Below are 72089 nucleotides of genomic sequence, written 5' to 3' on the forward strand. Positions count from 1 at the left end.
ATGTCTTTAGATCTGCTGCTTTCATTCACCCACCTGGTTGATACAGCACCCAAAGGCACAAACACTGTGCATGGGGTATGTAAGACCTCACGAATATGGCAATGGAGCACGTCACAGAAGACTTTCATCAGCAACTTACCTGTGCTGTGTATATCTGACAGAAAAAAATGCTGTTCCTGTCTGGCTTTAAGGGGACTTGGTTATAACCACTCGCTAGATATATAAGAAAGTGTTGAAGCAATTATGCAGCTAACGAAGTTGAATGAGAAGATATTAAACCACTGGTTATTTTTACAATTCGATGACTGTGAAACAGTTTAAATTACTTGGAATATCTTTTAATTGGAGATATCGACCATTTAGCACTATCTCAGCGGAGGGCTGTTGACTTGCTGTTTCTTTCTGTGTTGTGCTGTGAGATCATGACCAGGTAAGTCTGTGTGGGTTTCCATCCTATATACACATCTCTACCAGAATCCTGAAGCCAAGAGGAAACCGCTGTCACTGATTTGTTCCATGGAGTTAAATTCTGATGAGAAACTGAGCGTTGGGCAGAGCAGTACCACAATGGTAAAATGGCAGAGACAATGAAGCAGGATCACAACGTTCACCCCAGCAGTTAAAAAAATAAAAAATAAAAGGAGACCCCCTCCCGCCCCCCAGAAGTCTGCAGTCCTAAAGTGCAATTACTTTTGTGCAGTCATGTCAGGCCAGGGATCAGACTGGATGAAGTTCAAAGCACAAACATCAAACGAGTGCCGTTCGTGATTCAGGGAGGGGGGGAAATAAGGAAAAGAACAACAGTTCTCAGGCATTCAAGTGCATCAAGAAAATAAACGTCCCTTTCTTTCTGAAGAAAAACAACCCTCAGTCTGTGGAATCCTGGCTTTGTAGTCATGAAAAATAGTTTTTTCACTTCTAGCTGAGAATGTCCCAATATGACACAGTACAAATAAACAACACCAAAGCAAGAGCTGAGGCACTGGGATGTTTTGCTGGTGCCCCGCTGCTATACAGCCGTATTTTATTCTCCTCTGGTGACTCTTCAGATCTGGGTACGGATGAAGCACACTGAATTAAAGGCATCTGGTAGGACGTGGCTCTCTTTTCCGGTCGGTCGGGGCTGGAGCCATCGCTGGGTCGCTGGCCATTATACAGCAAGTACCTGCCCCTGGCATCCTGCTCCATCTTGAAGATTTCATACTCGGTGTGAGGCAGGCGGATGCCAAGCGCGATGCAGCCGTTGGTGTGGGTGACGTCTTGCTGCACCCCGACTTGCCAGGAGCCCTGCGCTCCGCACTCGTTCCCATTGAAGACGTTGAGCAGAGAGGCTGTGGACACGTCCATCGGTGTGACCTTCATGTGGTTCACTGTGAGTGAGGAAGAGAAGAACTGTTAGCAGAGAAACAGAGATGAAAGCAAAGGTGACACGCTGACATCAGCCTTATGACCCTTCCGCCTGCCCGCTCTGCACAGCATGCTCCACATCTTCTGCAGGCACAACCTTAGCATTCAATCAATGCACGCTATGGTTACTGAGGAAACTGCAAAATCCTTCCAAAACTGACCCCTTTGTCTCTGTTCATAACAACTAATGCTAGTGATGTCATGGAGGGTTCAAGTCAGATGTACTGCTTAATGCATTTAGAAACCAAGGGATAAGGCTATTTTGAATGCATCTCAGTGTACGTGCTGGTGCTTCCTGAATTTATGTTGGCCTGTCCTTTAATCTAACTAATAGGAGTTGTAGCAGCTCTGAATCTTTTTCCTTAAATCTTTTTTTTTTTTTTAACATTGCAGGTATGGCCAGCAAATCTATGCATTGTTTTACATCTCGGTGTAATTACTTCTTGTAGAGAATGCACACGCACCCAAACATTCAGCAGGAAAAAACCTGATGGCTCCCTATCTCAGTCAGAGATTAAGCAGAGCTTTACATAAATTCCAGGCAATCCTTCCCAGATAAAGCCTAGCTGAGATGCATTAAAGAGGAAATGAGAAAACTCTACTCATATTTTATTAACATCCCTATTAAACCAGAAGGAGGGTTACTTATAACCTACATTTACCATTTTTAAACACATGTAAAGCTAGGGAAATAATAATTGGAATTGGAAAATTTGTGAAATACCACATTCTCTATATATTATTACCTGTCCATTTTTTTTTTTTTCCATGACTTAAGTATTTCTGAATGTTGGGGACCTTATCTAAACAGTGGCAATATCAAACAGATATGTTGCAGCTTCTTCACTTTAAGTTGCTTCAGGTGTGTTAAGTTTTACTTTTCAGCTGAGTTTAAGAAACTGGGAAAAGCCAAACTGAATGGGCCTGTGGAAGGTGAACAGAGATACTTTGTGTGCTTTTAGTATTGTATCAAGAAAAAAGTTCCAAATGGATTGCTGCTGACCAAAACAGAAGTGAATAACCAACCCTCAAGCCTCCTAACACACAGATCTCCAGATTCTTTTGCAGGCCATTAACAATGTGCATGTCTTTTTATACTTGTTGGAAATTATATTCTGAGGTTTTATAAGCAGATATTTGATTCAATGGCTCGACACTTGTTGTCCTGGCTGGCATAAGAGATAATCTATAGAGAGCGAGCTGAAAATTTTACCAGAACAAAATCAGTGACCTTGTTCTGTGAGGCAAGCTGGCATATTATAATCATGAAATTCAAGCAAAAATTGGAGCTGAGCTGGAATGTGTTGCATAAAACTAAGAAGAGCAAAAGCTCTGACAGGCAAGGATATCCTGCCTCCTATGGAAATCCCAGATCAGTGCATCCTTTCTTATAACTGCTTTCCTAAATTGGAGACATGCAGGAAGTCTATATGCTTCTCACATAGTAACTAAAAGGAGGAGGAGAGGAGCCTACAGCGTGCTTGGGGTTTTCACATGCTCTGCTGAGGCTGGTGCTATGGATGGATGTTGTGTTTTGGAGATGTTTGTTTGTGTAAGTGGTTAAAACCACTGAGCTCTTTCTGAGCAGGCTGCCACGAGGCTGTTGGTATGAGATGACTTTTCAGGGACCTGGAAAGTGTCACCAAGTGCCGCTTCCTGGAGTACTTGAGGGGGTTCACTTAGATACATCTAGTCTGCACTGTGGTGGGATTAATCAAAGCTGGCTTTGGAGACATCCCTACTTGCTCTAGGCCCTTGGATGCTGATGAAATGACACACACTGCTGTATCTGTCTTCCCAGAAAATTTATATCACCTATGGCCCTTTTCTGTCCACTGAAGGAGCCCTAGGACATGGATCTAATCTTGAGAATTTTGATTAGATGCTTGATGCCTGGCTACTGGACTCCAACAGATAGTGACACAAGATCTTACTTTATTGTGTATTACTTAGAGATTTCTGTTTTTTGCCTCAAATGAACCATAAAATCATAGAAGGAGTTTGGGTGGAAGGGACACCAATGATCATCAACTGAGTATTGCCTCAATGGCAAAAAATGCCATGCAGCTGGACAGTTTGGCTGGGTGCTCACAGAAAGCCTTCCAAAAGAGCCTCCCATTAAATAACTCCCAAGAATAATCATAAAATGGTCCCACAAATAACAACAGAGTTAAGTTGTTTAGTCACGGAATTGTGGTGAGCAAGCTCTGCTTTGATCCCCAGCTACGTGGCCACCTCTGCCCCCACACTACCTTTGAAGACAAACTCTGTTCCGCCCATCACTTTGGCTGAGTGCACTCCTCGGCTGTAGCGGCCTTTGGCATAGATGGTGAAGGTGGGATGCTTGCAGATGGGGTCCGAGTAGTGGTAGTAGTGGCCCTCCCAGGTGTTGTTGTTGTCATGGAAGATGAAGTGCCGCGTGAGGAAGAGGACCTCCGGCCGCACCTCACAGCGCTGGCTCACCCACTCGCCATGCAGCCCGATGGTCAGGTCTGCCTTGGGGGGCAGGATGGGTGGGTGGTGCTCATCTGAGCGGTAGATGATTCTGCACGCAATGCACGTGCGGTCATGGTTCTGAAAGAAAGCAAAGAGGAACTCTCATGAGGTGCTATCTGCAAACAAGGGCAGATAACCAGGGCATTTGTTTCGAGCTGTTTCAAGCAGGAGCGGAATTACGAGATTAATTCACACATATAAAGTGAACATTTTAGTTCAGCTTTTGATTGAATCTAGAAAAGGCTGACTGTATCCTTCAGTCACACAAGACATGGTCAGTCTGTAACTTACTATGTAAGAGACTCGACGAGTCTCATGTTAGAAATTATTATCTTTGTTCAGCTCTTTGCATCAGTTGTTAGCTTTGGTACTGCAGATGGACACAGGTGTCCTAAGTATGCCCTTCACATGGGCAGTAGCCTGGGAGAAGAGCCACCTGCTATTTTAGGCCTTGTCAGCTTTCCTGAGCATCAACTTGTGAGACATCCCCTTTCTCTATCTAGCAAAGTCCCAACTGCAGCCTCTGCAGATTTTCCTCTCCATGTCAGGCACATGACCCTGCTGACAGCAGCAAGGATATGGAGATGTGAGTGAGCCTATACAGAGCCTATGGTGCTCCAGGAAGCAGACACAGCCTAGTGTTGCTGAACATGGTGAAAGCTTTATGGCTCCTTACAGCAAGAGTAGGGTTTGCAGAGTCTGTCAGGCTCGATGAAGGCTTGCAGCTGAACTGTTCTGTTGAGCACAAGCCTCTGGGAGCCAAGTGCCCCAGTTTCCATGTCTGTGAGAGTTGAGGGTGTTTCACAATGTGCAGACAGGGCCTCTCAGAAGTGCTGCCTACTGTGCCCTGGCACGGGAGCATGACCTGGTGGGTTTCCTCACATCACCTCGTCAGTTTGAGCAGCCACCGGGGAAAGAGATGTGTACAGAACAAATACTTTTTCTTCACGGCCCTATCCAGCTCTTTTCTCTGCAATCTCTCTGAGCTCCTCTCATTATACAGATGTTCAAATTCATCTCTAATACTTTAAGGTCCAGATGTGCCACTATGGACTCAGCATTTCTCCATTTGCTATCTTCAGCTTGCAGCACACCTCAGGATTCACAGTTACACATAACACAATAATATGACCATAGGTAGCTTCAGAGAATCAACACATGACTCAGGCAATACATCCCTCTTGCACATATTAAATAGTGTGTATGTTTGCCTTCTCTTCAGATTATGTAGACTCAGAAAGTCAGTAAAAATCAATAAAAGTCTGCTACTAGATTCAGACTAATGGTCTGTGTACAAAATGATAAGAAATCATAGAATGGCTTGAGTTGGAATGGACCTCAAAGTCCACCCAGTCACATCCCGTGCCGCCCCTGACCTCCGCTGCCCAGAGCCCCATCCAACCTGGCCTTAAGTGCCTCCAGGGATGGGGCACCACAGCTTCTCTGGCAGCCTATGCCTGTTAAATGGTGTAGCCCAGATTAATCTGAACCAGTGTTGGCCCACAGAACAGCTCTGAGTAGGAGACTGGACTTGCTGCCTCCAGCAAAACTGCATGGTCACTCTGTTGCTGAAGCAGACTATTCTTTCCCTTTGTGGAGCCTGTTAAGTAATTTTCAAATTCATGTTTCAGCATCTGCAAATGGATAGAAGGACAAGTACAAAGTACAAAGTACAAAGTACAAAGAATACTGAACTGAGTAAATGTAGCAGAAATGCAAAGTGATGGCCTGAACCAGTGATTGAGCACCTAGTGAGAAGGCAGAGCTAACCCAGGGGTGCTCAGGTGCACACAGTGCCCCTGAGTGACTGGAAGGGGTGGAGTCAGGATTCTGTCCTTCTCAGACCTTGTTGTTGGCAGTGGAGGCAAGGGCATCTTGTTGGAGATACATGGCTACTTGAGGCCTTCCAAAGGTAAGTAGCTTTTTTCTTTGCTTCTGCATTTTTTGTCCTGTTGCAGCCAAAGACTTTTGTCATCCCACTTCTATAGCTGTACTTTCCATCACATTATAGTGTTACAGTAAGTGAACTGGAACTGGCAAAGTTAGCATGGTTTTGTGGCATTGTAACTAAAATCAGAGGCTAGTGCAAAATATTTAGTTTTCCTGGGCACCAAAGACACTAGTAACACACAAAGACTGTGAAACTGGGGTGTTAGAATCTGAAACCGCAGGCTTCAATTTAGGTTTGCTGATTGTCAAGAGAAGAATCAAGAATCAGTCTGTTTTGCTCCAGATTTCCTGCGTGGCTTTCCCATGTGACTTGATCTCGGTTCATACAAGCAGACAATTATAGCTTTTTTGTTTGATGTAGGACTGGTAGGAGGTTAAAGACTGTGAGTTGTCAGAGAGCAGACAGAAATTTTAGGTGCTGTAAGTAGGTAAATTAATAAATCAAATGCAGCTTAATGTAACAAACTTCCAAGCACAATATGATAGAAATCCCCTGTCTTCCTTTCTCTTTGTCTGCAGTAGAATCACCAGGTCTAATCTGCTATCTTGTTTGGGACTTATCAAACTGGTCTGTTGAACTCCGCCTTCCTCTGGAGGATGTCAAGTCTCTTTTTTTGGAAAGTGGTCTGGTTTCACAGAACTACAAAATTTGGTGGTGTCCTCGCTCAGATACCTGAAGTGAGCTGAGCCAGGTGCCTACCTCACACTTACTCCTCCAGTGTTGCAATCCCATGATGGAGCAGGTGAATGCCACATCTCCCTAACTAATAAACTTTATCACTGTGATTGCCTCACTAGTATGACGGAGAGCAAGATGGGGAAAAAACAGTGTTGCAGGAATAAGTGTTTCTGTTGCCTTTCTTCAAAATCTGAAGAAAAACAGAAACCCTTCCTGTTGTCTTCCTGGACACATTTGGGTGTCTGTGGGATTTCTCTGTTGTTTTTCAAATTTAGTGCATGGACAAGAAGGAGCTCTTCGATCAGGAAGGACTACCAAGCATAAATATTCATTTTGCCATTTCTGGAGCAGTGGATTTAGGTTTCATCTCTCCCCTCCACCATTAATACCCATTTGAATTATGAGCCAAGGCTCAGATGCTGGACAGAGTATTATCATAATTTCATGCCTTCTCCATCACAGTGAGGTTGCAGAAGGTGCAGATGGGTCCCACCTGCAGCTGCTTGGTCCCCTGTGCTGTCTCTTGGCTGTGGCAAGTGGTACAGTGGGTAGAAGGTTAATGGAGCTCTGTAATGCAAATAAGTATGTAATTGTGAGCAGTCTCTTTCTCCTTATCAGGAGTGGGCTCATGTCCTGAGGCACAAGGATGAGTTATTTCCCCAGTCTTGCAAAGCTCATGCAAAAGGAATACACGGCTCTCCTTATGCTACTGCTGTGGGTGGAGGGGATTCCTTGGACAAACTCAAGGAAGGTCCAGGCTAACTCAAATCAATGTGAAGTCTAGCAGTACAAATACTTCTCTGTAGTTCATCTGGCTCTTTGACCTCTGTGGGCTGTATCCTGAATGATGATAACGTCTAATTTCCAAGGACTGCACCAGCTATGACGGCCTGGCTGGCTGCACTACTAATGAAAGTTCATACCGCTTATCTTTTAGTTACTGGAAATGCACCTGGATAATGTGGCTGAGGCTGCAAGAAGAAGGACAGGGACAGGGAGAGGCTGGGGAGGTGAGGAGAGGAAGCAGCAGTATCCCTTCCACTCCAGTTCCTTGCTGATTTGATTTGGGGTACAGCCTGATGAGATATCTAAATGCATCACTTCTCTGACATTAGTGCTTGAGCTTAATCCTATTTAAACATTCTTCACTCTGACTCTATCCACAGAGTTGCAAACTTCTCAGTGGAAGAATATGCCACATGTAAAATTCCTCAGTGCAATTTCTGTCCAAGACATGAGAAAGATCTGGTTTTCTTAAGAGACAATTGGACTTAATTATGTGTAATTTATGCTTATCAATTGACTGTATTTTTCAGTGTTGCTTTTTTCAGGTCAGCTGCTCTGGGCTCTTAATTACACTGGCTTGTGTCTTGCAAATCACTCCCTTTCCATTTGTCTCAGAAAAGATTAATCTCTAAAAACAGACGTTCAAAGAAAATATGGAACAGAGGCAGAGGACATTTGAGTCCAAACACGATTAAGTACACTCAATAAAAAGCTCATTTGGGCATGACATAAACTAGAAAGCAATAAAGTGATCAGTGGACAAGATGAACATCTGTTTTATGTTTGGGATATCCTAGGTGCACAGTGCAGTATTTCTAACACCGAGGTCTTGCTAAAAGGAACAGCCCATGAAATGGCTGCTGCCCAACGATGGGCAGAGGGAAGGTGCCTCCAAGCAGCTTCCAGAGCTGATCCGTGCAGCCCAATTCCTCACTCTCCTGGGTGCTTCTCTGAAGCCAACTTCTGAATTAATCCATGAGGCCACGTGGGTTGAAAAGAGCCCAAACCTCTGGCTGGAAACTCAGTTCTTGTACTTGGGGAGAAAATAGTTTATGACCTGAAAATTTCCAGCAACATTTTTCCTTATCCTCTCTCCTGCTGCCTCAACTGAAGTGGTAACAGGGCCAGGCTGCTCTGGAAGCCAAGGAGGGAGATTTCTAATAAAAAAAGCAAACAAGGATGAGGTTACTTGATCTTTTTCCCAATTCTGTGGATAGTCGGAAACACAAACCTTCTCAGCATATCCTACTTTTTCTCTTTAAATTCCATGTGATTCTGTGGCTGCCTAGGACTAACTCTCCTCTCATTAATTCATAGTATTTGTTGCAGTCTAGGATTAAAAAAGTAAAAGAAATCCATCACGCAACCAGGATGAGCTCTCTGCGGTGGTAAAATGGAATTTGGGTAGCATGTGGAGAGATCCTTCTGGAAGGTGTTCTAGTTTTGTTTGAATTCTGTTTTTATTTGTTTGTATTCTGACCCTGTTGTTGTCTAAGATATCTGTGGACCAAACGTACAGAGAATCTACCCTTCCCTCATGATTAAAGCAGAAGCTGAACTCATTGCTTAATATCAAGGAGAGGATTTGCAGGAGGTACTTCAAGTTGTATTTAGGGACCAAACAAGCACTAAAAGGAAAGAGGAGGTTGAAAATATATTTAACTGATCACCCTGTTCAAACACATTTGCTCCCTCCCCTACCCATTTATATTTTTTTATGCTGAAAATGTGTCTGTATCTCAATCAAAAATTTATCTATGGAGCTGTCTGGAACAGCTCCAACTATAACTCAACATTTTCCCTGTAGAATGCAGTGCATTCCTAGCAGAAAAGATTGGAAAAAATAATTAGACACTTTCTCATCAGATTCTTATTAAAATTATGTGAAAATAATAAATATATACAATCTGGAGGAAGAGTGAAACAAAGCAAAATGTTTTTTCTGATTTTTTTTTTTTTTTTTTTCAGTGATAAGTGTCTAAAAAAAAAGAGAGAGACATTTTTAGGGGCTTTCTGGGTATTTTTAATTAAGAATTGTGACCATTTTCTGACAAGTTCTCTCTGTCATCACTTACAATGGCAAACAGTTGATATTTAACCACACCAGATACATTAAGACAAAGGCCTAGCAGGCAGTGATGTGTTACAGTAAGCTCTTAAACCATCCAAAAGTACAGCAACTTTTTCAATAGGCCTGGTACTACAAGAGACAAGGGACTGGTGTTATTTGGACTTCTCTCAAGTAGAGGAAAAGGAGCTGACAAAGAAGTGGTGAACCCAAGCTTTGCATTTGCAAGACCTTTTAAGCATATAAGGAGTTACACATCAGTTTCCTAAAGGAATTTGTGAAATTGCCTCACCTTTTCTTTTTAGCTGAAGCCACTGCATAGCGGACACATCCTTCCCAACCCATAACTTGGTTAGGAGATTCCAGCATTGGTTCTGCCACAGTATGTATTCTTTGTGGTTGGCTCTGCCATCTTTGGACTTCTCCTCCCTCCTTCCCTCCCAGTAATGCCAATGTCAAACCGAAGCCCAACCCTGAAATCCTTGGCAGAGCTGTAGCTTCCTTCTGCAGAGTCTCTCTAGGAACCTTTCAATTTTCATTTTTTGTTCAAACTCAGATAGATATTCAGTGCGGCTACTCTAAATGCACTCATCCCTCCCTTATCACATACCACTGCCAGCTGGGTTTGTTCCCTCTGCTGGGCTGCTGTCATCTGTCCTGCTCAGTGACAATACCTTGTAAAGTCATATATTTCCCATTTTTCTAGCAATATCCTGCCTTACCAGTCATGTACTGATGTTAAAACTATTTCCACAACACTCTACTGCTGCTGCTTTATTACTCACATCTGTGCAGGTGTAGCATGGAAAGCTTCTTCGGAAGACTAAGGTTCCCAGCTGGCACAAAGCCACCTTTAGCCAGCACTGATTTGCACCGATTACTGATGCTGGTCTTGTTTGTGGTTGGAAAAGGTTGGGTTGCATTTACATTGTATTGTGGGTGGCAAGGGCTAGCACAAGCCCCACAGCAAGGTGGAGATGCTCCTAACCAGCATATGAGGCAGCCCAGGCTCCAGCTATCCAAAAGTTCATGTTTCTCTTGCGTTGGGTGATTCCTTGTTAGGGCTGATCCTTACTATGAGGAAAACTATGGGTGAAGAAAGGAAAGAAAATGTTTTAGCTCTTATCTCGCACACTCACCTGAATGCTGCATGTCATGGGAAGGGCATATAGAACTGGAACAAGGCATGCCTGGATAGGATGCTAGGAAAAGGTGTCAATTCAAGTAAAAACTCAGAAAAGACACTGCCAAGGAGATGAGTCCACCCAAAGGACACTTCTACAAATTGCTCAGTGTAGTATCAAGCTCCACTCCTCCACCGCTCTAGATAAGAGACCAGGACAGCGTTTTAACAAATGGCTGCAATCTCCCTCTAACACAAAAGTGATAATTTGCAGGCTTTCCATGACCTCATACAAAACGAAGTTGGCGAACGTGCATTAGGCTGGCTCTGGGGAGTTGAAAAGCACAGCTGACACAGTTATAATTCAGCCTGCCAAAGGGAATGAAGAATAACAAAGATTTAAAACTTTAATTAAAAAATCTTGAAGCAAATGAAATGCTGGGGAGAGCTGTAACTCCTTTGCAGGGCTGTCAATTTGGGATTTCTTTTGGTGTGGAACAGAAGAGCTGCATGCCGGAAGGAGGGTGGAGATACGTTGGGACTTATCTACAAATGTGTGCTTGTATATTTTCAGATATTAGGAACAGCTTTTATTAACTTCTCCTATGAAGAGAAAGATAATGAAGGAATCTGAAGGCACTATCGTTATGCAGCTGTCTGATCTATCATGTTGATTCCATTGCACAACCCTGCATAAAACTGAAATACAACCAAAATGAAAAACAAGAGTCCTCTGCTTGTTCCTTTCCGGTATAAAGTCTTTAGTCTATGCAAAAGATGGGAACAAAGATAAAAATGGCCTTCTCTCAGATGAATTTACTTGCATGTCCTCTATCCCACTAAGATGATACTAATTTATAGTGACATGAATATTTTGGGAAGTATAAAAAAAAATTCCTGGAAAACATGAAGCAACATTCTGAATGTCCATTTTCAGGAACAGATATTTCAAAGTTAAGCTGTATTATGCCTTTAGATAGCAACTTACACAAGCTTCTGAACTGCATAGCAATATCACTAGCAAGTTCTTCACTGCTTACAAGAGATGAAGTAATTACAATTAGGTGCCAACAGAATCAGGATGTCAGTAGGCTAGATATACTTGCTGAAGGGCCTTCTTTTATTTTGCAAACTTAAACAGTTAATTTTTATCTGTGGTGCTGTATTTGTGTTGGAGCAGACTTTTGCTGCAACTGAAGAACAGACAGTGACCCACAAAGAGAAATATGGTTTTAAAAGCAACACAGCTCTGGAAGGTTCAGTTAGAAGCTCTTTGATTCTCTTATCTCTGAAGTGCATCATACACACAGTTGCTGTTCAGAAACCTGGAATTAACATATTTGAACATTCTTCTGATATTCTTTTTTCGCTCCCCTCATAATTTCCCTAAGAGTCTTTGGCCAGTAATAATTAACAAAAGAAACCCTTCAAGTGTTGGCTTAATCCAGAAGTCTAGAAGTCTCTTAATCTAGAAGTCTCTGGCAAACAAAGCGGCTTTGTCCTCCAAAATTACACTTTTTGGTTGAGATAGTCTTTTGCCTATTTCTCGGAGGCACTTCACACGTTTAACATCTATTCACTCATGCTTGGATTCGCTTGGGAGCTCCTCCAGTACATCACATTCCCCTACAGCTGAAGTAACTGAGTTTCAAAGTGTTGAACACCCAATTTGTCAAAAGCTCAAAAAACCTTGAGCACTTTGTTCTTTCACCCCCTGGCTAAAGCAAAAACCAAGCACCAGTCTCCATGTGTAGAATCTGCATTAGCTGTGCAGGCAGCTTCCAATGGTGAATAAACTTGTCAGAGAGAACTGACAACTTGGGAATCTTTTCCACGGGAAAATCTTACTGAAAGCATGGGGCCAGCAAGTGTTTGAGCATGGCAAAGGCAGAAGGAAGGTTTATATTCTAAGCATATTTTAGGACTCTTGTGATGTTCCAGCCTAAATAACGATCTAACCAGAATGTCCTGGCATCACAGCCACGGTCTGATCTTTCCTGTTACTCAGTCAGATGATAAAACAGCACAAGGAGTTCTTTGTTTACAAAACTGTATTTCTGAGGCAATCAGATATGAAATCGGCACCCCAGTACTGGTGTTGTAAACATTCCTGGCATTTTAAGCACGCACTTTGAACGAATAATGTATTCAAGACTTCCTTTCCTACAAGTACTTGTATGAGTTTGCAAATAAGGTATGAATTTATGACCAGTCAGCCAGGCTTGGTGTTGCCCTCATCCGTGTTTTTTTTTTGTACAGCACAGGTGATGACTGCCAAGAAGTTCCACCACCCTGCTCTTTCCACCAGCGTGCCCTCTCCTGCTGGCTAAAGAGCCTGAGCGTGCACTAACATGAATCCCTTTCTAAACTCCCTACCTCAAGGCACATCAAAGACTTTCAGCCCACTTCATCAGCAAGTTCTGATTCATACCTTGAGCAAGGCTGGAGGACTGCTAAGATAAATGTATGCAGCGATCTATTAATCAGCTGCTCTTAGGAACTTCCATGTATTTTACAAGAGGAATTTGTTTAAGGTATGCTCTTATCTAAGAGCATTTGTAAAGCTTTAGGAGATGACATATTAGATATTTTTAAAAGCTCCCTGATTTTATATGAACACTTGAGATACGGCAATCTGTGAAATTATTCAGATTTGTAGCTCAGCATAAAGCTGTCTGGTTTTTGGACGGCCCTTTTGATTTACCGCCCTGTGGTGAAATCACTGCAGGAGTTTGGAGAAGGTCCAATTCTATTTGTTTAAAGTCCCGATCATGTGGCTTTGGCATTCCTAGCATATCCAGCAATCATTTGCTTTTAATTACCATTCATTTCAACCACATAAGTAATGAATGTGGCTACCGCATCCAACTTACAGGCTGTGTAAACTCTTGAGCGGGGTGGAACTTTCTTCTATATAGAGGCTTAACTATAAATTTAACCCAAAACGTGAATCCTCTTAACTTATTTTAGGCAGGTCTTTATTATAAGTATAAAATAAAAATAAATAAAAAGGAAATGAAAAAAGCCTTAAATGAAAGATTCCACACAATACACCTGATTCACTTCAGAAGTAATTTCCTGGCCTCCCCAACCTCTTGGTATGACTGCAAAAACCTTAAAGAAAAACAAGTTGATTTAACGTTTCTATTTATTCATGGTGTCCTGTTTCCAGAGGAGTCTGTGACTTGTAGTTTTAAACTCAATTTAGCATTTAAACTCATTTTCAGCTGGGTCCCAGTGGAGCAACAATTAGGAAAGGAAAGAAGTTCAAAGAAGAAGGGTTATAACCTTCCAGCAGTATGTTTGCCTGTGCTTTTTGAATTAAAAAAAAACAAACACAAAAGAAACAAAAAAACCCAGCATTTCTGTTACTATGCTTTCTCCATCCAGCAAACACTACGTCCCACAGTCTGGCTGAGGTCATGCTGGCCTAGGGAACTTCATGGCTAGGTACAGACCAAAATCCAGAAGTCCTTCATATTAGCTGCTTTGAAAGCTCATTTTTAAGGATATTTGTTATCTGTGCCATGCTGAATATCTACTATCAGCACGTCCAACTTCTCTCTAGGTAAAACAAATTTCACACCAAACTGGAACAAGATGAACCCAACCAAATTATGAAGAGAACCTACACTGTGGGACACTCAGTCTGTGTTCAACCTTCCTGCACTTTGCAGCTGAAGGCTCCAGCTGAGACTGTTGTCCTAGCAATCCAGACCCTGAAGATATAATACCATATATTGCAGGAGCCTACTAGGCTGTGCAAAGGCTTGAGGAGGAACAGAGTAACTGGCCAGAAGTTAGAACTGAACAAAGAGGTCTGAAAGTCAGGACCTGGGGCCTCCATTTATGAAACTTCATGAAATTTATGTCACGGAGAGCTGGAATTTTTGTGTATGTTGGTGTACTCAAGACTAAGCTTTTGCTTTCTATAGTAACAGTACTTCCTGTAGCCAATAAATAGTACTCTTATGAATGGCAGCCTCAAGATTCAGCCCTGCCAAGAATTGGCTACCAAAAGTCTTATTAGGAAGAACTGCACTTCATGAATATCAATGGATAACTTGGCTTGTATACTCTTCTACTCCCTCAGTTCTTGCAAACATATAATATGGGAGCCTCCTCTGCGATCCACCTCATGGGTTTTCACTGATTTCAGTGCACACATACCTCAGGACAAGATCAGCCCACCATGACGTGGGGCTGCAAGCTAAATGCATGCACGGAGGCTCAGGCAGACCCCCTTCATGCTGCCACAGCTCATCGACTGAGACTGCTTTTACCTTTCACATAATGTCCTCCATTGAAGTCAGAATGGATCATATCATGCTTGAGATAATGGGCTTTGTGAGTGTAAATGAGAGTTTCAAGTGCTGTCAGATATCTGTAAAATCTTTTGGTTTATACAGTCAATGTGACTTGAGAAACAGACCTCCTTAGGCAAGATTTAATCCTTTTAATTTGAACCTTACATTTTAGAGGAAATATTATTTTAAAAGCAAAAAGATTCTATCTTTTTGATTCTCTGATAGTACAAAAGACAGGCAGGAAAACTGTGACCAGCACCTCCTAAAATTGCTCAGATCTGAACAAAAGTCTTATTTGCATAAAACCAGTTGTACACCTGATTGTTGTGATTGTAATGAAATTACTAATAGGTGGAAATGTAGGCATTTACTGGGTCATCGATCAGTCCCTAACAAGATAACTCAACTTGACCAGACAGATTTGAAAATATAGTCACCTGGGTATACTACATCAAGATTTTTTTCTCAGTTTCACATGGTCAAAAAAAGATACACCATATTTGCTGAACAGATGCAATGTAGCTGGAGTCAGATAATCTGATCCTACAGATTTTTTTTAAGGTAGAGATTTAGGAAAGACCTTTCAATCCCAAATGAGCAGAGAGTTTACTTGAATTAATTTAAGACAATTAAAACTGCCAAATCCAGCATTTGTGATGAGGAATGTTCTGTGGTTCATCTACTGCTGCTAAAACTCTCCATTTTGAGAAGATGTATGTTTATGAACAAGAAGCAGATTCGTCCCATGCCACTTGAAGAAAACTTAATGAAAGAAGTGACAGAAGTGTTTGTATGGAGACATAGCTGGTTGTAGATTAAAATTATCACCAGGACACGCTTTTAAAATAATTAAAGGCAGATCACGTAAAGTCCTGAACTACTGAAATTTGGTATTCAGAAGAGGTAGACACAACACAGGGTAGACGGAGTGGTTTTGAATGGAAGGGAAAGCCAAGGCTTTCCCATCAAAACTCTCCCTTGTTGTGTTTCCTGCTACTGCTGATAAGCTTAGTTGCTGTTTGAACCAGTTACACAGTGAGAGGATTAAAAATGGTGATAACTCATTAGCTGGAAGTGATCGTGCAGCAGTCTCTAGCTGGAACATACTGATAGCAACTGCAGCCTGCAATGTGGTTCCAATTGCTGCATTCCTTTGAAATGTCACCAGGAAAGATGTACAGACAGACTTCCTGCTACAGGCCATCAATGCCTACTCTTCCTGTTTGATTTTTATTTAACTTACCATGAGTTGATCGGTTCCCAATGAAGCTAAAGGCACTTTGAAGCTCCTTTGAAAACCGTATTATCAAATGGAACTAGAGACCCATTCCAAATTCACGTGTTTTTCATTTCATTAGTGTGTATGCCTGCTTCTGGATCCATGACCTGCACAGTCCATCCATTTTTTCCCCTTCTTGCTGCCCCTTTCATGTCTCTGCCTTTCAATTTCCTCTTTTTCTCTTCAGGTTATGGATCACCCAAATTCCATATGTTGATACAATCTGATTTCCTCTCTCCCTGATGCTCCTGCAGCTATACAAGCATGCACTGATGCCTGTTTCTCTAGCCCTTTCTCAGTCCTGCATCAAACTTTCTTTCTTCTCTTCCACTAGCCTTTAACCACAGTCCCAGCCAGCAACTTCAGTCACCTCTGCAAGAGGTCTTCGATACCATCTTCAGACTCACAGTGGCCTTTATCAGCCTTAGCTCATTAGACTACCTTTCACGCATTTGATTTGCAGTCTCATAAACCACAAAAGAGGTACTACTTCCCTGAAATATGCTCTGTGATCTTTTTGTAAGTGACTGCATCATCTGGAAAGCCACCATCCATTTCTTATTTTAGAACCACATCTGCATTTTAGATTACACTAGTGCACTGATCCAGAGGAGCTGAATAACTGAATAACGTGAGCTTTGTCACTAGTAACTGAATAGGATGCCATACACACATACATACCTTAGCATTTTGAAGAGGAGGTTGGTAACTGGAAGGTCGGTAGTACCTCCTCTGGGTAGCATCAGTATGAATATCTCCAAGAAATAGCTCCTCCACAAGGTGATCTAAATTGTGATGCAGATACTGCTTCTCGACACGGATCAGCTGGAGTTCATGCATGGCAAAATTCAGAGCCTTGGTGCACTCACAGCCATTCTCTTCTCTGAGCAAATCATAGCTCACATCCTGTTCCCAGGGACTATCTTCTGGTATAAATCCAGGACATGTATTGTTGACCAACTCACTTAATTTTTTGGCTACTGCTTCATTGTGGCTTATGATCTGTATGTTGCGTAGCTGATAATCAGCTTCAGTACCCCCTCGGATGATCCAGGATGCTTGGCGGAGACGAATTTTGCCTCGTATAACTAATGTGTAGATAGGGTTAGTGCAGCGATTGCCACCATAGTAAAACTGATAGGCTTTAAATGTATTATTGTGATAGAATCTATAAGATCTTGTGATGAACTCTGGGCCTGCTCTGACTTCACAGCTGTGGAAAGACAGAAACAAAATTTTAGCAAGGTGGCACCACATCATGTACAGTATAGGTGACAAGAATGAGCAACACTGCATGGGTCCAGAGATATCTGGGTACTCAAGTCCCTCTGAAATGAAATTAATAGGAACTAGGTACTATGATCTGCCAATTCACCAAGAATTTCCTCTGCTATTACAGTAATATACAGTAATATACCAAAGGTTTTACTTTCTGGAGATTTAAATACTTTGAGTCATATTTCACTTTTCCTTTTTGTCTAAGGACTACCATGTGTCTAATTTTATGAAAAAAGTCACAGCTTATTAAACATCTATTCTTCTCTTTTGCATGGTAGATTTAGCAAAAGCACTGATAACATCAGAAAGTGAAATGCCAAATATCCACAGAACAGGATAGGGAACTGGCTTCTGAAGCTGCTGAAGCCCAAGATTCTCCTTCTACAACTCACTTGAAATACATGGGCAACTACTGCCTGCTGAGACATCGAGCAAAATAGCTCTCTGAATTAAAAGTTATCATGTAAGGAGAGGAAAAGAACTGGTGAAATACAGCTTCTTAATTTCTTTTGTTAAGAAAACCAACTTGTGCTAGACAAACACTCTGAAAATAAGGATCCATTCAATGGATCTAATGCATGCAGTCTAAGATAGTATAATGTTACATCTGAATAAGCATTTTGGTGACTTGATGGTTTCTTTTCTATTCAGAAAGAGATCTAAAGATATTTCACAGTTGTTGTTTAAAATCGAGACTACAAATTGATTCATCAAGATAGTTTTATAGTATGCTATTCCTCTGTACATAACACAGCTCCTTCTTTTATACATAAACTTATTGTAAAGCATTTGGAATTTGAAGTATCACCATATTAAAGAAATTAGTCCTTCTGCTTGTTTTTTTTATATATATAAAATATATAAAAATTTTCGTCCTTCTTTCTTCATTTCCTTCCCTTTTCCTCTTTCACATGCACCACTCAAGCATCTCGTTTGATCTTTCCTTACCCGGTAGAGACCCAGTGTCCCTCTATATTGGGAGGCATTTGCACAGTGATGCGGGCCCCATTGTGGAGGTGTTTCAGCATGTGATGACACTGTGACTCCTTGAAAGCCCTCCATGCACTCTTCTCCAAGGAACGGGGGTGGGACCTGCTGTCCGGATGAAGAAGAGCAGAGCCTTCTCCCAGCCCTGCAATAGAAAAGCAGACATTATCCAGTGATCCCAGTAAGAGAGCCTTCAACATGATAAAGGTGGTTGTGAACATCTCGTGTTGAATGACATTTGTTCACAACGTTATGTGTGGGGAAATTCTTATGTGTGGGGACATTTCTTGTCTCGTTTGAAAAATAAAAAAAAAAAATATGCAATGCTCTTCTTTTCGGGAATTCCACAAAGGCTTGAACCTAAGTGCTGCATTTCTACACCCAGTGATGTGGCTCTAGAGCTAAATTTTACAGACACCTCTTTAATCTCTGGTCAGGACAATAAGAAATCTGGGCCTTGGAATTCCCAGAAACTTGTATCCAGATCTGGACATAAACTGTGGTTTCAGCCCCCCTCTAATTTGAACGCTTCTATACTAAACTTGCAAACAAAGAGTACTCTTGAAAGCCAAGGGAAAAACAGATCTTAAAAGCAAAGCCTCTGCACACAGGAAGCCTCCTTGATGACTGAGGTGGTCAATTAGAGACAGATCCTGCTATTTTTATTTTAAAGGAGAAAAGGAATTTCAAAAGCTAATTTTGTCTCCATCACACAGTAATTTTGGTTTCTACTAATGTATACATACAAAACCCACCAGCGATCTTTTTACACAATATTAATTGGACCAAATGAATACTTAGCTTCAGGAGGAATGCGTCTTTACTCTTTTAGGCACCAAGTGCTCTTAGATATGTTGGAAAACATGGATCAAAAGAAAAGCATGCATCTAGAGGTTAAGAGATGAAAAACATGAACCTTACATAACGGGTGGGATACTGTTAATACTTTATCAAAAAGAATTTAAGAGCCTCTGGGCTAGGAAAAGAATAAGGGGTGTGACCTGGAAGCCAGTCTGGCTGTCTGGGGAAAGGGAAGGCTCAATGACATGTGCTCCCAGGGGTAAGGGTTAGGGTTTGCCCTGTCTTTTTTGATGACTTTCCTGCCCAACTTGGCTCTGGAACTGGGCTCTTTTGTATCACTCACCCTATGCAGTCCAAGCAACCGAACTAGACCCTGCTCTGTATTCCCCAAGTCAGATATCAAAATATGAGGCATAAAGAGCAGCCTCTAAATGTAAGGTCTGTCATTCAGGCTGATGTTAAGGCTGTGCTCAGTCCCACAGTGCACAGTATTGCCGCAGAACTTAATAGAAAACCAGCATTATTCATTTTTAAATAGACACTGCTTCCAAGCTTTGCCATTTCCTATTGCTAAAAGTAAACTGTGTCAGTGACTCATGATGTTGACTAGGTCTCATGTCTTCTGGAATAAACTTAGGTTAACACCTGGGAAAGTGGCATTGCTAGAAATACAAATACATGTCACCCATTTAAGAAGAGCAATTTCTACACTGAACAAAGGCAAGGAGTTTTCCAGTAGGCAGAGTAAGGAGTGATCAGAAACATGACTATAAATACTTGAATGTAAACAGTACTTATCACAGAATGATCTTGAGATTTAATGAGATTAACAGATACAACTTCACAGTCTTTATTAGCAGATCTAGCAGCTTTGTTGCAGTTTACCTCTAATTCTTCCTTCTGAATTTATGGCCTTCCTTTCTAAAGGGTAATAAATACAAGAGATGCTTTGATATCTGAGCATGCCATCTGAGATGCACTTAAAGGACTTTCAGAGGGTCAGTACTTCTTTCTTTCTGAAAGCCAGTCTTCTTAAGCCTTTTTGCAATGCTGAGCAGTCTCTCTTGTGCATCAAACAACAGTTGTTCTAAAGCAAGAAATGTCAGGGTCACTTCCAAAGCAGTATGACCACACCAGGACGATGCTCTCCTGAATCTGACAATCTTTTGAGAGGCAGGATTTAGTAGATAGGTCTTTCATCAGTCTTTCATGGTCACAGCCTCTTGGCCCTAAGCCAGCATCTCTTGGCAGCCTAGCTCACCTGGAACAGAACTCAGCTCTCAAAAACTTGAGCTTATCGGGTCTATCTGAAACCTTGTGGGCATGGGCTTGATGTCACAGGCCCTCATGCTTCCAGAAGAACAAGTTCAGCCGGGTCCAGTGAAATTTGCCATACACCTATTTCTGTTGTTATGAACCATAGCTGATGTTTCAGAACTTCTCCTTTAGCAAGTTTTCCCATCCTTACATCTTTACACACTCAAAAAATTCAGCACATTCTCTTTAATGGAGTGCTTCTGTCCATAGCTCTTTTGTGTCAGAAAGGGTACCGCCTGCAAGGTACCTGCTGTATGCTGGAGCTGTCACTACTCTTTCTACAGAAACACAGCTATCAGGATGTCTTCTGCAAAGAAATTATGTCACTTTGAAAAAGCCTTTGAAAATTTACATTTTTGCCTGGAGTTGTTAAGCATTTGAAACCTGCCATTAAGAGGAGGTTTTGAAACGGTTCAAGTGACTTCTTCCAAAGCACATGTATCACGCACTTTGCTTTTAGGCTGCTGTGCTTTTCATAACACATGTCATATGATTCATAAGTACAGATGCGCTTGAAAATGAATGATTTATTCATTTAAACATATTCGGGCATTTAATTTCTGCAAGCAAAATCCTTCTGCAGAAGGATACCATCTTGTATGTGTACATAGCAAAAGAGAAGATGCGGTAACCACATTATATATTGCCAATTATTCCCTGGAGGAAATAATGAAAAGAGGGGTTTTTGAAAAGGAGTCAAACTTTCTGTGACATTATGCAGTGTCTTTTTGATATTGCTTAAAAGCAAGCTGGCCTCTAGCCCTCCCTGGAAGTACAGCTGGATGTAGTTCTATCTTGCAAACAACAAACTGTACCCAGTGGATGGGAGATTTGCATTGTCAGCCACAGAGATCTGTATCTGAGAAGTAAGCATGTGCTCAGGATACATCCATCAAACTGTGACAAATGATGATGGGAAGAAGCTTAAGTCAAGACAGGCATGAGAACATAAGAAAGACTGCAGAGATTGAGGAAGAGATGTGGAAGACACACACATGCCAGGCAACATCCCATACATTGGACCTGACTATCAGAATACAGATTATGGTGTAAGATTAAAAGGCAGTGATGGGACCCCTACCTTGCTTACTACATTTTTCAGTGTTTGTGTTGCTGACGTAAGGAAATATTTAATTCAGCAGAGCCTTCCTCCTCACTGAGTCATGATTTCAACACTTTTGTTTATAACTACATATGCTTGTATGAATTCCAGTCAAAGGTGCCCTAACTTCACTTGTGTTACCTAGAAATCCCTTACAAAGCCTGGTGATGTACTTTCTGTGCAGGGCATGAAGCTGAACACTGTCTCCTATGCATTTCCACACTGTGGATAATTCAAAGCAGCACAGAATCCCCTGCTCCCCTTTGGCAGTGCTTAGTGAAGTGTTCCGCAAATCTGAGGCCTCATGGGGATGATGGCATTCATTGTAAAAGATCTATCTGGCAATGTTCAAAGTTGGACATCGCTGGAAGGCTTAAGATTAAAACATGCTTTCACAAAACTGAGAAAAGAATTTAACGGCTCTTAAAAGCCCACTTTGGAGCCCAAGCATGGTTGCAACATACTTGGAGCCACAACTTTCATTCAGAGGGATCCAGCTCTGCTATTCCCTATAGCACAGACAGATGATAGGCTTCAGAATCTCCATGATAAGCCACATATTTCAGACTCAAGGTCTGACACTTTTAATTTTTTTTTTTTTTTATGTGAAATGAAGGACTTGCACATTCATTAGAGATAGTCCACCACCTAATCATTCAAAAGCTTGACAGACATAAAACCCATTCTTTGCATGGTGCTAATGGCAGCATTTTAGTTAACACTTCCTATAGCTACACTATGACCACAGGCCATAAGATTGTATCAGCCTCCCCACGGTGGCTGCCTATTCACAGCAGCAAGTCCAAAAGAAAAAAGAAAATTCCAGAGCCTCCTAGAAAAGCAAAACAAAGAACAACAAATGCATTTTTGATGCATTGATAACCGACTTCACTTTCATAATCAAGACCTAGCAGCATAGATCACAGTACAGCTTTAGCACCAAAGTCTGAATTGAAGACAGTACACAAGGTGCTGCAGCTCCGTCTCCCAGCTGGGAATCCCCTTCAGTGCCCCACAGATCAAGTGTTAGAGAGGTAGAGCCAACAACCATCGGAGTGGGAAAGCAAGGTGTGGGCAGCTGCCAGGTGAGAATGCATAGCTGGCAGCACCCACTGCACCAGGTGCTGATAAGGCGGGGGCTTCAAGCTCTGGGGTTCACCCATAAACCCCTATCTGATGTGGGAACAACCACTGCAGATAAAAATAATTGGAAGGTAAGATGGGTTACTTTCAAGTTCTTCAAAGATTTCTGCACATAGCTGCAAGTAAAATACCAGTCTCGAAAGGGTGATCTGCTGGCAGCTGGTTACCCAAATGTGTTTCAGAAGTTGCTTACAAAAAGCTCTTCACAAGCGTTTCTGCAAAAAAAACGTGAGCTGCTATACTCAATGGCTCAGTTTCTGGAAAAATAGTATGCAAACAATGTACAATTGTACCATCAATAATGATAAGTAATGTGCTTGAGCACATGAGAACAAATTCTAATCTTTTAATTCATATCTAGATACCACGGGCAAATTCTGTTCTCAACTTTGCAAGATTGCAAAAGTATAGCTTGAATAATCTTAAAGGTTAAACTTTTAGATTTAAATCAGTTTAATTAACAAACACCTCCATCAGAATGGAAACCATGTCTTCTAATATGGCCAAATGGAGCACTTCAACACATGGGCTCTTAGCTACTACACCTTCAGCAGGCTCACCTTTGGCTCAATGGGAGGATAAACGTTAACAAAAAGTATGACTAAAAACTGGATTTGGATTGGGGTTGCTCAGGAAGAACCACTTGGACTTTCAATTTACAGCCCTGCAAACTCTAGAAGAGGACCATTCTGCTACAAATTAAAACAATCTCAAGTGGTAGTCCAAGTGCAAAACACACAATGACACTTGAACATGCAGGCTGCAGCTTTGCTTCAAGCCCTTTTCAAGTTCGAACCTGTTTGAAACGTTAAAAACTTTACCACAGATAAAGGATAATTGGCAGGATTAAGTTTATAGCTCTCCTTATCTGGGCAGTCGCCCTGCACAATTAAATAAATACACATTTGGATTACTCTCTTTCTTGATGTGGGAGAGTGCTAGATAATGCTCGTGACAGGCCTTCAGCTGCAGTGCAAACTTGTGTAATTACATAGGGGAATATAATGTCCTGTTACCAAGCCGCTGTCTGTGTTTACCAGTGTTTTCTCTGCGCTTGGAACTTCAAACGGTCCTCGCACAGGATCAGGACCTAAATTAGCTGCTGAGAACAAAGGGGCTGGGAAAGGAAAGCTGAATTTCCTGGTCATAAAAGCAAACAGGACAATGACTTCCCTTAACAGGTATCCGCTGATGTTCCTGTGCACGCAGGGCTTGCAGGCACAGCTGCCAAAGAGCCTCGTGCCCTCACGGAGGGAAAGAAGCATTGCAGAGCATGAAAGAGCCTGGAGGGAGATAAAATGTCCTTAGATGGCAGAGCTAGAACGAAGCTCCTCAAGGCTAGCTGCTTCCGGCTTAGATTCTTACAGCCCTGTCTTTGCTTGGAGGAGATCAGAGGACCCAGCACTGAGCAGCTACGTAGCAGGGAAGCTCTGCTAAGTGCGAGCCCGACTGTTAATTCAGATCCCCACAGCTCCCAATGCCAAGAGTAAAACCACCCCTGCCCAATGGACATGCTTTCCTCCAGAGCCACAAAGGGTTAATTAAAGCCCACCTCCACGCGGGGCAGCCCTGTGCTGAAGTGCAATCTAATCTCGACAGTAGTTGGGTCTCGCCCCCTTTGAAGCCGACATCTGGTCTCCATCACGGACATCTGCACACTGCTGTCCTCCACACACGGTGCGGCTGTTTGTTCAGGTGGGCCTTGCGTCCGCGCAAGGAGCGCTAACCAGCTTGCCATGGGCCACCGCACCCTCCAGCAGCCCTACTTAGAGCACTGCATCCATAAATGAAACACTAGTGTTCTAAATTGCTGGGCATACTTGCCATCAGCATGCTGTGTGCCAGTTTTGGGCTCCATCGCTCGCCAGCCTGTCTCCTACACACACTACAGAGTGCAAAGATGGCTCACCACTACCATCTCCTCCCACTGCAAGCCCACAGCCAAGCTACAGAGGATGGGTGAAATCAAATTTACGCTGATGAAATTGTGAATAAAACTTCATCTATCTCTCCCTGCAAACTCCCCCCCTTACTCTTTTATTCATTGTCTTCCAGATTGCCAAATGCAGCATGTAACAGAGGGAACAGATCTCATAGCCTCTAGCAAGCAGTGCAATTCTGGTCCATTTTACAGACATGGGTATTTACATCGTATACACTTACTTATTTTCCATAAGCAGGTTTTGAAATTAAACACTAACTTAAACAATATTGCCAGTGAACTTTTAAAAGCATAAACAGTTTTGCTCTGAAAAGCCCAGCAGTCCTGTCTTCATCTTCATTAGGGCTATTTCCATGATGTTATCAACAAATTGTTTTACTTAGGGTTTCTAATTCACTATTCTAGCAGTAACATAATCAGAAATAAGCTAAAGTTTCTTCTTAGCATCTGTACTTGTTAAAAAAAAAGTTCACGTTTCCAAAAGAAATTAGCCAAATTTGTTTTGAACCCTCTTGGAGTTGACTCTTATTAATCAAGTTTTCTGGAGCTGAACAATCTTAGCTTTTGACATCTGAAACTTCTGTGGCTTTCTCTCTAAGCAAAGAAAACAGTGATAATGGACAACTTCCAGCTGCAAACCTCTTATGATATTGCACAGGTTTTATTTTGACTAAGGAACACACGTTTTTCCAAATAGTAATTCAGCAATGTTAAAGTAGGCATTTCTTAACATAATGAAAGCATAAGTTTTAGTCTTACAGGACATTCTAACTTGCTTTATAAAGCTTTAAACCCTAAATACACACACACACACACACCCTCTCACTCACTTTTAACCCTTAATTTGCTAGGTGCAATAGAAACGTTGAAGACAACATGACATGGTGTAAAGAGGGTTAGCGCTGCAATCCGCTGGGACTGCCTGTTGTTCTTACACATCATCAGCTCAGGCTGGCCACTGGCTGAAGGATGCTCCTACCGACTCCACAGCACACAGAAAAAGCTCCAGGCAAAGTTAAAGCTAACAAGGTAAGTGCATACAGACTAGCTGAACTTCAGTCCACTGTATGATACCAATGGCATTTTCAAGCTTTTAAGGGTGGCAACTTCCCCACGCTTGAAGCTCAGACCCCAACTGTGAGCTGCTACTTCACTGAGGTATAGATGTTTACACACAAGCCACCAAGCTGCATCATTCTGCAAGAATACAGGTATACTTTCTTTGGTGAAACATAACCACAGATGGAAAAAATAGACTATTTTCCTACTTCATGCTCTTTTGGCAGTTGCTGTTTTGATCTGATCATCAGCCTTGATTTGTTTCCCGCTCCAGCCAGGGTTCAGCACTGCTCTGTAATTCCAAGCAGATGAGCCAGGGAGTCCAACCCTGTAATTACACCTCCTCTCCTTACCCTCTAACTCCAAGCCTTCCATTTTCACTCTTACATCTCGGATCACAAGAGTTTTGAGAAACACCTTCGGCGTCCCAGCGGGTCTGGCTTAACTAAACACATTTATGCTCTCTCTGGATTTCATTGCTGAGCTGTGAGAAGGGTATAAAGCCCCCTCCTGGGGAACAAGGTCTTTTGCTCTTTGTCTTTCGAAACAAAATACACAATCAGAAGTCCATGCTCTTTATTATTTATTGAATACCATCTGTGTGCTTAGCACTTGTACAAACACAGAGAGAGGCAATCCCCGCTCTGCAAAATCAATCCCAGGAATAGCTCTGAAACCCTTATCCCCGCTCACAGATCTCACCCTGAATCCATGTAGGTTACTTGCATTCTAACAGCTAAAGCAAATTCCTCTTTTTACAAGCCACCTCAGGGTCCTAGGAAAATTTAACTGAAGAAGTCTGGATGCTACAAAGTACTCTTGAGCTAAGAATGTGCTTCAAAACGATGCTGTGACTTGAGGAGCTCTTGGAGAATGATATCTCGCCTGGATTTCTCAAATCTGGCTGCCAAATGTTAGACATACCAAAGCAGCTAATTAAAAAGCCTCCCTTTCAGAAGCCGCTCTTGAAGAACATCGGGATTCTAGACAAACAAGCTGGATGTACGCGCTTCACACAGCACACACAAGTTTAAATACATTAGGCACCAAACTTTTGCCTGCCTGGGGTTTGGAGACACGTCAGTCCGTGGCTCAGCAGAACAGCGGGCAGCATCATCCCGAGCCCCCGGTGCCCTATGCCGGCAAACGCCGCAGCAATCACCTCCCGGCCACAAGCCTCCTTCTCGGCCGCAGGTGGGTCCGGCAGGTCGGACCTTCTGGCAACGCCCATCGCTGTGCCAGCTGCCCGTCCAGCCGCTCCGTCCCAAAGCCACGGGCACGCAAGGTGCCCAGCCGAGCAGGACAGAGGCACGGCTTCACCACACCCCGCTGCTCCGAAGTTTTATTCGCCCCCGAGGCGAAGCGGGCGAGCTCCGCGTGGCTGCGCTCCTTCCCCTCAGCCGGACCTGCAGCGCAGGACGAGAGCGCCAGCCGCGCCCCGTTCCCACCCGAGGAACCGCCGGGCTCCCCGCACTCACCGTGCAGCAGCAGGGCCGGGAACAGGTACCGCATCAGGCTGCCGTACGGGACGGACATCTCCGCGCTCCGTGCCGCCACCACGCACTGCGGGCCGTGCCGCGCTCAGCGCCGGGCCGGGCAGCCCATGGCCGGCACTAGGGGGCGGGCGGCTGGCGGGGCGGCAGCGCGGCCGCGGCACACCGCCTCTCCTTCGGGAGCCCGTCCCTCGCTCCTCAGATCGGGCTCCACTCGCCGCGTCCTCACCCGTATCCACGAAGCGCAGCGGCGGCTCCGCTTCATATTTCCCCTTCCAGCGGGAGGAGGAGGGGTCGGGAGGTGGGGACTCCCGCGCTGCCGCCGCCGGGAGGAGAGGAGGGCGGGCTGGAGGGGCGGCCCATGGGGTGTCCGCCGCCGGGTGGGGGCGGGTCGGGGCGGGAGAGGGTATGCGGGGGGGCCGGACGGTGTTGGGGCGGTCCGAGAGGTTCTCGGCAGGTACGGGGCGGCTGTGGGAAGGGGGACAGAACTCGAGGAGTGGAATCGTTTTGGCCGCGGTTCTCCGTATAAATTAGACGTTTTAAAGAATAGGGTTCGGAGTCGCCGCCTTTGATGTTGCACTCTGCGCGTTTTCCCGTAGAATCACAGCACTTCGTGAGTTGGAAGGAACCTACAAGGACCATCGAATCCAACTCCCATCCATACACAGAGCACCCGAAATCCTAACCCTGTGTCTGAGAGCAGTGTCCAAACGCTCCTTGAATTCTGGCCATGAATTGGGGCCATGACCACTGGGCAGCCCGTTCCATGCCCACCGCCCTGTGCTGCAGCCCCTGTCCCTCACCCCCAGCTGCCCTCCCCTCACACAGCTCCATGCCGTTCCCTCGGGCCCTGTCGCTGTCACACACAGCAGAGCTCAGCGCTGCCCTCCGCTCCCTGTCAGGAGCTGCAGCTGCCGTCAGGCCTCCCCTCAGCTCCTCTGCTCTGGGCTGAGCAAACACAGGGACCTCAGTCACCCGAAGTCTTACGTCCTGGTCATGCAAACGCATGTTCTTAAGAGTTGTACGTGTTGGCAACTTGTGCCTGAGTTTGAATGCGGGGCTTTATTTTATACAGCCCACTGCTCACAAACATCGTATTTTCTAGTTTTTGTTTGCATCCGTGGGCTCAGCTGTAGTGTCCCATGACAAGGAATTTTTAACAAATTGGAAAATTTTGAGAAAATCAACGTAACTGAGTTTTGAATGGCTTAAGCTGAAGTGTTTACACGCTGAGTGATTAAAAAGAAATACAAACAACAATGACTCTTTCCAGTTCCCTTGAGAAGGAAGAATAAATTTAATCTTCCTTGCTTATACTGAGAGGAAGCTGAGACAGAAACAAGTAGTGGTGAGTCAGAATGCAAACTCTGGTTCTTTGGATTCTCAGAGTTACACTTGTTCCTTCAAACAAATGTTTTTCAGGTCAGAAGGGACAGCTTCCAGAGCAGCTGGTGGTGGTCTTCACAAGGCTATTGTGGGTGTATATCTGGTCAATGACCTGGTGAGAGATGCATAAGGGAAATAACCTCCTTCACGAAACAGGTGCCCCGGAATGCAAGTAAAGCTGGCTATGGCTGTGAAAATGCCCTTCCTCAATGTTTCTTGCTCATCTTCAACCCATTCCTGTAGCTGCTACAGAAGTGTTTGTCAGCCATGTGTATGAAGGAACAATTCATGCTGTAGACCTAATGCAATTGGAAAAATTGTTTGTGTACTTGACTGTTTTTCAGAGAGGATCAAGATTAACCCTGGACAATTAATTTTGCTGCCTGTAACAATCTGATAGTGGCTGAGACATCAAAGTAGATTTTCTTTACCTGCAGGTTCTGAAAGGGGAAACAGATCCAGTGGTGGTAACTCAGAAAACAGGTGATGTTCACTTAGATGCAGTACAAGCATCTGCATTTATGAGTCTTGGGGACTCTCAAAGCACATCATGTATATGCGTGCTGGTTGCCTCTGCTAACAGAAGATTTTGCCAGAATGATGAGTGAGATAATGCTGGGCTGTCAACCAGTAATACCAGGACATGAGTACGTGGTAACACATGGTGCTGGAACAGGCTGCCCAGAGAAAATGTGAAGGTGTTCAAAGTCAGGATGCATGGGGCCCAGAGCACTCTGATCCACTGTCTGATTTGGTGGGTGGCAACCCTGCCCACAGCAGGGGGGTTGAAACTACATGATCTTTGAGGTCCCTTCCAACTCAAGCCATTCTATGATTCTATGACATGTGGAAGGTAGTGCACGTAGGAAAGTGAGCCACCCCATGGGTGGGCTGAGCAGTGGATAGCTTTAGGAAGGTCTTTCCTATTGAGAAGCAGCCAGCTCAAAGAGTCTTGCTTGTTTGGCAGCTGTGTAGGAAGGCTCTCTTAATGTAAGCCCTCTGCTAATGCTAGTTGTTAGGTGTACGACCCTTCAAAGCCCTGTTCCTGTAGGTCCCTCGATGTATCTAGCCTACCACCTCACCTGAGGAAGCAGCAAGTCAGGAGATAACATAAATGTCCACCCAGGATGTAAGAGGTAGCCAATGCCACTGTGAACAGTAATGAAAAGTGAGCAGTTTTGAACTGTAATTATATCAAAATAGCAACATCTTGAAGGGGAGGCTTTTTTCCTGTGAACATAGCCTATTCTGCCATCTTTAAATCAAGCAACAAAATGATGTGCAGGATGAGCCTGCGAAAAATCATCTGTCCAAGAAGTGTGAAGTTTGTTCCCTGGGAAGGGACATCCCCTCCGGCAGCATCACAGCTTCTCATAATCAGAAAGGGGAATAACTTTACTGCTCAACCAGCCAACTTTGTAAATTAGGCCCCGCTTGTGATTTACTATCAGCACGGCTTCAGATGTGGTAATGAAATGAAATGAAATCAATACCCAGTGGACCCAGGCACGGCAGAACTTTCCAAAAACAACACAGACTATACTTTGTCTTTTACTCGCCTTTTTTATTTTCTGATATTTTAAGGACATTGGATTTTTCAAACTGATGCACAATATTTTCTTGATAGTGTGCCCAGCTTACTCCTACTTGTTTCATTACTGTGCCCCTGTTCTGCATTTACTGTTGGTGTAACAGGAAGCAGTGACAAATAACAGCTCCTTGCACTTTGATCTAAGCAGCATGTCACATCCATGCCCATTAAAAATTATATTAACCAATCCAACCATGACTTTGTGAACTTGGGCTCCTGGGGTAGGGTCTGTGCTTAATTTGAGTATAAAGTAATATTGTTTACAGAGACATCTCAGCCATACTGACAGTTGGACTAAATGAAGGTCTTAAAGGTCTTTTCTAATCTTAATGATTCTGTGATTCTATATTCTCAAAAATAACGTAGGGGCAAAAGCATTTGAAGGAGGAAGTCAGCAGAAAATGGGCAGAAAGTGGTCATTTAGGAAACTAACCCGATGGAAAATGTACTTTGGGGCTGAGGCTCTCTACAAAAGTATTAAAATAGAAAGAAAACTAATTTGTCAGGTTTGTTGCATGACACTTAAAAGACTTAAGCATATCAGCATGGCACTTGTCTAACTAAGGTGCAGGCTGATTAGCTGACAGCTAATGCCAGTCTTCTGGTAAAAGACATTTAAAGGAGAGACATGATGAAAAAGAGTGGAGGCCGCGAGCATATGGGATGCTTTATTCTATGGAGAGAAATGAAATGGGGTAGCATCCTTTCACTCTGTAATGCTTTGGCAGTGCCACAGCTGTGATTAGCTGATGGCTAGACTACTTTTTTTCAAAAGACAGTACATTCTTTTGAATGTAGCAAAGCAGTGGGATGTGAAGATTTATTGGAAAAGAGTGGAGTGACTGGTTCACAAGAAGTCAGAAGTCTGTGAGCTTTCTGTTAGTGGATTGTCCATGACAAGTTCATCAGAACAAGTGAAGAGTTGGAGAGAGGTTTTGCTGCATGCCCAGCTGAAGTTGAAGTTCACAGGTTCAGCCTACAGTTTGTCTGATCCAGGCTAGATGTGGCGTTGGGTGGCCTGGTCTAGTGCTTGGCAACCCTGCCTGTGGCAGGGGAGTTGAAACTAGATTATCTTTGAGGTCCTTTTTAGCCCAGGCTATTCTATGAGTCTGTGATTCTGTGATGCATAGAAGTACACTATATGACATCTTATTTTGGCTTCAGCTATTTGAGGGAGAAGTTGAACTGTTCTACAGTGTAAAACAGTTTCTTTATTCAAGCTGGCCTGAAGAACCTATATTTTGTGGGATTTAGCAGACTCTATCAGTTACTGCATCTATTATTTTTGTGTTTTTGAATATGTATAACTTGTTTCTTTTTTTCTCTTCCATTCTTTGTTAACAAAAAGAACCAAAAAGAACTGACAGAGCCTTTGCAGTATTTACTAAACATTTGGTCACAGAGTTGTGCAGAGTGTTTCATCTTTCCCCTTTGGCTGCTTGATCTTCAGTGGAGCCTGTGGAACGTAACAATTATTTCAAAGGACACCAAGTCTGTTTTTAGTTTCCTGTGCTTGTGGTGATGCTCACCAGCAAACTGTGGCTTTCGGGGCGATACTCATCTGTGAGGTAGTGCAGGTTGCCTCAGAGGTCTGTGCTCTGTTGCTCCTCCTTGTTTAGGTAGGCACAGTGCCTGAGAGGTGCACTTTGGGAATGATTTTGTTTTAGTCTTATAAGGCACACTGAAGGTCTGTTAGCTAGAAATAGGCACAGTAAATGCAGTCCAGACAGTGAAAATGAAGGTCTTGTGGCCTTCATAGACTTTTTTTCCTCCTTTTTAAACATACATTTTTAATTTTTTAGATACATGCAGAGACATGCACTTACTCGCACACCATACAAAACTTGTGTGCTAGAAGAGGCTTGCTTGAGAGAGCATCGGTTTCACAAAAATCACAAAAATGTGGCTCTCTGAAGCAGGTTTTTTTTTTTCAGTTTTCCTAGAGCAGTTTGAAAAGTGGATGGTAATAAGAATGTGAAAAAAAAACAACACAACATGAAGAGCAGACCCTGCAGAGTTTGGGCAATACGAGAGAGGGAAATCAAAGAAAGAAGTAAAGGACTCATACATGCTCCCTTCTTCATATCTTCACTTGTTCTTGGCACTTCAGATGTGCTTGTGATTGCATTGCTCAGAGCACAGACAGTTTTGTGGGACTCTTCCTGCAGCCAGAGCCTTGGGGCTTGCTGCAGCTCCAGTGAACCCAGTAGGAGTCTTTCCATTGCCTGTGCTGAGAGCTGGATCCTGCCCTAGAGAAGGCTGCTGGCAGTGCCAACTGGAACAGCTAATGCTTGCGTGCTGGCAGTATTCATCTGGAAGCAAGGAAAATGGGGGCTGAAGGTATTTCTTAATCGCATTTATGCTCTAGAAGCCATCCTTGCTCTCCCCAGCACTGCTGATTTCATTCATTCATGGCATTCAAATGTCACAAAAACGAGTGTGGTAAAAATGCCTTTGTACACACTATGTGTTCTATTGTTCTCACAGTGGCTTTCTGATGTTGTGACTTGAAAAAAAAAAAAAAAAAGAAAAAGAAAAGCAATGACCAAACCAACCAATTGAAAATTTGTTACGGTCTGGACAAAAATGCTCTCCATATATCTTCTTGCTATGCAGAGTTGTGCAACTGATTGGAGCAGTGGCTGTTTCCATTTCTGAAGACAAAAGAAAACTTCTGGAAAAATTTAAATACAAGTAGAGCGTTGTTCATTACTGCTTATATTTTCTCAGAATAAAATTAAACTTTTCTTTTGATTAAAATGGAAAGAAAATGAAAGTTCTGGCATTTTTTATACGCTATCCAAAGAAACATTTAATTTCCATACTGAAAAATGGATTAATGTGACTTGCCAGGCTTACATGAGACTTTCAAGTAACAGCTAGCTCCTGTATAGCACCTGGGATACACTTTCTTAGTTTATATTCTCCTTATAGTTCTTTTGTAGCCAATGCTTCTCTGGGTTAATAAAAAGCCACTTGGGAAATGGGATTTCCATTCCTTGTAGAGCACTTCCCATGGTCTTCCTTTCCACATGGCAGAGAAAAGACACACAGAGAGAAAAGGAGTGGGAACTCAAACCAGCTCCAGGAAGCCTCATGGTCCTGAGCACTGCATGGAGGGACCAGGTGGGAGATTTTCTTTCATGGTTTAGTTCAGGACTTGCATTTAGTGATGGGTCTCTTGCGACATGTCCTAGATGCACAAATGGACAAACTCGAGTTTGAAGTACAACCTTGTCTCAGAATTCCCCTGGGTTTTCCTAGTGGCCCTTTGGCTAGCAGGCATTTTTTTCTTTGCTCATTATAAAGCTGACTTTTGCTCAGATTTCAAACTAAATTTTATATTTACGATCCTGGCTCATGTATATTCAAGCACAAGTGTATTTTTTTTCCAAAGCTCCCCCCAGTGTGGGGCAAAGCGGTGTCTTTTGGTAAAAGAAGCACCTCCATGCACTTTCAAGTCATGACATCACCAAGGTTTGTCATAGCCACTGAGGGCATTGTCTTCAAGAAAACGTAGAAGCATGTTCTCCCAAGTCATTCAAAAATAAGGAGAAGGAAAAAAATGAAATGACTGGAGGTGCTGGAGAGTTACCATTTCTAGCTGGTGTGCCTGGCTGGTTGTGCAACACTCGTGTGAGCTGTTTGCTTTCCCAGACCTCAGTTTCCCCATCTGTGAAAGACATGTATGAGTCTGTGGAGAGCTGCATAGACTAAAAGTAATGCATATACAGTATGAAGTATAACTGAGTGGGAGTTCACCTACAGGTAGAAAGGCATTAATATGGTTTAATAAGTAAGGTAAATACATTTTCTCAGGATATTCCCCATCAACTGCAGTAAGTTTTGAATTCCTTCCATCATTTCCATCTACTTATCGATGTAAAACGTATGTTATATACATATTTATATGAGCAGCATATGAACATAAATAGTACTTACATATGAGTAAAATGTCTATTTTATATACGTATAAAATCTTTGAAACATCTGGATAGTGCATTATCCAAGTGCGCGCTCTTTAAGCCTTTGAGCAGCCAGCCGGATTGCTGACTGCCTGAATTAAACTTCTCCAACAAGTTTGTCTGCAGCTGCAAGGTGTTCTCAAGGCTACTTAAGAGCTGCCAGGTTCTGTAGGAAAACCGCTTATCTGCTGAGAAAATACTACCAGCAGCATCTTGGAGAGCAGTGGGCTAAATTACAGTTGTGGATAATAAAAACAAAAGAGGAGGAGAGGAGAGGAGAGGAGAGGAGAGGAGAGGAGAGGAGAGGAGAGGAGAGGAGAGGAGAGGAGAGGAGAGGAGAGGGGAGGGGAGGGGAGGGGAGGGGAGGGGAGGGGAGGGGAGGGGAGGGGAGGGGAGGGGAGGGGAGGAGAGGGGAGGAGAGGAGAGGAGAGGAGAGGAGAGGAGAGGAGAGGAGAGGAGAGGAGAGGAGAGGAGAGGAGAGGAGAGGAGAGGAGAGGAGAGGAGAGGAGAGGAGAGGAGAGGAGAGGAGAGGAGAGGACATCAGCTGGCTGAATTCTGGCCAGTTTCTTTGGTCTTCCATTTCTGTACTTGGTACAAGAATGGAGAGGATAAGAGCTGGTGACAAAACCAAGGTGGCATAAAATGTCCCTCTGTTTTCAATGCTGTTTAGGCTCCAGAAAATAGCTAGTGAGTAACCCTCCAGAGTAACAGAGCTATTCCATCAACTTTTGTGTCTGTCTATTGTAGGCAACTGCAGCAGACAAGTCCTATGTCCCCTCCTGCAATTTTTTTTTTTTAGTATAGACAACATTGCTTGGGCCAACTTTTCTCAGCAGTGCAGCAAATTCCATAACATGGATACTTGCTTAATGTGAGTTACCCCCTCCAACTGTGCCACCTGCAGTCTGGCACATGGATGCTGCCTGGATATGGTAGCTTCTTCTTCAGCCTCCTTGCAGCCTCCTGGCAGCCTCTGAGCAGCTAGGAACAGGCAGCTGTGGAGGATTATGGAAAACGCCTGGCAAAACAGACAAATTCACACCTCCATTGCCTTGTGCAGTGAGGGGCTGTCTGCGCGTGTGATGCTTGAGGAGGAAAATGGAGCAAAGATGTGGCCTGCAAATGAGGTGAGGAATGCTGACCCTCGCACTGTGCTTCCTCTGACACAACACACATGCACATGAATAAACGCTCGTGCACAAGTGACCTGGGGTGCTGTTTTTCCCATCAGAATAATCACAGCTCCTTCAATTATAACCACACTTGTGTGCGGCTCACTCCTGGCAGATAATCCAGCGATCTTAAAGCTATCAAGCTACTAAAAATATCCCCTTCAGCTGCTGTTTAATTACTGAACTGTTCCCCATTGTGTTAGAGAAAGGAAAAGTACATTTGATAGTAATTTTCTTGAGTGAGGAAGGCTACACACAAAGCTCTCTGCTTCTCATGCAAGTGTGATAAACTCTGAGAGATTTTTTTGAGGGAATGCTTTGTGTAGGGTTCCTCTGTTGTGAATTGAGGGGCAGATGGCTTTTTCACTTTTACATTTAATCTTCCAGAGCTTGAGAAAGCTGATACAGAGCATCGGCTGTATCAGTAGCTCTGTATTGATGTGTGGAGACGAATTTTCTTCCTCTGAGCCTCACTTTATATGAAATAGGAGTAAAGTGGCTCCAATGAACTGAGCTGTTTGGAAGGAAGAGAAGTGGGTGAAATTCATACAGATTCCTTGAGTCAAATTGAGGTATATGTGCAAGGTATGCCCTATGAATTTTCATTTTCCTGGGTGGAGAGTACAGAGGGATGCAAGCAGTGGATACTCATTAGTTTTTCACTCCCAGAGTGCAAAACAGTGATTTTTTTGAGCCACTGTCTATTTTTATTCCTGTATATTTTGACCACAGTGGCACAGCTAAGAAATCTGATGGTGCTACAGCTGAGTGTGAAGGGCCCTCTGCAGTATGTTGCATGGCTCACAGACTCACCTCCCTTGAACATCAAGATTGGGAAATCAAGAACTCCAGAGAACTGCAATTTGATTGCTTACAGGCTTTCTTGGTCAGCCGTTACCAAACTGTAATGACTCATTTTATTCCTGTCTGACATGAGTCTATAGCCACTTCTGAGCTCCCCAAATATTCTGCTCGCTTATCCTTGGTTTTGGGCATCTTGACGGCAAAAAAGTTTACTCTGAGGAGCTGTATATTCCTTATTTGCAGGTGAAATTTCCTAGGTACATGCACTGGGAATGCTTTTTGGTATGATAGGCAAGATAACTTGTATCCCAGGAGCCAGAGATGCACAGCAGATCTTAAATTAAAGATAGTAATTAGCCTGCTTTTTACCAGCCCTAGTGGCGATGATGGAAATACTGTCCCTTTATTTTCTCTTTTGATTTCCAAGCACACCATTGCAACTACATACGTAGTTCCAGGTTTTGTCCAGCTGTATGGCTCAGTAGCTTCCTATGGCAGCTGGTGGGAGTTTCACCTTTGGTTTCAACAGAAGTGGGATGGGTTGTAGGGCTAGTAACAAATCCTTTATAGTTTGGTTTGCAAGCAAGTGCAAACAACTGAAAGAAATGTCTTAATAAAGGTAATTTACATGTTGAAACTTACATTGCGTAAATGTGCCATTAATATCATTAATATCTTCCTGGAGATAAGATGCAACAAACTTCTTTGAAGATGAATTGCTCAACTCATCCCTGGCGTGACTTCAGTGGAATCTCACCCACTTCTGACAGTGATTTATTTTGTCTGGATCACTTTCCTCTGGGAGTCCAAGATGTCTATCTTTCCAAATCATTGCAATCTAACTTCAGAGAACTCAGAAGCAGGACTCTCAAGTTCCAGTACTAGCTCAGCCATGAACTAGCGTTGTGCTAGTTATCTAATTTAATTTCTGTAGGCCTTATTTAATTGTAAATCTCACAGACATACTTAAATTTCTTTCAAAACTTTTCAGAATCTGACTTTGAAAGGTGTGCTCATGAAAAATTTAAACTACCGCAAATTAAATGCTTCTAAAATAATTTGCAAGTTAAGCAGGACATTTATTCCTACTAAAAGGAAAGTAAAGGAGGAGATGTTCCCTGAAGCTGTCGAAGAAATGTTTGATTATGCCTAGTTTGATGGAATAGCAAAGAAATGTTCTTTGCTGGGGATTTTGTTTGAAGCAGAAAGGGAGCCCTGTCCTCAGCTTCCACTGTTGCTGTATTGGTGTTTGCATGTTTGAGAGAGGTCATCTCAACTATGGGTGAAGTGCCAAGGATTCAAGCTTGAGCATGAGATCTGATGGACTACGTTCAAAACATGTTGCATTTGACACAGAATGAAAAAGTCTGTAAAAAACAATAATTTTAGAAAAAATGTGACCATTTTGATCCTTTATGTTAACACTCAGGATTCTCTAATCCACTTTTATGCCATCTTGATGTTGAGAAAGAGCTGTTTTGGGTATGAACTGGTTCTAAGTATTCATTTTCAAAGGCCTATGATTTAATGCATGTTTTGTGTCTTACCTCCATAAGGTATGGATAGTAATAGTGGGATGGAAGCTTTGAAGGCAGTTTTCCCCTGTTACAACAATAAAGAAAACTTTGTTTTTTTATTTCATACAGAAAAGACAAAGACTGCAATTTTAAACACATCAACTTTAGGAGTGGATGGAGCCCTCACTGGTCCTTTGCTTTCATACCTCCAATCTCTTGTCATGGCTTACTGTTATGTTTTAGGAGCTGGGGGTCCTTCTTTCTCTGATGAATAGCGGGTCTGCAACCACGACACAGGGGAGCCCTTGGTCTGGCCTGACCTCTTGCATGACAGCAGCTTTTGATTAACAGACTTCGACACTGAAGTCGAAGAAACCACAATTTAGCTAAACAGTCTCAGACACTCAGACAATTCAAAACACTCATAGGCATAAAAACATTTTATTCTGATGATATAGGGAAGTAACACCCTCAGAGATATGGTGACAGTTAACACTTAGAGAGATGTGCTAACAGGAGAAGTTTTATAAGCTTTTTTATGAAGAAATATTTATCTGCTGATGAGGGGCATTTGGTAAACAGTTGCAGATGAAGAAACACTAAATAGTGTGGGGTAGAGTTTATCATAACAACTATATGATATTCTCCTGGTAGTATTTCTCTCCTGCATATGAATGCTAGTGTTAAAATTCCTTAACTGTTTTAAGTATGTGTCTGTTCATATACGTGTTTGTATATATTATATACATACACATATATATATCTATGCCAAATCCTTTTAAGTATAAACCGTAGATTGTGTCACAAGATTAAACAGCTTGGTTTTGTAAAACTAAAATAAAACATCTGTTTGGAAAGGCCCTGGCATTGTAAGAAATTTTTGCTGCCTGTGTCTGCATTCAGGGAACATTGGCCCACAGAAGTTTTTATAATAATTTCAGCTCAAGTGATCTCATCACATACATTTAGGAACTGAAGCTAAAAGATGTGTTGAACTAGAGCATATGCTCTCCTGAATTGCAGTTGTTGAGCTTGCATGATGTTCCCTGTGGGAAACTTTTTTTTTCCCACTAGTTTATGATTTTCTGAGCTGTCTTAGCCAGGGGTCTCTACTTTAGAGTGAAATTTGTTTTTTCAATGACTTCAGCAAGACGTGCTTTATTCTTCACCATTTCTGTGAAAGGCAAGAGAAAAGGTTTACCTTACCTACCAGAAAACTTTCTCTGTGTACTTAGTGAAGAGGCCTGGGGCTAAAGCAGGGGGAAAAGAGATCTGTTCTTCTTTTACAAGGCAGCTATGCACCTTTAAAAAATGTGAATGAATCCATCTGGGGTATACAAAATTAGTGAACTTTAAAAAAGTAATCAGAACCATTTACTGTGGGTCTCAGAGTCAGGTCTTAGCCTTGGTACTCAGGTCTCTGGGCAGTACTGCTCTGTTTGGTTTGCAAGACATCATGGCTTCTTGGGCAGAAGTGATTCCAGACTCAGCTGAGCTGTTCTTGGTTTAGTGGAGGTTATGTTTACCCATCTGTAGCAATCATTTGATGATTGACCAAGGTTAAGCATTTTGCCACTGCCGTGCTTTTAGCGCTGTTGGCATGAACATGAAGGTCTAATATGCCCTAATATGTGGCATGAAGGTCTATCCCTTCTCTATGTATCAGACCCTTTCGTGGTACACCTGTGCTTCTTGGATTTCCCATCATTTTGAAAGCTTGTTCTGTGAGTGAGGACAGAGAAATCTGAAGTCTTTTCATTGATATACCATAAGCTGTACCAGAGTAGGGAAATGTGGGCACTGAAAAAAATAAATGTTTTCGCTGTATCTACATGAGTAGAAACAAAAGTGGGATAACAGCAAGTCGCAGCTGTGAAAGGTTTCATGAATCTAGCTATGTCCAGGTCAATTTGTGCACCATGTGCTGCAGCCTAATCTCAGGCCTTGGGGAGATGGCAAGCTCTGAGCAGCTCCAAGTTTTTGGAGAAGATTTTAGGAATAAAGCTGTTCAGCCAGGCACAGCACTGGGTGCAATGCCCATGGACCAGGTCCTGCACCATCTACATATACAGATATGGAGAAAACAAAAATGAATGGAAGAATTTGCCCAGAGAAGTTGTGGATGCCCCATCCCTGGAGATGTTCAAGGCCAGGTTGGATGGAACCCTGTGCAACTTGATTTAGCTCCTGATTTAGTGGTTGGCAAACCTGACTGCAACAGGGGACTGGAACTGGATGATCTCTGAGATCCTTTCCAACCCAAGCCATTCAGTGATTTTATGATTCTATGATTTTAAAAGAGTAGAGACCTAAATGTGTATAGACCAAAGAGTATTGCTCTGCGCATGCAGATGGGGGCCTTTTAACGTTGTTACACTTCCAAGTAATAGCACCAGTCTTCCAACTCCTGCTCTCTTATCCATACACTCATGTTCTTTCAACCACACAGACTAAACAATCAAAGTACAGAATTGCTGCTTTTTTATTTCAGCCCCCATTTTTTTTTCCCATATGCTTTGTGTTTTGGTTAGACTAGTGGCTTAGACCTTAGAGACTACTTATTAGCATCCATATGGATGTAATTTAACAGTCTATTTTTTTTCAGTCATACTTTTATTTGAAAATTTTGGAAATAGGGGTGTAATACTAAAAAGAAACAAATACAAAAAAAAAATTAATGTGTGATTGTAATTTATTGATCGATGTCTTTCGGGAAGGACATACAATTCTGTAAAATGGTAGACCACTGTGAGAAATAAATAAGGCTAGTAAAGAATAAGAATGAGAAAGAAGAACCAGTGAATAACAGCAGGTATCAATGTCCAGCAGCACTAATGCACTGGTTAGATACTATCTACAAAGTTTGGGCATCGGACTTCCACTGGCTTCTGATCTTGAACAATGTATGAAGAGCCATCCATATTTGTGTTTGGGTGACATGGCTCTATGCTAACAGCCCTAATATGTGGAATGAAGCGATGTATCCATTTAATTCTTTCAGCTTGAGGTGAATGTCACTAATGCATTGTGTTAAATTAAATTTGATTGAAACATCCTTGTGTGAACCTTATGGAGTAGGTAAGCATTACCATGTACACACAGGCAAAGGTGAGGCATGCTATGTGTTTTCATGCATACACTCTGCATGTCAGGCAACTAAATTCAGCTTTGGCTGAGGTCTATTTCAAGTGTTTGTGAGGTATGTGGGATTAAAATAGTGAAGTATATACTATTTGCCTTTCTCACTGTCTTTTTGGTGTGCAGGCAGGCAAAGGTGGGAAGCCCTCACAGTGTGCAGACCATAAAACAGGGCATTTGGTGGAGATGCCCCACTGAGGACTGATGGTCCTTTGCATACAACCACTGGCACTCCTGGGACAGGAACATGCCAGCAGGAGCCAGTATGCCCAGCTCAGCTCTCCCAGAAGCAAGGTCTGGGATTTAACAGTCACTGGAAGAACTGGGCTTGGATTTCTGTTGGGGACACTGAGCAGGGAGCTCATCTGCCTGAAAGACAACTGCTGTTCAACCCAACAAAGGCTGTTTTCTGGCTGTTTCTGCCGTAGAATATTGTGTAATAGGTGAAGTGAGATGGATTTACATTCAACCCTTTGCCTGATTAAATGGAAAAGACATTTATCATTTAAGATTCATTTTAAGCACTTTTTTTTGTTGTTTAACAACTTTGTTCACTCATCATTTTTTCAAGTTGAGTTTATAGGAGTAAAAAAAGATTGATTGTGTTTTTTCTCCCTTTTTATGACCATTTTCTTTTCAGCTCAAAATAAAACCAGAAGATAACAAAGAGAGAGTTGTGAATTTTCTCCTGTTTTTGAAGTATCAAATGTCAAAGCTTTTAATAAGCACATAAAAATAATAATCAGTTGGGATTGTTCAAAACCCACAAACATCAAAACTCCATCTTTACAAAATTCACGTTTTTTGAAAGAAGAAAACCCTCTTTAATTGAAACAATGCCTATAATCCCACTGACAGAATTATACAATAGTTTGGTGACGGTTCCAGGAATGAAACCCAGAAAATTTAGTTCTTCATGTCAAACAGGCCACATTGCCCCATTCATTTCCAGCAGAGCCAGTTCTTAGTGAAGGATGCCTCACTAGCATGAAAGGCTTTTTCTGAGAGTATTTTGAAACTGAGAATTTGAAATTTGAGACGAATCCAAGATAAATATTACTCTTTAGCTTGGATATTAATAAACAAATGCAGAGGATTTTTAGCTTGACCCTGACAAATTTAGCAACTGGGATTGCTGTTGGATGTTCAGATATTGCTGCTTTAGTGTTTACACTTTCGGTGTATATAAATAAATTACTATAAATAGGGGAATGTTTACAGATCAGTAAACAAGACAAAAATGTTCAGGTCACAGGCTTTGAATTTAAGATTACAGCTTGAAAATACTTTAGTTTCTCTTAGTAGTAAAAAACATTTACCCATTTCCTCTATAATCTCTGAAATTTTGCTTCCACAAAGTTTTTTTTTTTTTTTTTTTTTTTTCCTCCCCTTATAACTTTTCTCTACCCTGGAATAAAAGGTAATTCAATATAGCTCTTGAAATAGCAAACAGGTATTAATTTATACATGACATCAGTAAAACAAGATCATTATTATTTTTAATTTATGCATTTCTCTTTAGCTTTAAACCTACAGGTCTGGTTCAGCCCAACCGATCTTTTGGTCGTTCTGCTCCAACATGTCTGGAGTGCCTCTGTGGGTTAGTTTATCCATTTTATACTCAGCTTTGTACACTGCAGTGCAAATACCAGAAACTGGTATCACACATGTGCAATTCCCCTTGACTTCAATGTGAGTGTGGTGGAAGTTTCCCTCAAATGACTCCACAGAGGACCTTTCTCCAGTCAGACCCTCTTCTATGGTGAAGACGAAGTGCAGATTGTTGGAAGAAGAGAGATTAAAGCAAGCTACTGTTCCCATAGGAACAGCAAGGTTTGGTGGTAACTTGAATATGAAGTGGTTGAGGCACTAGGAAAAATCCGTCAGTAGAAGTTATTTTCACCACTGAAGGAATATAAGCATGGCAGAGCTGGTCAGACTAGGCACCCATGTAACCCTAGGGTGCTGTGTCCGTTGCTGTGAGCCATAGATGCTTAGGCAAGCATAGAAGAACCAAGCTTAGTGCTTAGTGTGTAGTACTTGCCTGGAGTGCTCTCCTGCCAGCCAGCAATTCAGGGATTAAAAATCTCCTGATCTGGAAGTTGCACATGTAAAATGCAGAAGTCCCTGGTGAGCATTTGTTTTGTGAATTTATCTGCTTGCTTATCCACAACATCCTGAGGCAAAGTACTCCAGAGCTTAATAACATACTGCAGACAGAACGACTGCCTTTCCTTGTCTGGAACCAGTCACTTGCTCATCTCTCATTATGCCCCCGGTCCCTTCTTGGGGAAGGACAATGTTTTCATTGTCCCCAATTTGGTCTCTTTGTCACACCTGTGATTTATGGACCTCTGTCATATCCCTACTCAGTCATTTCATTTCTGCCTATTCTGTTTAGTGATTCCTAGTTGGGAAGCTGTTCCACACCTTTGATCATCCTTGTGACCTTTCCCTGAACTTTGCCCAGATCAAATATATCCTTTCTGAGGTCAGAGAAACAGAACTCTATGCAGTACTCAGGGTGCAGGCACATGAAAAGCATATGCAGTGGCACAATATAACTAATTTTTGTCTTTTCTTAAAAATCCCCACTGTCCTATTTTCCTTACTGACAGCTTCCTGATAGCAAGACTGTATTTATGTTAAAATAACTACTGTAAGGGTCTTTCTCTACGGGGGTAACTGAACATCATTTTAGTTCAGTCTCTGTAAAGCTGGACTAGGGCAGACTGAAGAGTAGTAATAAAAAAAAAAAAAAAACACTTTAGAAAGAGAGAAAATAAGACAATTGTTTCAAAATTCTGAATAAAAATCAACAATTTTGGGGCAATTCACACAAATTTTCCTTTCAAACTTTTTTTTGAAAAAGGTGTTTTTCTTTTTTTCCTTTATTTTTCTCTCTTTATTTTGCAGGGATTATTATATTGTTTTGGAGATCATTCAGGAAGTTTCCATCCATGAATGTTGCATTCAGACCTGACAAAATACTGAAGTGGTAAAATGAAATTAATGTGGAAGATCATAATAGATCTTTATAGTGGAAGGTTGTGCTGGGAAAACATTTTGGAATTCTTTGAGTATGTCAATAAAGAGGTCAAGGGATGAAGAAAAATGTGTTATTAACATTTAGTTACACTTTGAAAGACCTTTGACAGCAACTGTTAAGAAATTGAGTAGTCACTGGTGAAAAGCCAAAGAGCTGTTATTACAGAAAAAACAGGAAAGGATCAATTTCCATCAGTGATCAGTTTTCAGTATTGCCAAATCGTAAGAGCATGGTCTGACAAGTTGCCATACTGGGGACAATGTTTCGTGTGTAGAGTAATAATTTGGAAGTGATGCAGAGCCCAGAGGCAGTAAGTCAGTGGATGCCCCCCAGATAATTTAGATTAGTCAAGGCTAAAGAAGTAGGTAGGAATACAAAGTGGTGAGAAGTTTGCTGAACATTAACAAATCAGATAAATGAACTACTCATAGCAGATGGAGTTTGGTGTTACTAAATGCAGTTTATAAATGCAGCAGTAGTTACAAACAATTGATAAATGCAGTGCAAATGTACAGAAGTGCTCTATACACTGGAGAAAGTTTAATGCTGCAGGAATTCAAGAAAAAAATTGTAAAGCCAAGCATGTAGCTACTAGAATGCTGCAAATAGCATATACACTAGGCAAAGTGCTACCCACACAAGAAACAGAAACTATTCAGGCAGTCAAATCACTCCTTTTTAAGAAGTCCCAGAACCACTTAGATTTAAAACACTAAACATTCATAAAGAACATAATTTTGAAGATACTGCTTTCCTCAGCAAAATTGTAGTCTTAGCAACAGCCAGAAGAGTGTTGTCACTGGCCAAAACCCCCACTTTGACTAAATTAGGTTAATTATCATTCTAAGGTGTTTGAAGATTATAAAGATAACTATCTTATGGTATACCAATATTTCCAGTAAGTTTGAGAAAGTTCTCACATCACCAGATGAATTTGCTTAAGACTCGTGAAACTGCCTCTTTTTTGTGATTGACCAGTGTAGTCATAAAACCATGCTTCCTGTAAGATTAGGGTAGAAATTACACTTAAAATTGTTTTTTTCCTCAGTATACAACTTTGTGTATTCCTGCCTTCTACAAAAACTTAAGGTATTGAGACCTGATATCACAGATATCCAGAAAAAAGCAAACATAAAGGAGCAACTTGGGGAGCATTTGTTTAGAAAGTGAATAAAATATTTGCAGACTTTTTTCCTTACCCCTCTCCTCTCCTCTCCTCTCCTCTCCTCTCCTCTCCTCTCCTCTCCTCTCCTCTCCTCTCCTCTCCTCTCCTCTCCTCTCCTCTCCTCTCCTCTCCTCTCCTCTCCTCTCCTCTCCTCTCCTCTCCTCTCCTCTCCTCTCCTCTCCTCTCCTCTCCTCTCCTCTCCTCTCCTCTCCTCTCCTCTCCTCTCCTCTCCTCTTTACGTAGACAATACTTTTCAACTGCAGACTTCCAACCTCTTTGAAACAATGAGCCGATATATGCACTTAATTCAGTATGACATTACTGTCACCTGAATTGTGCTTGCCTGTGGTATGAAGGGGGTAGTGTGCATCAATCCAAAGCAACCTTTCTTATTTTTGTGAGCGTGCAAGCATTTTATGGTAGAATTCATTGTAATGAAGAGCACACTGGGGCTTTTTGTGACTGCACATGAGGTGGCACTCCAGCCAAACCTCTGGACATCTCACTGGGAATGGGGAAAAGGTGCAGTGTGCTACAGTGCTGAGGTGTCTGTCACAAGTTCTGCAGTAACATGCAGACCCCACCAGCTGTTTTTAATGCAGGAAGAAGCATAGAAGGCATCAGGGAGCAGCCAGTATGCAACATGCATAGGGCAGTCAGTGTACTGTTATCTGTCCTTCTTTTCTTTCTTTTCATTTTTTTATCCTATTCAGGTAGATTTCTCACAGCTTGAATCAAATGGATTCCATCTGTCAGTTTTCAGGGTTTATGCGGTATCTTGCCTTACATCTTGATTGACTTTTCACTGTGCTTTTTGCTCTGCAGCTGCTCACAGTTCTTTACTGTAAGTTGTCACAGATGTAGACTTTGACTCACATGCTTGCAAAGTGAATCAGTGGCAACATCTGTTCCCCCAGAGGCATGGGTGCACCAGCCTCAAACCACCCACAGCGTCAGTGCCTATGGAAGCTGGTATTTCCTGGCTTGTGTTCCTGCAACTGTGTTTAAGAGGGAAAAAAACAATCCATGCTCCTGTGCCTTTGTGCATAGGTGTGAAGCTCTCCCCTGTACTCAGAAAGACAGATGCAGAGGGAGTTATGTGGCAATTACCAACAACGTACACCTGAAAGTTCCAGTTTAGTCCAAGTTTCCCTACGTGATTATTGCAGTTAGAGTGTCATTTTGCATGTAAGACAGATGTTCCAGCATCCCGTGAAGAGTTACTTTTTATTAAAGTAAAAACAACTTTGCAGGATGCATTTTCCCCTCTCTTGCTCTAGTAGACACTTGTGCATGTACCTGTAAGAATATTCCACACAACTCCGAAAGTAGGTCCTTTTGGACTTCCATCAGCCTACAATGGAACATGCTGTTCAGTAAACAGAATGTAGTGGGATTTTGGGCAGTTGTGAAGAGAAAGTACCATGGAGAAGGTTGCACACGTGACACTGGTTAGTTGTTGGTTTCAATACTAAATCATGACCAAAGTCTATTGTTCTTCTGTGATTAGCTGTATATTTTCCTTTAAAGTCTTCTGAAAAAGATCACACAACTGAAAACTCTCCAACTTCAGTGGTAAAATGGAGAGAAGCAAGAGATGAACTGCCACAGAGTAAGGAGGAAGTGATTTATAAGAAAGAAGTAGAAATGAAGAGGGGTTTACCGAGGTGGTTTAGTTTCCCTTATCCACAATTAGTGACTCAAGGAATGTTATGAACTATGGTTGATATGTTGGTGAAGGAGGTTTGACAAGATGTGGTTTCATATACTCTTTATGGCTGCACTCAGCTCCACAGCATCCCACGTGGAGGTCTGAGAAGTCAGTGGAGATGTCCCCTTGATTCTCAGGAACAGGCCAGGGGCATGGGCTGGCCAGTGAGAGATTCTGTGGGCATCTTGATCTATGTGTATTTGGAGGGTTTAAATATTTCCATAGTTTTAGGACAGTGCTTTAGTTACAGAATCACAGAATGGTTTAGGTTGGAAGGGACCTGTAGAAATCATATATCAAGACCACTATTTTCCAGGACAAAGTAGAGGAAATATCTCCATCTTTGATATGAGCATGTGCAGTGTCTGAACAAGCAGCCTGAGATCAGTGGTTTGGTGGTTGCACCTGCTCTGAAGGACTCACAAGAGAGTTACCTCTTTACCAGACCCTTAGGGCACTGGTGTACAAACAAGAGGTCAGGGTACTTGAGGGATGGCCTGATGGGAACTTGATTGCAGCAGACAGGCTTGCAGGCTTGCAGGGTCATGAGTCTGGAAGTGCAATGGGAAGTGAGTTTATGAGTAGGAAAAAAAAGGGAGAATTGCTGTAAGAGATAAAAAACTCCTTCCTGATCCATGTGAGTATTCACTTGAATCCTATTTCTTTGGCACAGTTCAAAGCACTTGCCAGTAGGCTAACAACAATCTCCTTTGTGAATATGAGGAAAAACCTGGGAACTTTGTGATCAAGGACTATTTCTCATTTTCATGAAAGCGGCAGGAAATGGCTGAGCCACAGGGGATATATTTAGAGTCAAAGAATAGAACTTGCCTCGGCAAAGCTATAATGCATATACACACATACAAAACAGTATAGCTTAGGAATCATGAAGTCTTGTATCACCAGACCAGCTTCGCTGTGAGAATATGATTAATGCTGGCTGTAATGAAGAAATGCGTGAGAAATGAGACTTAGTAGCTATTTGTAATTAAGAGGGGCTACTTGTTTATATGTGCCCTTTTCATGCATTTAGAAAGCTAGTTTTTCTCAGTTTAAGTAGAGAGAAGGTAAAATAATCTCTCTCATTTTTCATTGGAACTGCGTTAATAGAGAAACTAACCTGGAACATGTGAAAAAGATGGTGAGATGTTTAATAAATATTAAAGTGTTAGAAAGGGAGATGGCGCTTTGTTCTATGCAAACAATATAATCATTTTGTTTGATGGTTAGTACTGTTAATGCACAGGATTTATCAACTTATAGTTTTTATTTGGTTAGGAACATTTTTCTTAATGTACCATAAGATCCTTATCTGTATACATTAGCTATGTCCCCTAATCAGGAGATTTTACAGAGGGTTTCTTGGTCTGCAGTGAAATTCAGGATTTCCTCAGAACTGCATTTCATCTATAAACAAAGTTTCTTTCCATATCCCTGGAAGTTTAAATGCCACCTTTTAATCAAGAAACAATACGAGTAACTCAAGAGTTTGCCAGTTTAGAATAATTATTTTAATTGAGAACATTGGGTTGTGTTTCCATTCCTACACTGAAATATCTTGCAGGCACAAAGAAGAGGAATTATTTGTGGAATGCTGCATCAGCCAAGTCTCAACACACACTCTGGAAAGAATTGGCATAGGCTTACCTGGTTTTGCGTGCAGTAAGAGTGTTGATGTATAGGAGTTTGGGCATTTTTTTCTTTTTTTTTCTTTTTTTCTCTTTTTTTTTTTCATAAACGTTTACAAATAGCAGATCCAAACTGTCAGTTGCTTTTCACATTTCTCTAAGTCAGAGCAGTTGTCAATTGGACTTTTCTTCTTGCAGACAGCATTGGACAGTCTCCTCTCTTCTCCTCTCTCCTCCCTCTTTTCTGCTTTACTTTATTCCACCTGGTACAATAGTAATACTGTTTTTTACTTCAGCTTGCTTTGCACAGCTTTTCCTGTTGCAACAATTTGTTTTTTCAGCCTGGAAATTTTTATAGCATGTCAGCTATATATGTATATATAAGTTAGATCTACCTGTTGTAATTGATTGAGTTTATCATTAAGGCTATATGAAGAATTGTTTTTCTTTTTTTTTTACTCTTTGTTTATTTATTTTTTTTAACTCTGGTGACCAAATTAAGAAAAATGAGATTTTAGTTTGGTTGAAAATGGATTTAGACTTTTTTTTTTCCATTATTTTTTCTCTACAAAGAATGAAAAGTCAGAAAATTACATTGTATGTTGAAGAAACATTCTGTCCAACCCAAAATGAAGCATTTCACTTTCCGAGCATTTTCAAGAAAAGCAAAGGAGATGAAGAGATAGATTCACAAAACTGGAAAATGAAAAGGAGGAGTAAGGCAATTTTATACCATTGCTGGAGAACTCTTCTGCTTTGTCACTTTTCACCTTTGTATAAACATTTATTGGAACAAAGAAATGAGCTCAGAGGAGTGTTCCAACATGCAGGTTACTTGTGTCTTCTCCTGTATCCATTTCCTATTAAGATTTAAAAAAAGCAACATTTAAAAACTAGACCAAAAGGCACCAACGGCACCATCTTCCCTCACATCATTGTTCTGAAGCATAGCAGTGGTAAAAATGAAGAAAGGATTTGTGTACTCCTCCTTCGCTGAGCACAGCCTTTATCTACTTCTGACCTATATAGTTCATATCCTATGTGCTACCAAGATACCAAGTCAAAAAAAAAAAAAACCAATAACAGTGAATTTAAGACCCATCACTGTAGTAAACACCTAAAGCAATAGGATTTAGTGGGACTTCTGTCCCTCCTGTTGAAACTCTTCCCCCCTGTGCAGGATTTTTAGTCCCTGACACAGCTATGGTAAGTGTGACTCCCTACCCTGATAAGTAGGATGCTCAGCCGAAACCTGCAATTTGGTAAATTTTAAGTAAGTTCTTTAATTACCAATGAGACTAAAACAGTTAACAGGACAAACTGAAAGGTTTCCCTGTTCTGAATACAAAAAAAGGTTGATATTATGGGTGAACTTCTGGGAGGTGAGGGCTGTTGGTTACATATCCTTTGGCAGAGGAAGGAAACTGGTGTTTTCTCACATCCACCTAAGATCTTTGACTGCTGTAATACTAGTTAAAAGAACAGCACGACTAATGCGTTCCTATGTCTGGCTTTTTAAACTTTTCCTCAGTCCAAAATGATTTGGTGAGTTTGACCAGTCTGCCCTTTGCTCCATGTATTACATGGCAGATATTCCACCAAATGAAAAATAAATGTTCTTGAACATGTGTGAATTTACTGTGTGAGTCCAGAGTAAACAGTGGCTGAATGAAGCCTTTGAGGCAAAATTTACTTTTTCTTTAACAAAGTTCTGGAAATCAAGTCCACGCATGGCATTTCTCTCCACACAGGTAGAGCTATAGCGTAATGGTCTCTATGGGCAGTGAAGGACTTTGAATTGCAGATTTTATAGGGTAGATATCATATCCTGTGGATACAGTTCTGTACTCTGTCTAAGCCTTTGACTGAATAAGCTATGCTGAATTTGCTTTCTGCATTTGGATGTCTACAGAGAGAATACTAGAGAAGATTAAGAGGAAAGAACCACTTCAAACTACTTTACCAATGAAGATTTGCTGAGAGAGGCCTAGTGTGGCTCTGTAGATTTATCCAAATTGTACCTCACTGTAGTGGCATCTTCATCAATATGGAAGTTTCCTGTGGTTTCAAGATGGAGATGAGAAAGAAGGCTGAGGTCAAGTTGATTACTCTGACTCTGCATAGAAGTCAGATAGTCGTACTTTGAACTGTGGAGACTTGCTGTCTATTTTCAGTTCAGTTTTAGAGTTCATTCTTGGAAAGTACTTGCAGTGCATTTTTGTAGAAAATTGTACCCACACATTTTTGAATATGCAAATGGAGTACTTTTATTGGCAATCTCAGCTTACATTCAGTAAGTCTAATGTAAGTTGAGCAAAGTGCATTAATAACAGTCAAGTATTAACATTTATACCTTGAGGGTAAACAAAGAGGAGGAGAAATGAGATTTTTTATTCAAATTTTTGGTTCAGAGGTAGAACAGATGAAAAGTAATTTTTGAAAAATGAAGACTGTCCATTTTGTGCATAAGAGTTCAGAAAATTTAGAGAAAATTGGAAAGGGGAAGCAAGCTTTGTCCCCTGAGTTGTACACAAGATCTCCACTGAATGTTCAGTTTGATCTTTAAACTAGGGACACTGGCATAGTCTACTGCAATAGCGTTAATCTCAAGTGATTTTTCCCCCTTTTTTGAAAACTTTAGTATCAAGATTTCTTGTGGCATTAACATAATATTTCATTGTATTTCAGAATGACTACAGAGAAAAATTACACTCTCCACACTTTACCACTGTGTCTGAGTAAGTAGAAACACTTAATTTTTGATTGATATTACTGCACATGCTTACAAAGTATTAGTATTCAAGCTAAAGGCTACACACTCACATGTAATTTTACTATAAAAACAAAAATAATTTAAGATTGAACAAAACCTTTTGTTTGACTCAAAGTCAAATATTTAGTTTCATCTGTGGTATTTTTAATTCTTTCTAAATTTTCTTTACAGTAATCAGACAACTTTAAAGTAAAAAAAATCCATTTTGAAACAACAAAGAAAAAGAATACTAAAAATATGAAATTAAACACTCTGCCTGGTTCCTCACCTTTCTTAGGTCTCACTGCCAAAACTATTAATTAAATTTAACCTGTCTCTGCCCCTTGTAAAAAAGGTTTTTCAGCGAGTGAAATACTCACAGAGAATAAATAACCTAATCTATCTTGGAGTCCTTATGCTGTATTCTTTTTCTAGTTCATGCACATTGTTGTATTTGCTATTATTTGCATGCTCAAATAACCACCTTGATATTTGCTTCCCCTCTGAGTTGTGCGCAGAAATGTACAAGTAGTCTTTAAAAATGTAAACAGAAAAATATAAGATAAAAATATCCCATAATTGCTGCAGGACCTGAGCAGCCATCCTAATAATTTTCCAGAAGCACAGTGAGTGATGCCAACGAAACCACCGATAGCGCCGTGCTATCCTGCATTTGATGACCTGCCTCTGATGGGTCTTTCTTTTCTGCTTCCCCATGGAATGCCATGCTTGTTCTGGGGAACTTCAAGTTCAGTTCTGTGCGTTAGCAGAGGAAATTGGATTACTTTCTGCACATCCGTCTGTTTGTTTTGTTTTCTTCTGTCAAAAACATTTTACCTGAGAAAGAAGGAGTTAATAAAAATAGGCTTTCTGCTCTTGAAATGTCAGCCTCGGCTTCTCATCACCCCATGAAAAGCCCTCTTGTTTCGTTGCTCAGCTCCTCCTGAACTTCAAACAGTTCTATAATCCCTTTGACCTCAGAAGGTCAAAGATATATAAAATGTATCATTCTTTGTGTAAAAGCACGTTAATCATTCTTACCTAGCCCCTTTACTCTCTTTTGAGGGCCCTCTGATAATTTAATTCAAGAATTTCTTCTAGCATTAACATACATAATTTCAGCTTTTTTCCTAGGCAGGTAAATAGAAGAACTCCTTTCTTTGCTTGCATTGCTGGCTCCTTGAGTACAGGCAAGTAATTATTTATTACCATGATTAAATTAATTGCATAGCTTAGAATGTTAATATTCACTCAAAATACATCTAAGTAATATATATACTAATTAAAAGCACTTCAATAAACAGAGGTAGATTTTGAAGTGTGCTGTTATCCTTTCCAATGAATTTGGCAGGACTTAAAAGTCCTAGGCCTAACTTCTGGTGTCGTTTATATAGATGCGAATATGGGGTTTAATTCAGGTCAATGAATAAAACCTGTGGACCTTAACCTAAAGAACTGTGTTCTGCACTGGAGGGGGAATGGGAAGAGGCAAAAAGAATGCCCTGCTAGAGGTGATGCAGATCACAGCCAAACTTAACTAATTGTGTTGAGCCTGTCCAAGGTCAGTATGAGATTGCTGTGGGAAACACAAGTGCAAGACCAAAGAAGGCCCCAAGTGCCAGGCAGGCTGTGGAAAGAGCTGCACCAAGGCTGGTGGTGGCAACTCAGCAGCTGTCCAGCTGCCATCAGGCTGACTCATACTTTCTCAGCTGATGTTTTTGGAGGAGTAGATTTTTTTCAAGTGAAAGATTGGTGCATAGGAACTATTATTTTATTTTATTATCATATTGTTTTTTATTATTTGCAGAAGGAGTCTGTATGATTACTGGTGGATTGGCAGGGCAGCTTTTAACTCTATTGAGATCATAGAGTCACAGAGTCATTATGTTGGAAAAAACATAATGATCATCTAGTCCAACCGTCAGCCTATCACCACCATGCCCACTAACCATGTCCCTCAGTGATCAGTAGGTTTTACTTTGTGTTTAATTGGAGCTTAAGAGGCTTGGAAAGGAAGTATTCAGAAGCCTTTCTGAATGGCATGGTTCAAAGGAAAACCACAGAAGTGCTTCAAAATGCCAGAGATGTGGCAAAAATAAATCCCAAGGTGATTTATTCTGCCTTCTTTACTGACTTTATCTGTATAAACAGCTTGGAACTAAAAGAATGCAAGTAGTAACAACTGAGAACTTGAAACCAAATGGCTTGGTAGACCTAAGAGCAGGATAATGTTGGCAAAACAAGAGGAGAAATTGTGAAAAGGGAAGGAAAGGAGAAAGACTCCGGCGTAATTTCTTACTCAGTATTTGAAGAAGATAAGGAAAATGCTGGGTCTGAGAAGGTTTTTTTCACCACACGGTGTATTCCATGATTGGATCCAGCTGTGTCTGCAAGCATTTTGGGCTGAGCTAATGTGCCAGAGAGGGCACAGGGAGGGTGTGAGCAAGCTCCTCTGTCTTGTTCCTTCTTTACTGTTCAAGAGCTGGAAACTGGTTCTGGGAACACATGGAACTTCCCTAAAATTTGAGTACCTGATATGGCAGATCTTATCTTCCTTCAGCCTTGCTGTCATTGTTCAATCCCAGCATAAAACCCTTGTACCTCTCTTTCAGTCTCTTTCTTTCAGTGTGTTCTGTTTCCAGAAGTGCTGAGGCAAAGTGCCTCTCAGTGATTGTTGTTTCCTGCTGACCATGGCAAGCCTGTTTCTGACAGCGTGGTATTTTTATCTTCCTTTCTCTCAGAATTAAGCATATGCAGTTCTGCTTCTCAACAACAAATCTACTCAGGCAAAGCGCTCCCCACCAGCCCTCTGCTCTGCACACAATTGTCTGATCTGGCTCAGTCCTTATCCCACCATCCTTGCAGTTCTGCAGCTTTCTTGATCTGTTCATGATGGCTGTCTTAACTTCTAATGCATTTCAGCTTCCCTGTATGCCCTGTCTTCCCTGTAGTGTCAGAAGGCCCAGTTCCTTCTTGCAGAAGTGGTCTCTTCTGTTTTCCCAGCAATGAAAGTAAAAAATTTGCCCCACAACCAAGATAAATAACATGAAGTTTGGGTCCTAGGAAATGTGCAGCACTGTGCCCCATGCTGTGTCTCCAGGTATTTGTCTATTCTTCCAAATCTTCATGTTCCTTCAGGTCTTGAATGAGCTTAGATATCATTGCCTCCTGGGGAAGTTACCCATTTTAACAGGTTACCTTCTTCTCCAGTCTACTTCCAGTTATGCACTATTTTGGACACTGAGCCAATTGTCTGAGGCTCTTCCCAGTCCTTTTTTTATAGACATCGTGGAAGATGTGTATTTAATATTTCTGGTCAGCACCTACCCTCTTGTTCACGCTGTGGGTGGCTTGGTGTCCCAAGCCTGTTAAGGGTGCTATCTGAGCTGGCCCAGCCATTAAGAAATGCTTTTTGGCTTAGACACATGATGTGGGGTATGATTTCCTCTGATTTACCTCCCAGAATTTGAGGGGTGGGCCAACAGTTCAAGCCTGATCTGTGATCTCAGCTCAGCTTGGAAAACTATTGAACTTAAACCCTCTCTTAAGGTAGAGAGGCAAAACTCTCCTCCAGAGACTTGTTGAGAAAAGGATGTCGTTGCCTGCAAGTTTACTGGGGGAAAAATAAAACCATAAAAATTAACCTAGGAACCATCAGGCCAGGTGCTTTACCCAGTGTTATGGGTTTCAGGGTATTGGCAAGCTCTGAAGTTGTTAATGGATGTGCCAGGTTTCCTTCTGGGCCACCGAGAAGAGGGGCATTTGTATTTTAGCAAAGAGCATTTCCAGATACATGTATGAAGGGATTTGCAAAGACTTGTGTGAGAGTTAAGAAATCTTGTGTGTATGTATTTGGGAACAATCTAGAAATTATTCTGTGTACTTTGATCTGCAGGATTGGTTCTGTCTGAGCCCCTTGCTTTGGTGGGTGCTCTGACACGTTGCCTGCCTTCTCTTTGCTTAAATCCTTCCCAAATCCAAGAAGCGTAAGCACAGCCTGATCCCACATACTGAGCTTCTACCTCTTTGTGGTGAAATGAAGAGGAGTTCAAGGGAAGCATTTTAAGGCACACTCCTCATTCACTCTTTTCTTTCTTTTTCACTCCCCATTTATAGCTGGAGCAAAGTTATTAACTCCGCCTCTCAAAACAGCTTTTCATGTGGTACGAAAATGCTGGCTAGAGGAAGTTGATAGTTCATTGGTATCCAGGAAGAGGTTGATTTCCTTCTTTATAAACATCTTAGAAAATCATAGAATAAGGCTATAGAAATAATAAAATACTAAAATTCCACCTATTTAATTTTTTGGGCAGTCTGACAGGAGAGAAGTGAAGGAAAACGTCAAAGAATCATCAGTGTTTCAGTGCATACAGATTGGATAATTTCCCAAGAAATTAAAAAAAAAAAAAAGTAAAAAAGAAAGTCTGTGAATATCTTTTATGGGTAAAGAGGAAAAACATGTAACTTACTGCTGTTAGATTCCCTAACATCTACTCAGCCCTACTTGCTTTACTAGAGAGGTCAACAACTTTTTGTATAACACTGGTTCACAGGTTTTAGGAGATGATTAAAGGAAGAACCTACTGAAGACTCAGAGTTGCCTAAGACTTTGGGAAGGTATATCTTTGCACAATCCGGTGAAAATTCTGTGCATGGTATCTGTCTTATTTTTACTGGGTTTCTGATATCAGTCAGAATCAATTTAGGAATGTTTATCAGTAGCCAGTATATGGAAAACCTATCATGAATAGCCAGGACTTTACACAGCACTCTCACTAATTCTGTTTGTCAGGATTGGATTTGGTTCTGAGTTTGATGGTGTGGAAGAGGGCAAAACCTTTGTTGCTGTCCAAACCCCAGTTTATGGTCCTGTCTAGTTTAAGATATTAGGAGATGTTGTAGCACCCAGATTTGGAAGGAGCTTAGTCATACAGACAGCCTGAGGAAGCATTCCTTGTTCTTTACCTGATTCCACAGGATAGAGCCAGAAGATCCAGGCAGAGTGTGGGCAGGGGAGCTAGGTTTGTCAGTAGGGCTGAACTGCTCATGCTCAAGAAGGAGTAGATTGGATGGAGAGCGTATCTTTGCCTCCCTTGCCTTGGTTTTACACTGAAGTGGCTCTGTTGACACACTGGATGCACATTTGACTGAGCTCAGTACAGCCAAGAGGAGAATCAGGCCATGAAAGTCCCAGGCCTAACTCTTTCAGACAGGAAGGAACTTCTGGTTTGGATCCCTTTGGTTTAAGAGGGAAAAAAAAAGGAAGAAAATGCTTTTAAAACCTCAAAACCAAACATAACCTTTATTTCCCCTCAGCAGCAGCTTTTGCTCATGCATTGATAGTATATGGCTCTATTTAGCATGCTGGAGCTGCCTCACAATGATACAGTACATTTTCTATTTCCCTTCTGGGAAGGAGCCGGCTCTCTGGCAATGATGTGTGGACACAATTTGGTTAGCTGCTGAAGTGGGAAACAGTGGGTTTGCAGAGCTGACGTAGTTTGGCTACATCTGCTGTCCTCTGATGGCACAGAAAGAGTTCAACAAGGCAGACATGACCTAGAAGGATGTTTATGCAGTAAAACAATGAAGTATTTGTTTCAGCAGCTCTGATGACACTGACATGATATCAGTAGAAAAGCATCTTTTCCAATGATAATTATAGCTTATTGCTAGATCTAGATTGTGACATTATACTAGGCTTCCTGACTAGGTGACCCTATGTGGGTGTGTTGCAAAACAACAAGCTACAGCAGAGATGATGAGAATGGTAGTGGATTGGCATGGTATGGGTAAGGACCCACAGCAGAGGAGGCTGACCATTTGAATTGCTTCTTGTCTTCCCAAGAAAAGGGAGATAAGTGGATTGTTGAAATACTTATATTAACAGTGAATTATTGATTATGAACATTTAATAGTAGATCTTATGGGTCCAGAGGAGGGCTACTAAGATGATCAGAAGGCTGAGGCACCTCTCCTGTGAAGAAAGGTTGAGGGAACTGGGCTTGTTTAGCTTGGAGAAAAGAAGGCTCTAGGGAGACCTCATTGTGGCTTTCCAATACTTGAAAAGAGCATGCAAACAGGGGAGGTTACAACTGTTTACAAGGGGTGGATAGTGATAGGACAAGAGGGAATGGTTTTAAACTAAGGGAGATTTAGGTTAGATATTAGGAAGAAGTTTTTCACACAGAGCGTGGTGACACACTGGAACAGGTTGCCCAAGGAGGTTGAGGATGCCCCATCCCTAGAGGCATTCAAGGCCAGGCTGGATGTGGCTCTGAGCAGCCTGGTCTGGTGGTTGGCAACTAGATGATTGCTGTGGCCCTTTTCAACCAGGCCATTCTATGATTCTATGATCTATTACTAATAAATCCCAGGCACTTATTCTTAAGGAAAACTACTCTCTATGCAATGTTTTCTTCCCCATTAACTTATGAAAATCTAATCTTTATAATGTGGAGGGCTTGAGTCACTTCCAGATTTCTCTCTGATGAATGAGAATTGCTGCCTGGATGTTGATTTTATTCAGTAGTTTGGCTTAAGCCAATCCATGACATTGTCTACACACACTTGGAGGTTTTGTTAACATAGGCATTTACAAGCTAATCAGTCAGTATACTACTTACTTGGAAGCCTGTGTTACAGCTCATGCAAACCAGCACTGTACCATACAGCACAACACAATGGGGTGGATTCATCAAAATGATAACAGGGTCAGAAGGATAGAGTTGCCAAGACATAATTCACTATAGTTTAAGGTGGTTTTAGTTTTATTTCCTTTTTGATTAATGATTAAACCTTGATGAAGATTTTCTAGGGGAGAACAATAGAGCTGTGGGATGGACGTTTAAGTCCAAACTGATAATGCAAAACAATTTAAGCAAAAAGTCTCCCTCAAGTCCCCCTACACCTATCAGTAATCTCTTCCAAGAGAGGTCCTTCATGTTGAAACAAACAGGCTGTTCCCCTTCCACCTCTGCTTTTCTGTGAATGCTGATGGTCTGTAAATAAAACTAACATGCTGACCATCTGTTATGCACAGCTAAAGGAAATTTACAGACAATACTACTAGAACTCCCAAAGGTATAATCTAATCCAGAAAATAATTTATTTTCACAGTTCGGATCAAAGAGCTTGTGGATATCGGACACAGCCTGTTTTCATAACTTTTTTTTTTTCTTTCCTGAAGAGAAAAAAGAAATAGCATTGATATGTCTGGAGATGGAACATTCACATGGACTAGATCTGGCAAAGCTTCGGTGTCATTATTTCTCAGGCAATAGTGATGTCTTTAAATTGAAATTCATTTTGATTCGCTAAAATACCTGTTTCAACATTTCCAGTTAAGTGTGAGTTCCATACTGTATACTTGGGCACGAAGATGTAGTTGTGTCTTTTGTTATCTCATTGATGCTAATGGTGCCATTTTTATTTTGCATGCTTCTAGTGCAAATGTGTAATTTGAATTTTGGCATTACAAGAGTTACTGAAGTAAATTGTTCTTAGGCATTCCATCTGCTTCTTAAGTTCTTTATTATGAGAGAAGTAAGGTGCTGGAACAGGCCCCCCAGAGAGGCTTTGGATGCCCCTTCCCTGGAGGTGTTCAAGGCCAGGCTGGATGGGGCCCTGGACAGCCTGGTCTAGTATTAAATGTGGATGTTGGCAGCCCTGCCTGCAGCAGGGGGGTTGGAACTTGATGATCTTTGATCCTGTCCCTTCCAACCCAAGCCATTCTATGATTCTATGATATAATTCTATGATTGAGTGCTTGGAGGACATGTGAAACATCTGCCAACGAAGTTGTACTGCCAGAGCTCTTCTGCCAGGATTGCCAGGTACTCCCATTGGTACCAGTTCTCTGCTGTCAATAACTCTCATAGAAGCTTCATCTCTGTGAAGGAACCACAGAGCCTCTACTTGTTGGTGGGATAGCGGTCTTCCCTCTTATCCTTCTAGATTAACTCCTCCCTGATGTGGTTGAAACATTACAAGTCCACTCTGACACAGCTGAAAAGTTGGCTTGATGGATGACTGGGTTATTCAGGGTCTATCAATCTAGTACCAGAGGTTGTGTCACATAGAATGTACGGGGCTGCTGAACCACGGCCTGAACCTCTGACTGATCACCTAAGGCGAGCAATGAATCAGCCACAGGAGCACAGGTGAAGGCAATTCACATGTGCTGCAGGAAGGCGTGGAGCCCAGCTCCACCTCTCCTATCCCCGTTTAAGAGCTGGCTACCAGAGGGGAAGGATATAGTCTACCAGAAGTACACTCCACCAGAGTTTTCCGTGTGAGCTCAGGATAGGGTGAGTGTCCTTCTTTTGTACTCTAGTATAATGACTACATCAGCCAAACTCCTGCGTATACTATATCATCTGTATATTCACTGATTGTACATAGATGTCATCAGTCCTTAAGCTAGGGAGCTGCTAAGAATGAAAATACTGAGTAAAACTGGCAGTTAACTGATCACTTTGGGATTTGGTTTTGTTGTTGTCTTTTGTGTTTATCAGCGCTGTAACATATGGTTCCCTACAGGAAGACATTCATGCCTAGTGAATGAAGAAGGCAAGGGAAAGGAACTGGCTTATTGCAGGTCTCTGCAAGTTTATGTTCACCTTCCTTGGAGGATAGGTGAGTGTAACTCAGCTGGAGGATCATACACACAGCTGAGTGATGATCCAGGCCCTCTAGTCCTAGTCATTACCTTGGTGACAGAATGCTTTTAATGACTGCTGGTGGTCTAATGCTGCATTGTGGCTGCTGAGATGTAGGGCTGTTAGGCTGCTGCTTGTGGTGTCATCTTGCTGTTGTGATGATCCTACTGGGGCAGTGACTTTGAGTAATGGAGGCACTTGTTGAACAGAGGAGGTATCCTTTGTGAGAAACTCATAGACTGATGTGAGTGCTATGCTACTGCCCTTTGAGAAATCACCAGGCTCACAAGTTCTCCTTGCTCCATTTTTCACCCCTGTCCCCTGAGGTACCCTTTGCATCACTTTTTTGTGTCGTTCTCACTAGAACGTAGGCTTTTTAAAATCATCTTGGATGATGCTGAGATCTCATGTTGTGTTGAACTACGCGTTAGGTCAGAACCATCTCAGACTTGAGGAAGGAATTTTTCACCCCAGGGTGGGGATGTGTTTCTTGCTTTTACTTTTCTAGAACTGGCTGCTGATCTGTGCATAACACTGCTGAGATTGCTTGCCAGTAACTCTGTGTTGGGTGAACTGGGAGGGTTTCTGAAAATGCCAGTGCCATACATACTTCTAGATAAAGGAAGAAGGGGGTCAGGTCTTCTCTTCAGACCATGCCGTGCCCCAGACCACTGTAGTGAATTAGGTGAGATGTTATCACACCTGGGAAAATTCTACCTCTTGCTGGCTGGAGAATATGGAGTTATGTGCTATGCTGGGTCATGTGTTGAGTGATTTAAGCTAGAGAGATACAGGAAAAAAACTGCAGAGAGGGACATGTGAGTGCCTCATTTCAGGTGGTCCGGGGAGAGCATGGTATGACCAATCAGGAGGTAAGCTTTGCAGTAGAAACTGGGAGCATTGCTATTGCCCTGGAGAGATATAATACGTGTGGTTCACAGCAAAATGTAGATTAATACCAAGGGCCCATACAAAATAAGTTTTCTCCTTTTATTTAAAAGATGAGTTTTGGTTTTACTTGGGTAATGAGGAATGTTGCCTAATCTACATATTAACGACATGCAATGGTTCTTGCATTGCTCCCAGTAAGTACTTTTGGGAAAACCAACCCTTTAAATTTGGGAGATCAAAACATTTGTGTTTCTTTCACAGGCATCTTGTGATTTGGTCCTCCTCTCTCAGCTGGTAAGGATTCTAGAATTCTTGAATCTTTTTTTTTTCCTTCGCATTTCTGAGAGAATATTTTGATTTTAGTATACTATTTGTGATAACATTTGTAAGAATATTTTCTGTAGCAGTCTTGAATTCCCTGAGAAGCAGATAATACCCCCATCACAGTCTGCAGAGTCTCTAGCAGTAGGAAAATGTGTCTGTGGCCTGGGATATGTGGTAAAATAAGCCGTGTTCCTTGTAGCTTCTTAAAGCAAGAGAGATTGAGGGAAAAATGGCTACATTAGATATATTTTGGCAGCCACTTAAGTTTCCCTATTCTTTCAGCCACTTTTAAGCCTGTGGGAAATGAGAACTTGATTTGGTGGACTGAGAAAATGTGTTTTGAATTGCTGCACATTGTATTTATGTCTAAACAGTGAGATGAACAGCGGGGCTGTTTGTAGTGCAGATCAGCATACGTTATCTTAGTCCTCAAAATGCCTGGAATGAAGCTACTTATTTTTGAACAAGCTTTACTATGCCTTCATCTAAAACCTACTTATTTACACATACACAGAAATAGAGCATTTTCTTAACACCATATGCTTAAGGCAGTAGTTGGGTATCTAAAGATCTCATTACTTAAAAATTCTTATTGCTTTAATTTATTTTTTTGTGTTGGTTCTTTATTGTTCATAAGTTTAAAAGGAGGAGATTTGGGTAGTTACAGAGCAACAACATCTGCACTCATTCTTCTTGCTTTAAAAAAAAAAAAAAGTGAAAGTGAAATAAAAGATTAAAAGTACAATGATGCACTCAAACATAACTGGCACAGCTTTTGCCATCTGTTAGTAAGCTTAGATTGGGTCATAATACAATAACAGATAAAGGAAAGTTAGTTGATACTTCAAAATTTTAATCTTGGTAAAACATCTCCACAAAAGGTTTGAACAGCCATGGTGTGAGAAATGATATGTTTTGGGTGTCAACCCCTGCCCCCAACAAACCCCAGTAATATTATAGTAAAATTTGTACAAGAATGATGATGAATTCATATCCTGTGATGGAAGCTATGCTGTATAGCTAATTTCCTAAATTTTCTAATGATTTGCAAATAGTGATTAATAAATCCATGTAGTAGCATAAATTATTTCAGTGATCGGGGAGAACACCAGTTGAATTAAACTGACTTGAGTGAATAACAGATAAAATTCAGGGGAAACTATGAAGTAGTGTACTTCTGGATGAAACATCTTGAGCACTAATTAACTCTGTCGCTCCAGAAAAGCACCTTAAACTGAAGCCAACTGGCAGCAATATGGATTATTTCTGAAATGAGAGGAGGGATGTCATCTCAGGTACTTGCTTTATGACTCTTAGGTCTCCCACTGAGACACCTGGACATTGTGAAGCATAATGTGTGGACTGAGACTTTGATTCTTACCCTGAAGAGCAATTTTTCTACTTAGTATTTGGCTTTATGTTCAGTACATATAAAAAGAACTTAAAATCAAACCTATGGGTCAAATAGCTGAGACATGGCATGTCAAGCAATTATGTGCTCTTACGTCTTCAAGGTGATGCACCTCCTTGGAAACACTGCTCTGTTCAGTCACCCTCATTTTAGAGACTCATCTTAGAGTTTCATCTAGAAAGGAGATGACTTCTAGAGACATCAATAAGGACTACTCTTGAAGGTAAGCCTGTGGATGAGCTGGGGCTACTCCTCTGAGCTGATTCAGCATTAGTGTGTTTCTAGCATGTTAAAGGTTTAGGCAATGACCATTTCATTTCCTGAGCTAGCATTTATCTGGTTTAACGATGCAGTTAACTGATGTTTAATAAAATATCATGGATAGCTTTGAATGTAATGAGTTGCCATGGCAAATTTCATTTAAATCCTTTGATTTTTGTCTTAGGTTTATAGCCTAGAGCTCTGTGTTTCATTTTGACCAGAACTGTTTCTTTAGCTATTGGCACTGGGTTGCCTATATTTACATACCTACAAAATAAAGATCGAGCCAAACTGAATTAAAACTTAATAATAATAAAACCCCCTCAGAAAATGAAAACAACAACTGAGCTCCATACTTTACCTCCTCAGAAATCCTAAACCACAACACATCAGCAAAAAGTACCTTTTTTTGCCGTGTTACTCAAGGCTTGTTTATGTATTCTGGGCCTGAAATGAATGAGCCCTTCTTAAATAAGACATCTGTGTATTTTAAAGCAAGCAGTATCTTTCTGTGGGGATTATGCTAAATTGACGCCCACGGAGATGACAGACTCTTCTTTTCATGTGGAGAGGATGTCACCCCATGTGTTTGTTTTTGTATGCGTGTGTAACCCATGCTCCTGCAGTGACTGAAATAGCTGCTTGGCTTGGGTTGGCTGGGGGATAACGCAGCCTGTGTTGATGGAACTCCAAGTTTGCTGGTATTTGCATGCCATGCATGCATTTGCATATAAGCAGTCAGACATATGTGCATGTTATATGCCATACGTATATGCACAATAACAGGCTCTGTTATTGTGATGTGTGGCTGCAAGTATTCCGTGGCAAAATCCACATGTGAACAGCAGTGCCATACTTGTGTGTATAAAAAAAAAAAAACAAGCATGGGGCTATGTTATTCACTAGAAGCCATGAGAGCTTTTGATTCGATAGAGCAAAACAGAAGGAGGTACGTGCTGCTCTTTGTTTCTAAAGGCTCAGTCATGGAATAAAACATCTCTTTGTTTTCTGTGGCTAATGTAGTCTCTTAAACTCTTTCCTATCCAGCAGAATTTTTACAAACTAGAATTAATTTAAAAAATGCTTATATGCTTGAGATGATTACTTGTTTTTGCTTTTCTTTTTATTCCTCCCACTAGAAAAGTTCTTAGAGGAGCTGTGGTGCCATTTCAGATTTCTTGAGTGGGAGTATTTTTGGTTCTTACTTTTCTATTATGCTGTTGTTCTGTTTGGTAGCATCCTTATTTTGCAGCTTTGTATGCACAGATAGGAAAATGTAGTGGTTACCGGTATGCATGCAGAGCAGCACATATTAGCAGAGCAGAGTTCAGAATACAAAATTCCAGTTGTGAAGATCAATCCCATTGTGTATTATATTGTATTATCTGAGAAACTGAAGCAAGCATGTCATCTGATATATCTGTAATGAATATGAGCAATCCACGCTGGATAACCTCATGCACATGAAGCTTTGGTCTCTCATATTCTCATTTTTTTTTTACCTCAGTCTTAAATCATAAAGCTGGGAGTTCTCCATTAAATTTCTAATGAGACAGATATTTACAAGCTCAGTGATGATCTAACAGTCAATTAGTGAGTGTATTTTCCATCTGTTCTATGAGACATCTTAAAATATTTCCTGATGGGTCAAAAGCAGCTAATATAACAATCTTCTTCAGAAACTTCTGCTCAGCTGTGCTCTGGTCGAACTGAAGAAGCCTGTGAGGTAACTGCTGTGCAAAGCTGTTCATGCCGTGTTCATTGTAAGATGTATTAGCTGCTCTTTTCTATACCTTTTGCTGCAGTCTCTTGAGAGAACAGCACTACAAATTCTCCAGGCGAAATCAAGTACCCTGTTAAAGTTGTAATCACATTTCCCCCTGCCAAAATGCTTAACTAAGTAGCTCATGTGGGAGGTTTATTCCACATTTGTAGTGAGCTTAAGTACAACAATAGGTTTGTATGGCGAAGGACTAAGAGGAAAAGATCAAGACCGTCTTTCTGCTATTGTCTATTTCTAAACCAAAGAACAAAATGGTGCATCAAATATTTCCCTTTTCATACCTCTGTAAATCACAAATTTATTTTCCCTGTTTTCCTTTATTTCATCTCTACTTTCAAAGTAGAAAAGATTATTTATATACTTCTGTATTTTTTTTCCCCCATTTTCTTCAATATTTTTTCAAGAGTTGCCAAATGAGCAAATCCTTGAGTGTGAGAATGTTGTTTGAGAATGTTGTAAGTGCCCTAAGCTGGTCTCTGTTAATGAAGGAGAGGTGATTGAAATGAAACATAGATGTGTCTGGAGCTTACTCTTTCAAGGCTGATAATGAGATGAAAAAGATGGAAAAAAAAGACAAGCAACTGCTCCTTAATTAGGCACCTGTTATGTTGCACTGTGATCAGTTCTGTACAGGACAAAAAATGCCAAATGACTAAGACACTTTTCAGTTTGAAACAGAGACTTCCTGCTCACACTTTGCTTCAGAAATATAATGTGCCTGCTTTTGGTTTGCTAATAGATACTTTAAAATCAGTTTTGGGAAAGTTATTCTGTGAGGTAAAAATTCCTGTTTGAAGTCAATGCTGTTCATCCGAAGAAACATCTGTCACAAGACATGAAAAGAATGATTTCTTTGTGACTGGGAAATCAATGAGACATTTGTTGTAATGTACAACCCAGAAATAATGTACCTAGTTCAAAAGGGAATCAGAAAGAAGGCTGTTTTTTGTCTGTTCTCTCCAGAGTGTTTACAATGAGATTCAAAAAGATATTTTGCTTTAGCAAGACTTCTTGAGTTTGTGCCCTTAGCAATGGGGCTGACGTGGGTGTTTTTAGGATACTGACTTTTAGGGCTAGAGGAGATTGGGGATTCCTGTACCCTGACATCTTGAAAGAACCTTGTTTGGGGCTCCTCTTTAGGAGTGTAAATTGCCTGCTGGGCTGACCCTGCCCCATCCTCTTTGGGGAACAGGAACTGGAAGCTGCACAGCCTCTGGGATGCCTAGCTGGTGGTTGAGGGTGATGCTCCTTGTGGGCTCCCATTCTGGGCAGGCAGACTCCTCTGTACGTGGTGACACTGTGGTGGTCTGTCCTGCTTGCATTTTTTTCTGTTTTCTGAAGCCATGGAAACATGCTGCGTCCTTGTCTTTTGTCTTTCAAGTGCATATGCATTAGATTTCAGTTTTCCTATTCAGGCTGTTCTTTAAAGTCTCTTCAGCTTTCCAAAACAGTGGTAATATGGGGAGCAGCAGAAAAGGGTTGAATAATGGTACATACCTCCTTACACTGCAAAGATTCTTCCTGTAAAACCTAGACCTGTAAAACCCTGAATGAGACCTGATCTCTTACTTACAAGATGTTGTGAGGACAAGAAGAAATCATAAAATCGAGAGCGCAATTACATCACGTTGCTTTGGATTGGTGGTGTTTTATAGCTCCATGATGCACGTGGATTGTAAGTGATACAAGACAAAGAGAAACTCCTGGGCAGGAGGAAATGGGCTTGTTAAGCATGACTGGTGTGTGCAGAATAGAGTATGTGCAGAACAATCGGCCAAGCAGAGGTCTCCTTTCAAAGGGAGGAGAGAACAGCACAGGGAGATATAGCTCTGGCAGTGTTTGAAACCTGAGATCAATGGCTTCCCTGGGAACAACAGGCTGAGAGTCTGAACAACTTCCCAGCATCTTGTGGGTGAAATGAGAGCAGCCTTTGGAGTTGTGCATGCAGCTCCAGCAAGCTGTACTCAGTGGTGGAAGGATGGCTGCATAGGAAACATACAGAACTACCGTGATACTATCACCTGAGAAACACTTTTGGTGCCTTTATTTCCAACAGTATTGGAAATGAGTATTTGGTCATATCCTCCTTGCCACTTGTGGTTTTTATCGTTTATCTCTGTTCTGAGATTAATTGCCCTATAGTTTTAAATTACCTTTTGTACAGAAGCTGCTTTGTGCTTCTTGTCATCCTTGGCGTTTTGCCCCTTTTCTAGTACTGTTGTACTGTAGTACTGGTGGGATGAAAAATATGTTAGTATTCAAAAGTTAGATGCACACAGATTCATACAATCTGCAGATTTTTATAATAACAGTATGTATATATTACAATATGTTTTGCACTGATATTTTGCCTTTATTCCTGGCATTTGATTTGCTTTTTTTGATGGCTATGGGACAGCCAAGTGAATGGAATTTTCTGCTACAATCCTAAAATCTTGTCCTTAAGTGGAAACAGTCCAGGTTAAGTTAGGATTTATTTTTCCTGTGTGCATTTGTTTACACAGGGTTTTCTTTGTTGTTTTGTTACTCAGACAGTTTTATGAAACGCTTGTGCAGCTCCTCACTGTCACCCTCATCTTTGCTTTGAATGTCTTTGGAACTGAAATAGACTCATCCCATTTCAGAGTATGAATGTGATGGGGAGTGTGCTGAACAGCATGGACAGAGCCTTTTGGTTTGTTCCTACCTTGTGTTTCCCATCTCTGAAGCAGTTACTTCTCCATGGGACTTTGTCATTTTCTGTATACTTGTCCAACCCAGATACTCTGTGAGGCACTTTGGAAATCCAAACTGACCAGATTTCTCTTGGTCCGCACACTTATTGAGTCCTTCCAGGTGATACAACAGGATAGTAATGTTTTTTCTCCTTAGAAAAGCTGTGTGGACTCCTTATTTCTTTAGAAGAATTTTTCACTAATTTGCATGTGTAACTGCTTGCAAGAAGCCCTGCAACATTACAACTTGGCTACTTTTCTGTTTAGCACTGGTAACAGGAAAATCTATAGATGCATGGGGGAAGTCATATTAGTATGCAAAGGAAACCAGAGTTTCTATGTATGTAAAGTGAATCACGCTTTCCCATTTTTCATTCTCGATTCACTTTTCATGTTAGACAAGGCATGAGCAGACAATACTATGGTATTGGTTTTGTTCTTAAGCAGCCTTGCTAGAGTTAAGATCCAAAGCACTGAATCACTGGTGTAATTTGTGAAGATAACCCATTGACCATTTCTTGCTTTCTTTCTTTTCCTTTTTTTTCCTTTTTTTTGGTCACTCTTTCTATTTTGTGTGCGTGTGAAACTTTTAAGTAATCTTTAGGCTTTAACCGAAGTAAAGAATGTTAAATGAAACCAGATCTGAAATATTAGCTGAGAAATGCAAGATTTGAGGGGACATTCAACTCTTGCAGAACTAACTTGCAATTTTTACTGTTTGCTCAGTTGTTTCCAGCAGACATTTCCTGGGGGGGAAAAAAAAAAAGAGAAAAAAGATCTGTTACTGCTTCTTGTTTCAGTATTTCAGTGTTTGCTGATGATTAAATAATAGCATCTGCCTTAATTTCCCATCTTCTTGGAAAAAAGTTTAACCAAAGAAAATTTCCCTGGATTTATGAACTCCCTTAAAACATAACCTGTGACTTTGCTTTTTTTTCTGTGTACCTGTGTAAAATATAGGCTACACTGCGTAGAGTCTGTTTATTTGATGCCCCAGAGACATCCTTGATGTTTGTGAAAATGGTCTGTGTGCCAAGGATGCACAAACATAAGCTGAGTGATTCAAACTAGTGAGAAAGAGTGATGTGTATAGGAATTTCAGTATTAGATGTGTCAGCTTGCACCTTGAACATTACAGGGAGATGCAGTACAAGTTTAAGCCTCCTTCAAACTGAGGGCAATCCAAAACACAGATTTAGCAGAGGTCTGAGCAGCTCTGATCAGATCTCTGTGACAGCCTCTGATCCAGTAGACTCCATTTCCTGCTCTGAATGGAGGTGACTTATCCATATCCAGTTCAAACAAGCCACTTCTGCAGGCACTGCATTTTACTTTGCACCCAAAATATCCATGGGGGGAAAAAAAAGTAGATGTAAACTTCTTGCCTTTTCTTGGGGCATCTTGGCAGACGCCTCAGAAGGCAATTCTTTCTAGAGGATTGTTCCTACCTGCCTCCCTAATTTACAGCTTTAATAGGATGTATTAACCCTCTGTGGAGAGTGTGAGAACTCTGCATTTGCTAGTGAGGTGTTTCACTAGGATAATGTTGGTATCCTGTCACATGGCAAAACTGAACTTCTCTCCAGTAAGAAAGATCTAGAGAACTAAGCAGCAGATATTCCAGAATTCAAATGATGCTTTTTCTCCATTTGAACTTAATAAAAAAAAAAAGAAGTAAATACCCTCACTAACTTAAAGCAAATAAGGCACAGAACCAGCTTCCAGTAAGATTCACTTTCAGGGTCAATCCTCTTAAGCTTTTATACTACAAATGCAATAAGGCACAGTGCTCTCCAATACTTATCTTTTGCTGGATGCCCACGTGACAGCCCTCTCCAGGTTCTTGAATGGAATGTTGTCCATGGGTCCATTTTCAGCTCATGTGTTTATGTGAAATAGTGAGGTCTTCTAAGGAGCTTCCAAGCGATTTCTTTTGGCCTTTGTTGAATAGGAAAACACTTGCAAAAAAAAAAAAAAAAAAAAAAAAAAAAAAAAAAATTTATTCCTGAAAAACATATACTATCCCATCTTCAGTCTATCCTATTATTGTATTGTACACCCTTATGACTCTGCAGGAAAGCTGTCTTTTGGGTTGCTGGAAAAGAATATTAATGAATGAATGAGCTATAAATAAACAAATGGAGACTGCTGAAAAAGGAGCGAAGCTGTTTAAATGAGTAGGACACCAAAGTAGCATAATTGTTTCCGGGAATAATCTGTTATTACAAAACACTTAACATTTTCCACATTTTAACTTCTGGATACAATTGTCCTTTAACACAAGTTTTACTTCAGAATACAGCATGAACTCATGTGGTTTCATCTAAAGCACTGTGTAATTTGATTTCTTCATGATTTTTCTTTTTGAAAATTGTTATTTATTACTTTGAGGACACCATAAAAATATATTTAAAATGAAATTATTCAAAGTGAAATTGAAAAGTGGAAAATTCGTCCTAGTGCTATAACTTCACAGAGAGTCTTGATCATGTTGGATCAGTGCACTGTGGATTTTCTAAAATGAATTTAGTTGACTGGGGGATGCTTGCATTTCTGATTGAAGTTAGTCACTTTGAAAGATTAGTGATTATATAATTGAACCTGCAAATATAAGTAAAGAAAAATTCTTGGCATGAAATGCAGAAAAACAGCTTTATGAATTACTTGTATCTCTTGTACATACTGCATATATTAATTTGGCCTGAGGTAGGACTCAGTTTGGCAGTTGATCTAAACTGCCAGTTTATAACACGGCTTTATAACATGCAGAGCTTAGATATCTTTTTCTCAGTGCATATGAAATCAAAATGCCAATTTGTTAGGAAATACAAAAGTACTGGACTAGAAAGGACTTTCAGAGTTGCTAAATGCTTATTGCAGCTAGTTATTACAATTCTTGGGTTAGTTTATAAAAAATATTTTAGTTGCCATCTTAGGCGTATGATTACTCCATATTTTTTGCTCTTATAGTGATCTTGTCTTACATCTTAGGTAACATCTACCAGTACTGTCATTGAAGTTCCCTGCTGATTTTTACAGATAGCATTTATGTCTAATTCCAACACTCTATTTGTAGAGTATACAAATCAAATTGCCTTAGCTTCAATCACTTCAGCAGTGAACACCTGCTTTGGTGTTTTTCCATGCGTGACTGGGACTGTATGGCATTAGAGAGGTAGTTCCATGAAACTATTACATAATGAAATCTACATTCCTACTGGATCAGGAAATAATTTTGCCTCCTTATACACTAGGATCACATTTTTCTATAATGGTGACATCATAGGTGTGGTTCTTGTTCCTTCTTTTACTGATTGACTCATTCTTTCTTCTGCTCCTCATCAAACTAATGAAATTCCAGCCTGTGACAAAAAAATTGTTGTGATTTTTAAGTGCTGGTCCTTATGTTTGGAACTGCTAAAAGCCGACTGATTTTTTTTTTTTTTTTTTTTTTTTTTTTTTTTCCAGAGCTCTGTACTTCATGGTCATCTGGTTCTTCACAATGTCTAGATGAGAAACTGGGAAATCCAAGTCCTGCCATCAAAACTTGCCTGAAATCTCAATAGTGCCGATGGGTATCCATTGGATCTACCATTACAGTCATCTGCTTCTTCCAGTGTCATGCCAACTCATACATCATCTTTAACATATGCATGTTGCAGGTGGTGAACAAGACACAATTTTTATGCATTCCAATCTATGCCACTTTGTCTGTCCTTTTGATTAAGGGGTCCATCCTTCTGACATTGCTTTTTAATCCAAAGGCATGAAGAAAACTACATAGTTGTTTGAAGAACTCCAAGAAAACCTCCCCCTTAGACCAATTGTTTTGCTGTCAGCACATCCCTTCTTGTAGGGATTCTTACCATCTTACAATTGTTGGATTCAATTCCCATTTTATACAGCATAGTTTTTTTCCCATATGACACTGTATAAAGCACTTAATGGAGTCCAGATATATGAAAACTTTTTCTCTTGTTTGAAAATCTGTTTTTCTGAGTAGTTCAACCTTTGGCAAATTCATCTCACCATTTTACACCACCAATTTTCCACGGTCTTAGATATCTTTGATTTCTTTCTTCCTAAGTGTAGTTCAAAAGTCTTTAATTGTCCAGATCACTTTTCCTCTTTTCTAAGAGAGAAGGTATTCTGTCCAGTATTTTCCAACTATGTAGGCCTAATGTGTCTTATTTTGAATTGTGGCAAACAGAATAAAAAAACCCAAAGTAATTGTAGAATCACCAAGAGAAGTGATGCATTTGAGTAGAAGCCACGAACAGACAAGCTCGTTCTAATATTAGGGTGAGACTATAATAATTGATACGCACAGAAATATTTTTTAAATGAAGGTCTAACAACTATCTATACCTAGGCAAACCTCATGACTAAAAAAACAGCACACAAAACAGAGATGAAAGAAAGACACTGATTGGAGAGTCTGAGAAATGGTGTTCTTTAGCACACTTCTGATATCTACACAGTTGTGTTTGCTGAAGCTCAGAAGGAGCTCATCTCAGCTGTGCAGCCTTGAGATCGGTGTGTCCTCTGCTGTGCCCTTTTAATATTCCCACCCTCTTTTGAACTCATTGGCCAGTTCCAACCAAATTTGAAAAGTCACTAATAATCAGAAAGTTTGTACATCTCTGCAAGCTTGGAGGAGTGGAGGAGAAAGAAATGTCAGTGTTGGTGATTAGGAAAAGGCCAGAATATAAGTACTGGTAATATAAAGATGTCTTGAAAGCTCCAAGTCAAGTGACTGATTGAGAAAGGCCCTGTTTAGAGTCATGGGACTGAAGGCCTTTGCCCATTAAGTGTCCCAAGGTTTTTAACATGGCTAATAGTAGTGCAAGTTTTTCTGCAGTGTAGCTGAGCCATGATTAAGGAAAGACCATCTTATGGCCACAAGCTTTTAGGTTTCCCTGTCTTTTTTTAATCTTCTCTAGAACGTTC

General features: G+C 41.2%; 1 protein-coding gene across 1 annotated transcript; it reads right to left on the minus strand.

Moving 5' to 3' along the window:
* Positions 1-918: 918 nt before the first annotated feature.
* Positions 919-27260, minus strand: APCDD1 (APC down-regulated 1; the record flags this gene model as incomplete). The annotated part of the gene is made up of 5 exons (XM_079533196.1): positions 919-1370; positions 3660-3981; positions 16777-17308; positions 18322-18505; positions 27203-27260. The coding sequence occupies 5 exons, from the start codon at positions 27258-27260 to the stop codon at positions 919-921; spliced, it is 1548 nt and encodes a 515-aa protein (XP_079389322.1).
* Between the last annotated feature and the right edge of the window lie 44829 nt (positions 27261-72089).

The sequence above is a fragment of the Tetrao urogallus genome (genome assembly GCF_951394365.1).
Source record: "Tetrao urogallus genome assembly, chromosome: 3".
Taxonomy (NCBI): domain Eukaryota; kingdom Metazoa; phylum Chordata; class Aves; order Galliformes; family Phasianidae; genus Tetrao; species Tetrao urogallus.